This window comes from Muscardinus avellanarius (assembly GCF_963383645.1).
Source record: "Muscardinus avellanarius genome assembly, chromosome: 3".
In the NCBI taxonomy this organism is placed as follows: domain Eukaryota; kingdom Metazoa; phylum Chordata; class Mammalia; order Rodentia; family Gliridae; genus Muscardinus; species Muscardinus avellanarius.
Window position 1 is genome coordinate 20,624,708 of NC_137788.1, and position 69,940 is coordinate 20,694,647.

General features: G+C 51.0%; 4 protein-coding genes across 4 annotated transcripts in view; 2 read left to right on the top strand and 2 right to left on the bottom strand.

The window, feature by feature from the left end:
• Positions 1-20,105: 20,105 nt before the first annotated feature.
• On the top strand, positions 20,106-35,416 carry EXTL1 (exostosin like glycosyltransferase 1; the record flags this gene model as incomplete). Its single annotated transcript, XM_080691354.1, has 11 exons — positions 20,106-20,884; positions 28,586-28,676; positions 28,954-29,061; positions 30,534-30,653; positions 31,242-31,374; positions 31,554-31,660; positions 32,639-32,728; positions 33,319-33,405; positions 33,728-33,888; positions 34,918-35,086; positions 35,234-35,416. 11 exons carry the CDS (start codon positions 20,106-20,108, stop codon positions 35,414-35,416), a joined length of 2,028 nt encoding a protein of 675 aa, XP_080547480.1.
• A 4,035-nt stretch (positions 35,417-39,451) lies between these two features.
• On the bottom strand, positions 39,452-47,870 carry SLC30A2 (solute carrier family 30 member 2; the record flags this gene model as incomplete). The annotated part of the gene is made up of 7 exons (XM_080691023.1): positions 47,645-47,870; positions 47,090-47,236; positions 45,152-45,305; positions 44,295-44,472; positions 42,558-42,663; positions 39,992-40,126; positions 39,452-39,597 (listed from the first exon to the last, which is right to left on the bottom strand). The coding sequence occupies exons 1-7, from the start codon at positions 47,661-47,663 to the stop codon at positions 39,452-39,454; spliced, it is 885 nt and encodes a 294-aa protein (XP_080547149.1). The 5' UTR covers positions 47,664-47,870.
• Positions 47,871-57,532: 9,662 nt separating this feature from the next.
• Positions 57,533-69,940, bottom strand: part of TRIM63 (tripartite motif containing 63) — a gene marked incomplete at both ends in the record, with an annotated part of 17,617 nt that continues 5,209 nt past the window's right edge. Inside the window, 7 exons of the mRNA XM_080691355.1 lie at positions 57,533-57,607; positions 59,140-59,312; positions 60,908-61,032; positions 61,324-61,346; positions 65,768-66,001; positions 68,126-68,221; positions 69,041-69,209. Of these exons, the coding sequence (XP_080547481.1) occupies positions 57,533-57,607; positions 59,140-59,312; positions 60,908-61,032; positions 61,324-61,346; positions 65,768-66,001; positions 68,126-68,221; positions 69,041-69,209 (895 nt within the window). The remainder of the gene's footprint in view (positions 57,608-59,139; positions 59,313-60,907; positions 61,033-61,323; positions 61,347-65,767; positions 66,002-68,125; positions 68,222-69,040; positions 69,210-69,940) is intronic.
• Positions 66,736-67,437, top strand: LOC308261154 (small ribosomal subunit protein eS1-like; the record flags this gene model as incomplete). The annotated part of the gene is made up of 1 exon (XM_080692872.1): positions 66,736-67,437. One exon carries the CDS (start codon positions 66,736-66,738, stop codon positions 67,435-67,437), a length of 702 nt encoding a protein of 233 aa, XP_080548998.1.

Sequence of the window (69,940 nt, forward strand, 5' to 3'; positions counted from 1 at the left end):
GCTGGCCCTCTCTCTAATCCTGTTCTGCCTTTTAAGTTCCTCTAAGTTCTCGCTCTCTGTGAAATTCCATGACCCCTCCAGTCCCTTTTGTCTGGGGCCTACTCTCACCTCCTTGTGAAATCTACCAGTTTGAAGGTCTTATCTCTCCAACAAATTGTGAACTCCTTGAGATCCGAGTCCTACACACACGTGTTCCCTCCATGTCCCCCCAGTGGCCAGCGTCTAGAGTCTCTGCTTTAGGTTTCTTCAGGCTCATTGCTCCTGAAACACCATCTCCAACACCATCCTTCCAGGAACTAAGATAAAGCCATCAGGAGATTGCTGACAGTACTGCACTGTGGTAATTAATTCCCGGGTTTAATTAAAGCTGTAGGTGGTGGCAGTAACCATAAAACATTAAAAGCTTAGTGTGGATCAGAAAGGGGTTCCCATTGGCTAATTAATCAGGCTATGTAGCTGGTCCAAAGTACTCATGAGAAACCAGAGTGTCTGTCACCATAGGGACAGCTGGAGGTCATTTCTTCCAGTCTCCAGACCAGGGGCCATTTGCTGGCTAGCTGATTTAAAGTTTCCCAGGGGCAGGGATGCCAGAGCCTGTTTTATCTCTATTGTTGCTATTAGGAAGACCTTTCTTGGGCCCAACCAAACTCTTGCATAATGCAAAATAAAATAATTGAGTTCAATGACATCTTCCAGCCTAGTCTTTTCTGGAATGAACAGTCCAAATGCCTTTAAGTTTTCAGCAAATGTTGATGTCTCAGCCTTTTCTTGGTAGATCTCTCTATTAGCCCAAGGTTCCCTTCAAGTCAGCTCTCACCCCAACTCTGACCTAAACTGCATGGCAATCAGCTTTGGATTGCCTGTTTTCCTCTTGCACTCTGAAATTGGTGGACAACACTTTTCTTTTTCTTTTTGGTATAGAGGATTAAACTCAGGAGCATTCTACCTCTGAGCTACACCCACAACCCTTTTCATTATTTTATTTATTTATTTATTTATTTATTTATTTATTTATTGGTACTGGGGGTGGAACCCAGGGGCTTTCTACCTCCGGGCTACACTCCCAGACCTTTTTTATATTTTATTTGGAAACAGGGTCTCACTAAGTTGCTGAGAGCCTCACTAAGTAGCTGAGGCTGGCTTCCGACTTGTGCGATCCTCCTGTCTCAGCCTCCCGAGCGCGGGGATTACAAGCGTGCGCCACCGTGCCTGGCTTTTATCATTTTATTTTGAAATAGAGTCCCACTAAGTTGCTGAAGGTTTTCCTAAACTGCTGAGGCTGACCTCTGACCTGCAATCCTTCAGTCTTAGTTTCCCAGGTACTGGGATTACAGTTATGAGCCACTGTACCTGGCTGGACAACACTTTTTTAAAGCAGGGTATAATATGTATACAATAAATTGTGTAAAATACATTAATCTTAAGGATATGGTTTAAATTGTTTTCTTTTTATTTTCTTTTCTATCTTTGGTACTGGGGATTGAACACAGGCATTCTACCTCCAAGCTATACAACCAGCCCTTATTATATTATATTTTATTTTATTTTATTTATTTTATTTTATTTTATTTTATTTTTCAGTACTGGGAATGGAGCCCAGGGACATTCAACCTCCAAGCTACAACCCAGCCCTTTTTTTTTTTTTTTTTTTTTTCTGTACTGGGGATGGAACTCAGGAGCATTCTACCTCTGAGCTATACTCCAGCCTGTTCTTTTTGTTCTTTATTTTGAAACAAACACTGAATTGCAAAGGGTCTCTCTAAGTAGCTAAGGCTGTCTGAGAACCACATCCTCTTGTCTTAGCCTCCCAAATGCTGGGATTACAAGCATGCGCCACCATACCCAGCTCCCAGCCCTATTTTTTATTCTTTATTTTGAAACAAGGTCTTACTGAGTTGCAAAAGGCTTCACTAAGTAGTAGCTGAGGCTATCTGTGAACCATGATCCTCCTGTCTCAGCCTCCCAAATGCTCAGCTCCCAAAAGCATGTGCCACGCCTGGCTCCTTTTTATTTTTTGTTTTGAAAGAGTCTCCCTAGGTTGCTGAGGCTGTCCTGAAACCCACCATCCTCCTGTCACAGCCTCCCAAGTACCAGGATTACAGGAGTTCACCACCCTACCTTAGCGTTGCTGCTGCTGTTATTATTATTGTTATTATTGTTATTATTATTATTATTATTATTATTGTTATTATTATTATTATTACAGTACTGGGAGTGGAACCCAGGGGCTTTCTACGGGCTTTCTACCTCTGGGCAACACCCCCAGCCCTATTTCTTTGCTCTTTTATTTTATTTTTATGTATATATATATATTTTTTTTTTGCTCTTTTATTTTGAAACAGGGTCTCACTGAGTTGAAAAGAGTTTCACTAAGTAACTGAGGCTGTCTGTGAACCATGATCCTCCTCCATAATGCCTGGCCCTTAGCATTATTTATTTATTTTGTGGTGCTGGGGATGAAACTCAGGGGCATTCTACCTACGAGCTACACCCCCTGCCCAAGTTTTTTATTCTTTATTTTGGAACTTAGTCTCACTAAGTTGTAGAGGACCTCATTAACTAGCTGAGGCTGGCTCCGAACCTGGATCCTCCTGTCTCAGCCTCCCAAGTACTGGGATTACAAGTGTGCGCCACCACGCCTGGCTCCTTAGCATTATTATTTCTTTTTTAAATATAGCTATCACCTATTTCAAAATGTAGAATAGAGCTGGGCGTGGTGGTGCACACTTGTAATCCCAGCACTGGGGAGGCTGAGACCAGAGGATCGCGGTTCACAGCCAGCCTCAGCTACTTAGTGAGGCCCTGTTTCAAAATATAGAATTAAAAATAGGGCAGGTGGTGTATCTGAGGGTACAAGGCCCCTTTGTTCAATCCCCAGTACGAAAGCCGGGCGTGGTGGCGCACGCTTGTCATCCCAGCATTCGGGAGGCTGAGACAGGAGGGTCGCAGTTCGCGGACAGCCTCAGCTACTCAGTGAGGCCCTCTGCAACTCAGTGAGACCCTGTTTCAAAATAAAGAATAAAAAATAGGGCAGGGGGTATAGCTCGGAGGTCAAATGCCCCTGGGTTCTATCCTCAGACCTGCAAAACAGAACAAAACAAAACAATCCCCAGTACGAAAACAAAACAAAACATTTTTAATGCCTTAGAAGATTTCTAAGGCCACCTCAGTAAAGCAATCACTTGTTGACCACGAGGGGGAACTGCTGTTTTTCTTCTCTTACCACCAACTAGTTAAGAGGAAGCATTTTAAAATTTTGCGTGTGGAGTGTGTATATGTGTGTGTGTTTGTATGTGTGGTACTGGAGATTAAACCCAGGATCATTAGCATTCTACCTCTGAGATATACCCCCAGCCCTTTTTTATTTTGAAACAGGGCCTTGCTAAGTTGCAGAGGCTTGCCTTGAACCTGTGATCCTCCTGTCTCAGCCTACCAAGTACTGGGATTACAGACATGAACCACAGTGCCCGGTATTTTTTTTTTTGGTACTGAAAATTATGGGGGTTTTGTTTTGTTTTGTTGGTGGTATTGGGGTTCCTGGAAACCCTTCTACCTCCAGGCTACACTCCCAGACACCTATTCTTTATATTTTTATTTGGAAACAGGGTCTCTTAAGCCAGTGCGGCTGGCTTCGAACCTGCGCGATCCTCCTGTCTCCGCCTCCCAAGCACCGGGATTACAAGTGTGCGCCACTACGCCCGGCTGGTACTGAAAATTGAACGGTGCATTCTACCTCTGAGCTACATCCCCAGCCTAATTGTATTTTTTATGCTGAAACAGGGTTTCTCTAAATCGCTGAGGCCAGTCTCAAACCTGCACTCCTCCTGTTTCAGCCTCCCATACTGGTAATACAAGGGTGTGCCACCACACCTGGCTATTTTTTAACTTTTGACAATGATGTTTTGTGCCCAATAATCCATTAAAAGATAGTACCTGTATCAATGCCATTCCAACAGAATTAAATGATTAGGTATCTTAAAATTTATCTAGATGGGCCAGGCATGACGGCATATGCTTATAATCCCAGTACTTGGGAGGCTGAGACAGGAGGATCGCAGATTTAAAGCCAGCCTGGGCAACTTAGTGAGGCTTTCAGAAATCTAGTGAGACCCTGTTCCCAAGGAAGAAACAAAACTGGGCTGGGGGTGTAGCTTGAAAGCAGAATGCCTCTAGGTTCAATCCGTAAAAACAAAAACAAAAAAACAAATAAAAAGATGTATCTAGAAGGAGGAACAGCTAGACCGACCAATGCAGGGCTGGGGATAGGGTGGCACCTTGCCCAGGTGTGGGAAAGGGGGAAGGGAGGGGAATGGGACTAGCTTTGAACTCCGTGGTCACATCCCCTCCCCAGCTGCTGGCCTGGCTCACCTCCGACCTCCTGCAGGGCATCAGGAAGCTCTGCAGGAAGCAGTGCTCCCACCCTGACAGCTTCCCTTTGCACTGAGAGAAAGTAGGCAGGGGTGAGGGGATCAGCTGAGAAACCCTTTCCCCAACAGAGTTGTGCCCCCCATGATGGTTACCATTTGCTCCCTCTTTTCAAAGTTTCCTATAAAAGATAGCCCAAGCCAGTTGTGGTGGCGCACACTTGTGATCCCAGCCCTTGGGAGGGTGAGATAGGAGGATCGTAGATTCGTGGCCAGTCTATGCTACTTAGTGAGGCCTCTGCAACTTAGTGAGACTGTTTGAAAATAAAGAATAAGCCAGGCATGGTGGTGCACACTTGTAATCCCAGCATTTAGGAGGCTGAGACAGGAGGATCAGGGCTCAAAGACAGCCTTAGCTACTTAGTGAGGTTCTTTGCAACTCAGTGAGACCCTGTTTCAAAACAAAGAATAAAAAATAGGGCTGGGGATGTAGTTTGGAGGAAGAATGCCCCTGGGTTCCATCCCCAGTACTGCCCAAAAAAAAAAAAAAAAAAAAGGAAAGAAAGAAAGAATAAAATAGGACTAGGGGTGTAGCTCGGAGGTAGAATGTCCCTGGGTTCAATCCCCAGAAACACACACACACACACACACACACACACACACACACACACTCCAAAATCCAGGTGTGGATTAATCCCACCTGGGAAGCTGAGACAGGAGGATCACATGTTCAAGGACAACCTCAGCAACTTAGCAAGACTCTCAGAAACCTAACAAGACCCTGTTTCAAAACAAAAAGTAAAAAGGAATAAGGCTGTAGCTTGAAGATAAAATGCCTGAGTTCAATCCCCAGTGCCACAAAAGAAAAATTAAAAAAAGGAGAAAGAAAGAAAGAAAGCCCATAGGTCCACCTAGTTTATCTGTGAAGTCTTCCCTCTCTTCCTCTCTCTGCTTCTCTTGAGCTGGCCCACTTTATTTATTTATTCATTCATTCATTCATTCATTCATTCAGTGCAGGGCACTGGAGATTGCGCCCAAGAGCATTCTACCTCCCAGCTATACTCACGACTTTATTTTATTTTTATTTTCAAACAGGGTCTCATTAGGTTGATGCGAATCTCACTACTTGTTGAGGCTGTCTTTGAACCTGCGATCCTCCTGTCTCAGCCTCCCAAGTACTGGGATTATAAGCATGTGTCACCACACCTGGCTTGGTCCATATTCTTTGAACATGTCTCTCCCTAAATAAAACCTGTTCAAGGGCAGGTTTCCAGCCTCATACACAGCAGGGCAGGTGGCTGGCTCATACACATACACCTGGCTTGGTCCATATTCTTTGAACATGTCTCTCCCTAAATAAAACCTGTTCAAGGGCAGGTTTCCAGCCTCATACACAGCAGGGCAGGTGGCTGGCTCTGTCCTGTGGTTTGGATGATGCTCATGTTTGTCCATGTTCAGACATGACAACTCACGTTCACGTGTATGAAAGATATTGTGGGTCCCCCTGGCGCACAGATACACGCGGAGATCCATTATAGATGGTATGGATGCCTTTATTCGTGGGGAGTTGGCCGCCAGGCCCCGCGGGGGCTGGTGGGGGAGAGTGCGTCTCTCTGTCTCTCTATCTTGCTTCTCTCCTCTCTTTAATCGAGAGGCATGGTCCCCCTCTCGGAATCGCAGAGCTCCGCCTCCTAGCTTCCGGCCCCGCCCCCTGAGGGGCAGGGGCAGCTTGAACCTTTCAGTGTATGGTCCTGTTTATATCATGGTCCATTACGCTGGCAGAGAGGCCTTGTCTGACACTGATGTTCTGTGAAATGTATGTTCTGCAAGGAACCTCAAAGCCAGCGGGGGAGGGGGGGCCAGGTGGGGGCCTTTTTCTCTTCCCTAACCATCATGGTGTGTTGGTATTCTTTAAAAAAAATTTGGGGCTGGCATGGTGGTCCATGTCTGTAATCTCAGTACATGAAAGGCTGAGAAAGGAGGACCACAGGTTTGAGAACAGCCTCCGCAAGTAGTGAAACTCTCATCAACCTAGCAAGACCCTATTTCCAAATAAAAATTTAAAAAAAAAGGGGGGCTGGGAGTGTAGGTTGGAGGTAGAATGCCCCTAGGTTAAATCTCAGTACCACCAAAAAAAAAGAAAAAAGAAAGAAAGGAAGGAAGAAAGAAAGAAAGAAAAAGAAAGAGAGGAAGAAAGAGAAAAAGAAAGAAAAATTGGGCCAGGAGTGGTGGCACACACCTATAACCCAAGTACTTGGGAGACTGATTGAGACAAGAGGGTCATAGGTTTGAGGCCAGCTTCAGCAACTTAATGAGACTCTCAACAACCTAGCGAGACCCTGTTTCAGATGGCGGTGTATCTCAGAGGTAGAATGCTGCTGGGTTTAATTCTCAGTACCACAAAAAAAAAGGGGGAGGAGGAGTGAAGCTTGGAGGTACAATGCCCCTGGGTTTAATCCCTAGTACCAAAAAAATAAACAAAAAACCCACCACATAACCAAGACGATTACATACTGTGGTAAGTTCTCTACTGGAAACCAGGGGCTGTGACGGGAAATGAAGGCGCCAGCTGCCCTCAGTAGGACGCGGGAGGAGGCTCTGAGGAGCTGGCATCTGAGCTGAGCACGGCCGTACCCACCACATACTGAGTCTCCGCTGCATGCACATATATATTGTTAATATTTTCAAATACTTTTTCTCATTTGATATTCCATTTTCAGATGAGGAAATCTTCTTCCCACTTTTCAGATGAGAAAACTGAGGCAGAAAGAGGCGAGAGCAGCTGTTGTCAGTACCCCGCGCTCTCCCCAGCACTCCCGAGCTCCCTGGCCAGTGTGGTCCTTCCCTGCCTGCTGAGAGCCCCTCTGCTCAAGGGCCTGCTTCTCTCAGCTCCCTTGCCTGAGGGCTTCCTTAGGTATCCAGGAACCAGGAAAGAGGGGGTGCGACGCCCCAGGGGCACCTGGCAGCTGGCAGGCGAGTTCAATCTCAGCTGAATCTCAGCCTGACTGGCTTGGATGGGGTCACTCCGGGGCGCAGTCCATGCCTCTCTCTCCGAGGTTGGGGGGGACAGAGCCGGGCAGGTCAGCAACTGCACGCTCATATGCCTTTCTCTCTCTTTTCCTTTCCTCTTCCTTATGTGGCACTGGGGGTTAAACTCAGGGGTATTCTACCTCGAAGCGACATCCTAACCTTTTTTATTTTTATTTTGAAACACCGTCTCCCTAAGTTGCTAAGGCTGGCCTCGAACTTGTGATCCTCTGGCCTCAGGCTCCGAGCACTGGGAGTACAGGTGGCTGCCCTGCCCGGCCCCATATGCCCTGGTCACCTGGTTACCTCCCTTCCCTGCCTGGCCTTCCCCTGCCCTCACTTCTGTTCTTGAAGTCATCTCCCACATGTAGTCCCAGCACCCCAGTCTCAGAGTCTTCTTTTGGGGGAACTCAAGCTAAAATAGAGCTTAAATAACTGCCCAAGGCCACCCAATGAAGTAGCAAAACTGGATTGTGTGTGTGTGAGTGTGTGTGTGTGTGTGTGTGTGTGTGTGTGTGTGTGTTACTGGAGATTGAACCCGGGGAATTCTACCTCAGAACTACACTCCCAGCCCTATTTTTTATTTTTTTCATTTGAAACAGAGTCTCACTAAATTGCAGAGAGCCTCACTAAGTTGCTGAGGCTGGCTACGAACCTGCAATCCTTCTCTCTCCAAGTATTGGGATTACAATCATGGGCCACCAAGCCCAGCTTTATTTATTTATTTATTTATTTATTTATTTATTTATTTATTTATTTTGTACTAGGGGTTGAGCCCAGGGTCATTCCACTTCTGATCTACACAACCAGCAATTTTTCATTTTTTGTTTTGAAACAGTCTCACTATTTGCTGAGGCTGTCCTTGAACCTGCAATCCTCCTGTCCTAGCCTCTCAAGTACTAGGATTACAGACGTGTACCACCACACCCAGCTTTAATTTTTTTTTCTTTTTTTGTAAAACAGGGCCTCCATAGATTGCTGAGAGGCCTAAGTTGCTAAGGCTGGCCTTGAACCTGCCATCCTCCTGCCTCAGTTTCCTGAGTACTGGGATTACAGGCATGTGCAACCACACCAGGCTTGCTACCGTATATAGATGCTAGCTGGCAGAGAAAGCACAGGAACTGGGGTCTTGGAGTCTGTTCCCACGTTCTCCCTCTGTCCGACCTGGCTCTAGAGCTGGGGGGTCAGCCTACAGGGTAGTTGCCAGAGCCCTGGGGGAAGGAACAGACTCTGGAGCCCAGAGGAAGGAGGTCAGGCAGAGGTGGCTTCCTGCAAGAAAGGGACAGGCAGGATGGGGCCAGAAGGGATGCTCAGGCCTTGCCCCTTCTGCCTTCCGGCTCCTTTCAGGCCTCTGGGAGTTGACTTGGCCTCAGTAACATCCTACTTCCCACAATCTCTCATCAAAATGATCTGTGGAGGCTGGGCCAGTTCAGGGATGCCAGAGGCCAAGGCAGGCCCTACTTCCCGCTCTCAGCCTTCTCTTTCTGGCTCCCAGCCTTGTTATCATCCAGCCCATCAAACCCGCCTGCCCACGCCTGTTTCTACCAACCCAGCAAAGTGCAGGTTGCGGGGAGCAGGGAGGGGCAGGAGGGAGGGAGGGGTAGAAACCTCAGCAACCAGACTGTGTTGGTTCTGCTTAAAATCCTTCTGGGGCTGCTTCCAGCCTCCACCACAAAGACTGCAGGCCCCACCAATGCTCAGAAGCCTTCCGAGATCTGGATCAACTTCCTCCTGCCAGCCGGAGTCACTCCTCCCCCGCACCGGCTGTGTCCCTCCCGTCCCTAGATGGTGCACCCAGCCAGCCAGCTCTCTACACCTTACCCTCTGCATCCTGCCTGGTCCCTTGAGCCCAGGAGAGATGTCACTTCTGCTGGAAACTACACCCAGCTGACCCCCGTCTCTCAGTGCTCCCCTAACTCACACTGAAGCAGCCTATGTCTCACTTCCCCCACGACCACCACCGGCTCTTATCACCTCTGCGGGCCAAGTGCCTAGCAGAGTGGGTGCTGGTTAAAAGAATGAGCCAGCGTGGTGGTTCACACTTGTCATCCTAGTACTTGGGAGGCTGAGACGGGAGGATCATCATAAGTTTGAGAACAGCCTCAGCAAGTAGTGAGACTCTTATCAACCTAGTGAAACCCTGTTTCAGAATAAAAATAAAATAGGGCTGGGGATATAGGCCGGAAGTAAAATGCTCTTGGATTCAATCTTCAGTAACACACACACACACACACACACTATAATTTTTATTTATTTATTTATTTATTTATTTTTTATTTTGGTGGTACTGGGGTTCCTGGAAGCCCATCTACCTCCGGGCTACACTCCCAGACCTATTTTTTTTTTTTATATTTTGAAACAGGGTCTCGTAAACCAGCGCGGCTGGCTTCGAACCGGCGCGATCCTCCTGTCTCCGCCTCCCAAGCGCAGGGATTACAAGCGTGCGCCACCACGCCCGGCTAACACTATAATTTTTAAAGCATGAGTGAGCCAGGCATGGTGGTGCATGCTTGTAATCTCAGTACTGAACCACCATCCTCCTCCTCCTGTCTCAGCCTCCCAAATGCTGGGATTACAAGTGTGCACCACCACGCCTGGCCTACATTCTAGTATTCCAACTTGATTTTGGGGCTGCTGTAGGGAGGAGAGCAGAGACCAGAGGCTGATGTGATGATCTAGGTCCGCTGTGTCTAGTGGGGTGCGAGCGAGGCGGCTTCGGGCTTTGTTGGAAGTGGTGTGGACAGGACCCGGTGGACATCCAGCGAGGGCACCACCTGGAGGACAAGGGGCAACTCAGGCCTGTCCTGTTATGTCACGGGTTCGCTTCTGTGCTTCCTGCCCCAATCATGGATGGGACTAACTCACTCTTCAGATGGTCACGGCTTAGTAAAAGGCTTCTAGAAAACATTCCTTTAGGATTTCAGGTAAAATGCCCAACAGGTATGCAGCAAACCTACTGCCTTTCTCTCTCTCTCTCTCTCTCTCTCTCTCTCTCTCTCTCTCTCTCTCTCACTCTCTCTCTCTCCAGTATTGGGGATGGAACCCAGGGGCATTCTACCCTCAGCTCTATTTTTTATTCTTTCTTTTGAAACAGGGTCTCACTGAGTAGCTGGAGCTGTCCTCAAACCACGATTCTCCTGTCTCAGCCTCCCGAATGCTGGGATTACAAGCGTGCGCCACCACACCCGACTTCGACTGCCTTTTCTTAATAAGGGGGAAGGATAACCTCGGCAGACCTGACTTCTGATGGACCCTGGCTTGAGTCCTGGCTCTCCTACCCCTCACAGCGTCACCCTAAACAAATGACTTCACCTTCCTGCATCTCCCTACTCCAAACTGGAAGCAGAGGTAATAGCCCCAGGTTTCCCAGTTGTGAGAATTAAATGAGGCTGCTTATGTCAGGGGCCCAGTCCTTGCAGGGGCTCCATCAATGAGAGCAGCAATTATCACAGATTTAAGGAGTGGCGGTGGGGGTGGGGGAGCAGGCTCCAGAGGCAGGGCCCATATTCAGGAAAACAAGCCGGAGCCCCTTCTCCTCAGAGCCCACCTATGCGCCTGCTTCCCCCAGGCCTGAGCTCTGCCCCAGCTTGCACCCCTCTGTGGGGCATCTCCATGACGAGCCAAGAGAAGGCCCTGTTCACTATGCCAGGCAGCAAACATGGGCAGGGAGAGGGGAGGAAAAATCTTCCAGTCTCTGCAGTGAAAAGCAGAACTTCGATTACCTGTGTTCACCATACTCTGCTTGCTAAGTAAACACATGCTGAGACCCCTTAGCAAGGAGGGCTGATGTAGTGTCTGGGTGTGGGCTGCTCTGGGAGGGTCCAGAACCTAGGTGGAGGTGAAATATTCTAGGGGAAAAAAAAAAAAAAAAAAAAAAAAAACAGAATGGCTTCAGGATCAAGGGTTAGAATCTAGCATAATAAATCTACCAAATGTATGGGCATGGTGGTGCATGCCTGTAAACCTAGTATTTGGCAGATTGAAACAGGAAGATCACAGGTTCGAGACCAGTGCATAGTAATTTAGGAGCCCTCGTTTCAAAATAAAAAAATAAAATAGGGTTGGGTATGGTGATGCATGCCTGGAGGCTGAGACAAGAGTGTCATAGGTTTGAGGCCAGCCTCAGCAACCGAGGGAGACCTTGTTTGGGGGTGTGAGGGGAAAGGCTGGGGGTGTAGCTTGGAGGTATAATGCCCCTAGTACCAAAAAATTAAATTAAAAAGGGCTGGCGTGTAGCTCAGAAGTAGAATGCCCCTTGGTTCAATCCCCAGTATAAAATAACTTGATAAATAAAGTTCCCCATATGTGCTGACACCTGTTCTTTCTTTCTCGCGGGTTTTCTCATGAGAATCTCACCATAAACCTGTAAAGAGAGAGTTCGGCTGCTCTGATGAAGTGATTCACAGAGTGATTAACTCTGTTAGCAACAGACTTTGCCCAAGCTGTTATTTCCTGGCTGTGTGGCCTTGGGTGGCACATTCTCTCTCTGAACCTCACTAACCTCACCTGTAAAATGGGGAGAATTCTGAGCTACTGCCCGGCGGTTTTAGGTTGTGAGGCTTAAATGAAAGCTTGGACCTTGACTTGACTGGGCCTGGCACATGGTCAGCAAATGTGTCAGCCCCTCCCTCGAGTTCTCGCTTTACAAGAGAAGCAAATGAGGCTCATGAGCGACCAGATTAGAATCCTCTAGGTGTTAAAAAAAAAAAAAAATGATCACCAGGCGTGGTGGCGCTAATCCCTGCGCTTGGGAGGCTGAGACGGGAGGATCGCACGGGTTTGAAGCCAGCCTCAGCTACTTAGTGAGACCCTGTTTCCAAATAAAATATAAAATAAGTCTGGGAGTATAGCCTGGAGGTAGAAAGCCTCTGGGTTCCACCCCTAGTACCACCAAAATAAATAAATAATATAAATTAAAAAAAAAACAATGATCATGCCAGGCATGGAGGCACGTGACTAAAATTCCAATGCTTGGGCGGCTGAGACAGCAACTCACAAGTTCAGGGACAGCCTCAGCAAGTAGTGAGACTCTCGTCAACCTAGCAGGATCCTGTTTCAAAATAAAAATAAGGCTGGGTGTGGTGGCGCATACTTGTAATCCCAGGATTTGGTAGGCTGAGACAGGAGGATAGAGGGTTTGCGGCCAGCCTCAGCTACTTAGTGAGGCCCTCTGCAACTTGGTGAGTTCGGAGGACTCATTGATAGTCCTTACTGCACAGAAGATGCTCGACAGGGCTGCTGGTGAGATCCCAGACGGGCAGGTGCCTACCAGTGCAGGACTCTGAACCTGTGTGGTGATTTCTACTGCTCAGATATCATCTTATCACTATTGGACAAATTATTTGTTATTTATTTATTTATTTATTTATTTATTTATTTATTTATTTATTTTTGCGAGTCTGGGGATGGAACCCAGGGGCATTCGACATCCAAGCTATACCCCAGCACTATTTTTTATTCTTTATTTTTATTTTATTTTTTCTTGCAATACTAGGGATGGAATCCCAGGGCATTCTACCTCCAAGATACATCCCCTGCCCTATTTTTTATTCTTTATTTGAAAACAGGGTCTCACTGAGTTGCAGAGGGCCTCACTAAGTAGCTGCAGTTGTCAGAGAACTGTGATCTTCCTGTCTCAGGCTCCCAAATGCTGGGATTACAAGCGTGTGCCATCATGCCCGGCTCTTAGTTGTGTGTGTGTGTGTGTGTGTGTGTGTGTGTGTGTGTGTGTGTGTGTAAGAGAGAGACTAGGGTGGAACCCAGGGACATTCTACCTCTGAGATACACCCCCAGCCCTATTTTTATTCTTTATTTTGAAACAGGGTCTCACTGATTTGCAAAGGGCCTCACTAAGTAGCTGAGGCTGGCCAAGAACCGAGATCCTCCTGCCTTAGCCTCCCAAGTACTGGGATTAGAAGCATGCACCACCATACCTGGCTCCCTTTCTATTAATAAAGATTTATTAAAGCTGCAACTGAATTAATACACCCCCTGCCCTTTTTTAAATTATTCTTTATTTTGAAACAAGGCCTCACTAAGTTGCTGAGGCTGGCCTGGAACCTGTGATCTTCCTGTCTCACTCACAAGTATTGGCATTACAGGTGTGTGCCACTATGCCCAGCTTAGTTCTTAAATTTATAAAATGTCTGTGCCCTAATTCCTAGGAAGTAAAAAGTCAAACAAGTGACCCTCCCTTAGAGGCAATCCCCAAGCCTTTACTTCCAGTCTTTGACAGAGTCAAGTGCTATGAAATGGAAGGGTGAACCTTCTAACCTGTGTCAGGATTATTTCTGAGAAAGAATATTCTAGAACTCTGTGTGTGTATGTGTGTGTGTGTGTGTGTGTGTGTGTGTGTGTGTGTGTGATACTGGGGATGGAACCCAGGGATACTCTACCTCCAAGCTATACCCACGGTCCTATTTTTTATTCTTTATTTTGAAACAGGGTCTCAGTGAATTGCAAAGGTCCTCACTAAATAGCTGAGGCTGTCCATGAACCTGCAATCCTCCTGTCTCAGCCTCCCAAACGTTTCTAGAACTTTTTGGTTTGGGAAGCCTATTTCTTCTACCACTTCAGGCTGACAAGAAAAGACTCAGGCCAGGCCCGGTGATGCACACATATAATCCTAGCTACTCCAGAGGTCAAGGCAGGAGGGTCTCAGGTTAGGGGTCAGCCTGACCCCTAACCTAACTTAGTGAGGGCCTGCCTCAAAATAAAAAGTGAAAAGGGCTGGGGACGCACCTCAGCAGTAGAGTGCCCCTGGGTTTCATCTCCAGTATGGTGGAAGGAGTGGGGTGGGGGAGAAACAGAAAAGGAGGGCCCAGAAAAGGGCTTGCCGTGGCCAAGGCCTGGCCTGGGAAAGGAACAAAGGCCACACCTGTTTTCCTAACCCCCATCCCTGGTCTCGGGGCCATTTTTCTGGCCCTGCCCCAGGCGGGCGGGCAGGCGGGTGGGGTCCATGGCTCTGCGTCCTGCTGGGCCTGGCCCAAAGACTCACTGCAGCTGGAGTTGGTCGATACTACAGAGTCTTTGAAAGTTCCTGCCAGTTTGATGTTATCTGTACTCAAGCAAGTGAGGGCCAAGACCCCGAAAACATCAGCTCCCCCACACTCGCTCAGTCCCTAGTGAGACTGAGCCAGAGGAACAAAGGAAGTCGTCTAGAACAGCACACGGGCTTCCGCAGGGCTCGTCTCCTGCAGCCCAAGCACCTTCTTGAAAGGAGGTGGGGGTGCAGCAAGAACTGGGTCCTGATCTACCCCAGATGGACAGCTCAGTGTTCCTTGGGAGTCATCGCAGCTCCCTGGGTCTGAGGAGAAGAGAGGAGGTACCATTTTTTATATGTCTGCTCTGTGCCAGGCACGATGTGCTAAAGGCTGAACACTCGCTCTCCCGCTCTCTCTTCCCAGCAGGCCTTTAAGGAAGGAGCTGTTATGAGCATCCCCGATTCACAGATGAGGACACAGAAGCACGGAGAGGTAAAGGAGCTCTCACGGGAAGGCACTTGGGCCGTGCTCCGAGCCCGGCATCGCTCAGTGCTCCAGGGCCCTTCCTCGCTGAAGGTGACCCGCTATTCCCTTTGCGGAATTCAGGCACAGCCTAAAGAAAGCGAAAAGAGGGAGGAGGGAAGCCCAGGCAGTTATGGACGTCAGACGGAACATGGAGGTGTTAGCCGCCTTCTCTGCCTGGGCCCCTTGGCCAACATGCCACCTGGTGCCTCAGGCAGGAAGCGAGGTCCTACCCGGGCAGCTCCTGTGCTGGGGGTGGACTCCCAGGGGTGCCCAGAGCTCCAAGACCTCAAAGCCACAGAAAGGCCTGAGTCGGCCCCACCTCCCTTGGGAAGCCTCCCGCACTGAAGTGAAGCCAGGCCTCCTCCTCCTCCTCCTTCCCCTCCTCCTCCTCCTCCTCCTTCCCCTCCTCCTCCTCCTCCTCCTCCTCCTCCTCCTCCTTCCCCTCCTCCTCCTCCTCTTCCTCCTCCTTCTCCTCCTCCTCACAGGACTTCTCCAGACCGTCCCACTCCCTTCTCCCTGTGTGTTGGCTTCTGTCCCCTAGATCAAAGCCAAGCTATAAGACAAGTCTCTTGGTGACTTTGATGAGCACTGAAATTACAGACACCTGGAAGCCTGGGCAGATCGCAGAGACTTATTTTAAGGATGAGCTCAGCTCAGTCCTCTGTGCCAGGTTGCCCTGCCTTCTCTCCCTCCATCCAAGCCTGCAGGCTGAGGATCATTTTCCAAACAAGCCCAGGCCCTCCCCTGTGGGGATGAAGGGAGGAGAGGGCTGTGGCATGCTCATGCACACACTCGTGTGCACAGGGGAGTGAGCCAGCCAGCAAGCCTGAGGCTGGGGTGGGTACCTGGACGGGCACCCCCCCTGCCCCAACCTTGCTCAGCTGGCCTTGGACTCCCAGCCCTCCCGACTTCGCCATCCATCAACTCCTTTCCCCATTCACTGAGCCTTTGAGGAGCATGGACTAGACTGCTGGTTTCAGAACCCGACTCCTGACCGTCCGTGAAACTGCCCCATCCCTCCTGCGACCCTGGTCCAAGCCATGATGGCGGCGCACAGCAGCCCAGCCCACAGAACTCTGGGCTTCTGTCCCTGCCCCTGCAGGCAAAACAAGGTCAAGTGATGCCCCCACCACCACAGCCACTCTCCCACCCCAGAACCTGTGTCTGTCCCCTCCACCGTCCTGGGGCTAATCCCCAGCACCAAAAAATAATATAGAATTTTTTTAAACCAGTGCTGCAGGTGCTGGAGTGTGTGCCTGTAATCCCAGTAAGTGGGAGTTTGAGACAGGAAGATTTCAAGTTCCAGGCCAGCTGAAGCAATTTAGCTTCCAGCAACTTAGCAAGACCCCATTTTGAATATTAAAAAAAAAAATTTAAAAAGGTGCTGGGAGCCAGCATGGTGGCACATGCTTGTAATCCCAGGATTCGGGAGGCTGAGACAAGAGGATCGCAGTTCTTGTAGACTCTGCTACTTAGTGAGACCCTTTGCAACTCAGTGGGACCCTGTTTCAAAATAAAGATAAAAAATAGGACTGGGAGTATTGCTTGGAGGTAGAATGCCCCTGGGCTCCATCCCCAGTACTGCAATAAATAAATAAATAAATAAATAAATAAATAAATAAATGGTGCTGGGGCTGGGCATGGTGGTGCATGTTTGTCATGTCAGTACTTGAGAGGCTGAGACAGGAGGATGGCAGGTTTGAGGCCAACCTCAGATACTTAGTGAGGCCCTCTGCAAGTTAATGAGACCCTGTTTCAAAATGAAGAATAAAAAATAGGACTGCGGGTGTAGGTAAAAGGTAGAATGCCCCCAGGTTCCATCTCCAATACTGCAAGATACATAAATAGATGATAGATAGATAGATAGATAGATAGATAGATAGATAGATAGAGCGAGCCTGGCATGGTGGTACACACTTGTAATCGCAGCCCTTGGGAGGCTGAGACAAGAGGATTGAAGATTCAACTTAATGGAGCCCTCTGCAACTTAGTGAGACCCTGTTTCAAAATAAGGAATGAAAAACAGGGAGCCAGGCATGGTGGTACATGCTTGTAATCCCAGTACTTGGGAGGCTGAAACAGGAAGATCGTAGGTTCAAAGCCAGCCTCAGCGACTTAGGCTTTCAACAACTTAATGAGACCCTGTTTCCAAATATATATATATATAAAATAAGTCTGTAGGTGCAGTTCAGAGATAGAAGGCCCCTGGGTTCCATCCCCAGTACCACCAAAAATAAAAAAAAATAGGGCTGGGAGTGTAGCTCAGAGGTAGAATGCTCTTGAGTTCAATCCCTAGTACTACAAGAAAGAAAAAAAGAAAAAAGAAAGAAGAGAGAGAGAAGAAAGAAGGAAAGAAAGAAAGGAAGGAAGGAAGGAAAGAAGGATAAAAAATGGGGCTGAGTGCATGATGTAGAATGTTCCTGCCGCAAAAAAAGGGGTGCTTGGCGTCGCTCAAAGATAGACTGCCTCGAGTTCAATCCCCAGTGCTAAAACCAAAATCCAACAACAAACTCCAAGTCCAAAATGCCGTATTGCTCTCCTTCAGGTCCTATGGGCATGGCTCAGGCGGCCCCTCTGCACTCTATCTTCCCCCATTTCTGTGATCGTGGTTACTGGTCTCTCTTGCCCTGGGCAGGGAGCTCAGGAGGGTGAGGGCTTGTCTGCCTCACTCAGCAGGCAGAATGGTGTCATGGTTACTACAGGGATGGATGGCCTGCTTCCTGGCTAAGCCATGGGAATGTAGGTGATGGAGGTGGGGAGCCTAGGGAGGACCTCAGAGGGCCATCTTCCAACTCAGGCTTGTCCCAAGGGATGGAGAGGGAACCCTCTGCCACACACGCTGGACAGCCTAGAAGGACTTCCACTCCTGCCCTTGCAGCCAGCCTGCAGAGGCCGCTGGGGATGCCTCCTGGAGGTGCTGGCAGTTCAGGAGCTGCGGGCTGATTCCTTTATCACCTGCTAGATGACCATCTGATAATTTATAGACTCCCCACACTGACGCCCGGCTGGAATGACCAAGGGTCAGGAACCCAAGTTCAAATCTCCATGCTGACGTCTCATAGCAAGGCCACCGCCCCGGAGTGGGGAGGGCTGCTGGGGATTGAACCCAGAAGCATTCTACATCTGAGCTACATACCCAGCCCTATTTTATTTTTACCTTGAAACAGGGTCTCACTAGATTGATGAGATCCTCACTATTGCTGAGGCTGTCCTGGAACCTGCAATCCTGCTGTCTCTGCCTCCCAAGTACTGGGATTACCGGCGTTCACCACCACGCCTGGCCTGCAGGGCCACCTTATGTAGATGCTCTCTCTGCTCTCTGAGCTTCATCTATATAAAATGGTAGCACTGGGCGTGGTGGCGCAGGCTTGTAATCCCAGCATTCGGGAGGCTGAGACCCGAGGATCGCAGTTAACGGACAGCCTCAGCTACTTAGTGAGGCCCTCCGCAACTCAGTGAGACCCAGTTTCAAAATAAAGAATAAAAAATTGGGCAGGGGTGTAGCTCAGAGGTCGAATGCCCCTGGGTTCCATCCCCAGACCCGCAAAAAATAAAAAAATAAAAAAATAAAAAAATAATCAAATAAACCGGGCATGGTGGAGCACACTTGTAATCCCCGCGCTTGGGAGGCAGAGACAGGAGGATCACACGGGTTCGAAGCCAGCCTCAGCTACTTAGTGAGGCTTTCAGCAACTTAGTGAGACCCTGTTTCCAAATAAAATATAAAAAAAGGTCTGGGAGTATAGCCCGGAGATAGAAAGCCTCTGGGTTCTACCCACAGTACCACAAAAAAAAAAAAAAAAAAAAAAATATATATATATATATATATATATATATATATATATATATATATGTCTGGGAGTGTAGCCTGGAGGTAGAAGGGCTTCTAGGAGCCTCAGTACCACCAAAATAAAATAAAATAAAATAGTAAAGAAGTCAAGCATGGTGACACATGCCTGTGATCCCAGTATTTGTGAGGCAGAGAAAGGAGAATCATAGGTTTGAGGACAGCTTCAGCAACCTAGTAAGACCCTGTTTCAAAACAAAAACAAACAAAAGGGCTGAGAGTATAGCTTGCTCCCTGGTTCAATCCCCAGTAACAAACGCGTGCGCACGCGCGCACACACACACACACACACACACACACACACGCACACATGGACCCCTCTCTTGTAGGGCTAATGGAGGATTCAGAGGGACAGAGGCTGTGACAGGTCACTGCCAAATGTGAGGCCTAGCACCTGCTGGAGATTGGCATGAGCGATCCAGGAAACTGGCCTGGAAGGGGTTAAGTGGAGACCCTGCCTCTCAGCCAGGAGCCAATCAGACTGGCAGGGGAGGAGCCAGGCTGCTGTTAGGAAGGCAAGCTAGACAACTGGCCAGATGCTACCAGGGAACCGGGGAACAGGGAGTCTGGGAGCGGGAGGTGGCATCTGCTGGCAGGGCTTGGGGAAGGTGGGGTGGGGCTTGGTGCAGCGGTCTTGACCCCAGCGTGCGTGGCAGCTATGGGGGTGGGGAAGGGATGCACTGCTTGAGCCAGGGCAGCAACAGAGTGGAAGAGGACCGGGACCCTGAGACCTGACCTCCCCTTAACCCCTAGAAAGGGGGCACTGGCTGCTCCCCGCCCCGATTCAGCCGACTTTGAAGGCCCACATGGATGTAGGGTCTAATTTTAGCTCCAGCCACAGGCGTGCCTGCCAGCGGGTGCAGGGGTAGCCAGGGCTGCACAGGGGCTGTTCAGGCAGGGGAAGGCATGGGGGAGGCCAGTCCTGATTCCTTCCAGCCCTGCCCAGTGGCCAGGCTTCCCCTGCCTGAGCCCTGACCAGACCTCTATGGCCTGGCAGACAGCCTACCTCTTGGTCAAGGAAAGGTCAGGGTTGCAGCGGGGAGGGCAAATGGACACAGCCTTGCGGGCTGGACAAGGGTTGCATCAGCCTGAGCATTGCCCAGGGACAAGGGGCCCTGCTGGGAGGGCGCAGACTGGCTTAGTTGTCCAGAGGCCCAGGAAACAGAGTCCTGAGTGCAGGAAAGAGTCCACACAGCTGGGTCTTGCCAGGCTTCCCGTGCACGCCCAGCGACTGGCCCCTTGACCTGAGGCAGGGAGCCTGCCCTCCAGCCTTTCTTCCCATCTGTGCGCGCCATGAGAGCGCTGCACTAGAGCGCTCATCTGCCCCCGCGTCCTGGAGGCTGCTGGGTGGGTGGCTACATGCAGTCCTGGAGAAGGAAGCCCCTCTGGGTGGCACTGTCCGCCTCCTGGCTCCTCCTGGTCCTCCTGAGGGTCTTTTCCCTGCTCCGCCCGGCAGTGCCCCCCAGGCCTCAGCAAGGGCCCCCCCCAGGCTGGCCCCGCTGGCTGGATGCGGCGTTCCTTCAGAGTTTCTCCCAGTCTGGGGAGCTCACAGAAGACGCCCCTCAACCTCCTCGAGCCCCCCGTGGTGGCAGCTGCAACTGGGGAACCTGCTTCAACACCTCGAGGTGCAGGGGCAATGGCCTCAAGGTATTCGTGTACCCAACGGCTGGACCACCCTCTGAGACGCATCGCAGAATGCTGGCTTCCCTGGAAGGCTCCAGATACCTCACCTCCAGCCCCGAGAAGGCCTGCCTCCTCCTCCTCCTCCTTGGTCCTGACACCCCGGCCGCAGAGTGCAGCCCAGTGCCTGCGCACTGGAACCAGGGCCAGAACCATCTGGTGCTCACTCTGTACCCGGCCCCCTGCCCTGCGGCCTCCCAGCTGGGACAGGCGATGGTGGCTGTGGCCAGCCCCTCGGTGGACACCTTCCGGCCTGGCTTCGACGTGGCCCTCCCGCTTCTCCCTGCAGCTCACCCGTTTCGAGGTGGGGCTCCCGGGCAGCTGCAGCAGCATAGCCCCCAGCCCGGGGCAGCCCTGCTAGCCCTGGCAGAGGCGAGGGGCAGGTGGCGCACGGCGGGCACCCACTTCTCCACCTGCCTCCGGGATGGGCACTGTGAGCCGGAGCCTGGACCTGAGCAGTAAGTGAACCTTCCCTGTTGGGGGCCAGATGGGAGTGGGCTGCCAGAGGAGTAAGTCCAGAGACCAGGGCACAGAGCAGGACTGAGATGTACAGTCAAGAAGGCGGACTCGGCCACAGAGGAGGGAGTCGGTGAGACAGCAGAGAGCGCTTCCAGCAAGATGGGAGTGCGCCTCAAGGAGGGTCATAGGCAGATTTTTGGAGTTTTCCCTTGGGGACCTTTAAAAACAAAGCATGACTCACCCTACATCCCTTTAGTCATTCCAGTCCCTCCTGGCCTCACCTTTATGTAAGTACACGTGGATGGTGCTCATTCTGTGCTAAGCACTTTTACAAATCATGATTATGCATAATAAAATTATACTAATTGCTATCATTTAAGTGTTTGCATATCAGACACAAAAGCTCAGAGAGGCTAAGTAGCTACCTGAGGCCACCAGTCAGAATGAGCACAGACAGTATTGTAATCCCAAACTGCTTATTTCCAAAGCTTTAAGTATGAGAGTTCTGAGCTTTGTTTTTTGTTATTTTCTTTCTTTCTTTCTTTCTTTCTTTCTTCCTTCCTTCCTTCCTTCCTTCCTTCCTTCCTTTCTTTCTTTCTTTCTTTCTTTCTTTCTTTCTTTCTTTCTTTCTTTCTTTCTTGTGGTATTAGAGATTGGACATTCTGCTTCTGAACTACACCCAAGCCCTATTTTACTATTTATTTTGAAACAGGGTCTTGCTAAATTGCAGAGGGCCTTTGTTAAATTGCTGAGGCTGGCCTCTAACCTGTGACCCTCCTGTCACAGTCTCCCAAGTGGTAGGATTCCAGGCATCAGGTATACACTATGTTTTGTTTTGTGTTTTTTTTTTTTTTTGGTGTGTGTGTGTGTGTGTGTGTGTGTGTGTGGTACTGGGGGTGGAACCCAGAGGCTTTCTACCTCCAGGTTATACTCCCAGACCTTTTTTTATATTTTATTTGGAAACAGGGTCTCACTAAGTTGCTGAGAGCCTCACTAAGTAGCTGAGGCTGGCTTCGAACCCGTGCGATCCTCCTGTCTCAGCCTCCCAAGCGCGGGGATTACAAGAGTGCACCACCACGCCCCGCTTACTTTTTTTTTTTTATGGTGGTGCGGAGACAGAACCCCAGGCCTCATCCATGCAAAGCACTGAACTATGCCCCCAGCCCTGAGAGTTCTGAGTTTTAAGAGATTATGATCAGCCCTGACAAGTGCCTCAGATGGGTTTTAGAGATTAGTAGCTGGAAGCTGCTTCTGTGTCTAAGGTGAGGGTTTAACCTCTCAAGAAAATAGCCTTTGGTTATACCAAACATGTCTTAGGTCATATCTGTAGAAGGACTTCCTGCCAGTGAGAATGCCTGAATATAGATAAGGGGATGGGGGCCTGTGGGACAGGTGAGCTGGTGCAGAAACTTCCCTTCACCTGGGCTGCCTGGGTGACACGGCTCCTGTGCTAAAGTCGTCAGCTGAGGCTCCTGAACTCCCAGCACCTCCGGGAGGCATCCCCAGTGGCCTGGCTTCGAGGGCAGAAGTGGAAGTCCTTCTGAGGCTGTACAGCCTGTGCAGCAGAGGGTTCCCTCTCCATCCCTCGGGACAAGCCTGAGTGGGAAGATGGCCTTCTGCAGCCCTCCCTAGACTCCCCGCCGTCTCCCTCCCTGTTCTCTGCTAGAACAACATGGCTATTCTAAGCTCCACATCCCTCCCAGGAATTCTTCACATGGCTAAGCTCCAGCTTTGCCTCTGCTTTGCTCCTGGGGCTTCTGCAGCCAAAGGGCTCCTGAGAGAACACACTGGCTCTACCTGCTGAAGGCAGGCCTCGGGGCACCCACAGCCAGGAGCAAGAAGGCACTGGGCGTCATCGCTTCTTGGGGACCTATCCTGAGCATCCGCAGCAGAGCCTGAGGAGAGGGGCTCTTCAGAGGCCACTGGAGCTCAGACCACAGAGCCCCCCAGCAGCTCTCCTTCGGTGACAGGTGCCTGGTCACCACGCCCTCCCTTACTTTTCTTTTTGGTGCTGGAGATAGAACCCAGGGGTTCCTCTGGAGCTATACCTCCAGCTCTAGTTTTTTCTTCTTTATTTTGAAACAGGACCTAAGTTGCAGAGGGCCTAAGTAGCTAAAGCTAGTCTCAAACCTGGGATCCTCCTGTCTCAGCCTCCCAAGTACTGGGATTACAGGTGTGTGACAGCTTTTCTGATTCGATCCTCAGCCTTTTTTTTTTTTTTTTTTTTTTTTTTTTCCGGTACTGGGGATTGAACCCAAGCAAGGGCATTCGACCTCTGAGCCTCACCTGCAGCGTTTTATTACTTATTTTTTGAAACCGGACCTCACTAAGTTGCAGAGGCCTCACTAAGTAGCTGAGTCTGGCCACAAACCTCCAATTCTCCTGTCTCAGTCTCCCAAGTACTGGGATTACAAGTGTGAGCCACCACGCCTGGCTACCCTCAGCTATCTTTGCTTGCACAGTTTCTCTTTGAGTTGACTTTGGTTACTATTTTTTTTGTGTGTGTGTGTGTGGTACTGGGGGTGGAACCCAGAGGCTTTCTACCTCCGGGCTATACTCCCAGACCTTTTTTATATTTTATTTGGAAACAGGTCTCACTAAGTTACTGAGCTCGCTAAGTAGCTGAGGCTGGCTTCGAACCAGCGCGATCCTCCTGTCTCAGCCTCCCAAGCGCGGGGATTACAAGCATGCACCACCATGCCCGGCATGGTTACTATATTTTTTAGTGTGTGTGAGACTTTGTTTTTATTTTATTTTAAATTTTTTTATTGGTGCATTGTAGTCATACATCTTAATGGGTGGTTACTGCTAAGTGAAGCTGGCAATCAGTAAATCTAAAACCTACTTTAAGCTGGGCATGGTGGTGCACGCTCGTAATCCCAGTACTTGAGAGGCTGAGACAGGAGGACTGCAGGTTTGAGGATGGCCTCAACAAGTTGTAAGACTCTCATTAACCTAGTGAGACCCTGTTTCAAAATAAAGAATAAAAAATAGGGCTGGGGATGTAGCTTGGAGTAAAATGCCCCTGGGTTATATCCTCAGTACCACAAACACTAAATAAAAAATAAAAATAAAAGCTACTTAAGTGTGAGTTGCTCAGAGAAACCAAAAACTAGGGAGCTGCACACAGCAGGCAGACGACCGCTAGATGTTTACTGATGGATCTGCACGGGGCCAGAACTAGCTCGGGCGGGGTGGTGTACACTGTATTTATCCCAACACTTGGGAGGCTGGGATAGGAGGGTTGCAGGTTCAAGGCCAGCCTCGGAAATTTAGCCAGAACTTCAGGGACTTAATAAAACCCTGGTTTGTTTGTTTGTTTGTTGTGGTTCTAGGGATTGAACCCAGGGGACTTCTACACCCGAGCTACATTCCTAACCCTATTTTTTATTCTTTATTTTGAAACAGGGTCTCACTAAGTAGCTGAGGCTGGCTGCAAACCTTGAATCCTTCTGTCTCAGCCTCCTAAGAACTGAAATTACAAGTGTACACCACCAAGCTGGGTCTTTATTTTATTTTATTTTTTTTATGAGGAGGAGGGTTGGGTCAGAGTTTAGAATGCTCCTGGGTTTAATCCCCAATATAAAAATGAATAAATAAATAAAATGGGCCAGAATTGGCCATGGTTTGGTTGTCTAGATAGAGCGGCTTACTCTCTGATAGCATTTTATTGTTTTTTTTTTTTTTTTTTTTTTTTGTAGTGCTGTGGATGGAACCCACGGACGTTGTACCTCCGAGTAGCATTTTGATAAGTTTTTGCTCCAAGGTGTGAATCTTGGCAGCCTTTCATTGTCCTCTGAACTTGCTGGAGTTTTATCTTTGGTCTCTGCAGGTGACAGGACCCACTGAAACTGAATTTCAGTACTTGCCCCATTTGGGACAAGACTTTCGGGAGAAAGAAAAAGAAATGTATTGATTTGCTAGCAAATCGGAGAAAGCCAGTGAACTTAAGAGTTCAAAACCAAACCCTGAGGCTGGGCGTGGTGGTGCATGTCTGAAATCCCAATACGTGGGAGGCTGAGACAGGAAGATTGCAGGATAGAGCCTCGGCAAGTATTGAGACTCTCATCAATGTGGCCAGACCCTGTTTCCAAATAACAAATAAAATCGGGCTCAGGGTGTAGCTCAAAGGTAGAATGCCTCTGGGTTCACTTCCCAGAAACACACACACACACACACACACACACACACACACACACACACACACACCAAACCCTAGATTCTCCCCAAACAAAGGAATCAAGTCCAAGTTATTTATTTATTTTTTTGTGGTCCTGGGGGTGGAACCCAGGGGCTTTTCTATCTCCGGGCTATATTCCCAGACCTATTTTATATTTTATTTGGAAACAGGGTCTCACTAAGTTGCTGAGCTTGCTAAGTAGCTGAGGCTGGCTTCAAACCTGAGCGATCCTCCTGTCTCAGCCTTCCAAGCGCAGGGATTACAAGTGTGCGCCACCACACCCGGCATAAATTTAAAAAAAAAATTTTTTTTTGCGGCTCTGGGGATGTAACCCAGGATCATTGACCTCTGAGTCACACCCCCTGCCCTATTTTTATTCTTTATTTTGAAACAGCGTCTCACTAAGTTGCGGAGGGCCTCACTAAGTAGCTGAGGCTGTCCGCAAACCACAATCCTCCGGTTTCAGCCTCCCGAATGCTGGGATTACAAGCGTGAGCCACCACGCCTGACTCAAGTCCAAAAATTTTTAAGAGTCCACTTTTTGGGGTCACATGGGCTTGTCAGAAGAGACAGTTCATGTCTAAGTCGTCCTTGAGTTGGTCCTTCCACAGACTCACAGGTGCCAGGTGTCCGGTCTTCACTTCTCTGGCCAGTGAACTGATAAGAGCTGCTGCTTGTGAACAAGGGGAGAAGGAGAGGAGCAGGAGGAAAAGAGGGGAGGAAAATGTGAACTTGAAGTAGGCCTAGGCTGGCTGTTGGCTGCCAGGTTGGAAGCAGGCCGCCATTACACCGTCACCTCTGTGTATTTCAAATTCCAAAGGACAGCTTGAGCCTCAGTTTCTCAGAAATGCCAGGCATCTGCCTGGGCCAGAAAGACAATATAGGGACATAATGGAAGCGCGGCTGGCAGCTGCAGGGCCAGCCCCAGAAACAGAGAAAGAGGCAATTCACAGCCCCCGCACTGGCTCAGCGGGCACTGGGACGGTGCCTGCCCAAGCCCAGGTACATGCCAGGACTTAGTACCTACGTCCCAAGTTGCTCCTTTGCTAAACCCCTCTCATGAGAGTTACTGTCATCCCCATTTCAGGGCACAGGAAACTGAGGCTCGGGGAGAGGGCGGCAGAGCCCTCGGTAACAAAGCTCTCTGTTAACCAGGCCCGTCCCTCGCTGGAACGTGGTGGAGTTTGAGGATTAAAGCCTGTGCCTCTGGCTCCAATGCCCAGGTTTTTCCACCATGGTTCAACAGGCCACTGTTGCTTGGGATAAGGGTCCACCCATTTAAATAGCTATTTATTTATTTCTATGAATAGGTAATTCATCCGCAGGGCACAAAATCCAAAGGCACTAAAGAGTACACAGTAAAAAGTCCCCTCCCACCCCTGACTCCTGACCACCCAGGGTTCCTGCCCAGAGCTGCGTGCCATTTCCAGTTAGTCATGCCCCTCTGAGAAGCTGTGTGTGTGCACACGGGATACGTAGAGATTCTCCCTCCTGTTCTGAAAATGTAAATTCAGTACATGTTTTCAAGTCCACCAGTCTGTACACATTGGACATAATAGGTACAGCATTTAGGGCCCAGAATACTTTTGGGGTTCATAAAATGCTTCCAGAAGTTGGACAAGGCAGCACACACCTGCAATCCCAGTACTTGGGAGGCCGAGACAGGTTCCCAGCCAGCCTCAGGTCCTTAGCAAAGCCCTCAGCCACTTTGTGAGACTGTTTCAGGAAATAAAGTAGGGCTGAGGTGTAGCTCAGAAGTAGAATGCCCCTGAGCTCAATCTCCAGTAACACACACACACACACACACACACACACCTTCCAGAAGCTGAGTATGGTGGTTCAAGTCTATAATCTCAGTACTTGGGAGGCTGAGACAGGAGGATCGCAGGTTTGTGGCCAGCCTCAGCAACTTATTGAGACCCTCAGCAACTTAACAAGACTCTGTTTTGAAAATAAAAAAAATAACCGTCTGTACTCTCAGCCCCAGGACTAGAATTTGTGCTGCAACTGACCCTAGATGCTTGTGCATCGATCTTGGGCCCCGCCGAGAGCACTCCCTTCTTTGGTGTCCACTGAGTGCCATCCCCCACCTCGCACCTTGCGAGGCCTTGGGGATGCTGAGCTGAGCAAGGCACAGCGGCGCGCTCAAGTAGCTCAGTTTTGTAGGAGAAACAGACAAGTCAATGGTTAGACGGACACTTAGAGGCTGCACATGTGTTTGCCCAGGTCCTCGACTTGGGAGCTGAGGGACCCTTTGGGCCTCAGTTTCCTCGTATGTAAACAGGTTAACAGCACATGCTTCCCAGGCCTTAGAGCTGCTAAGAGAATGAAGTGAGCTAGTGTAAAGCACTGGGAACTGTGTAACGGACTCCATACAGGTTAGCTGGGAGATCGGGGGGGCTTCCAAGGCGTGGTGATGCCTGGGCGCGCACACTGCAGCAGAGACCTGCGTCGATCAGTTAATTCCTCAGACTGCTGGGGTGTGGGGAGGGAAAGGGGAGCTGCACAGTAGGGAGGCTGTGGGCCTGGGGCGGCCTGTCAGCAGGCCCCTTGGCTCCCTGAAGCCCTCGCCTAGGGGTCTTCTGTCCCTCAGAGCACACGGGTTGGTGGAGGGTATCCTGATTCTAACTTATGGCTTCTGCCAGGGAGCCTGGTGGACACTGAGATCAAGCGGAGAAAGAAGGCCAGGGTCCTCTGGAGACCCCAAAGCAGCCCCGCTGGGGTGATTCAGATAGCTGGGGCTGTCAGTTGGCAATTAATTCTCCAGCCCCAGCTCCACCACAGGGCTGAGTCTGCTCTCTGTTCAAGGGGTTGGACCAGAGGCCGCCTCACACTCCCAGGCCCACTTCTCAAAGTCAAAGGTCAGGCTCAGAACCAGACAGGTGGCAGCAGGGTCCCAACCTCCAGACCCTCCAGGCCCTCCCCCAACTGGGTCCTGGGCTATGGTCCCTGAGTGGGCAATATCTCTCTCTCTCTCTCTCTCACACACACACACACACACACACACACACACACACACACACACGGCCTGAGTGGGGAAGAGGTGGGAACAGAGATGGCCTGTCCTCCTGGCCAGGAGGCCTTGGGCAAGAGCTTCCTGTGTGGCTCCAGGCAGGGGGCCCAGCCCACCTCAGGACAGAGGAGCCTTTCATGGGCCTGGACTCCCGGCGGGCGGGAGGGGGTACAGGCATGAAGCCATTCAGGTGAGGAGTGCCAGAGAGTCTGCCCATGACAGGGTGGAAGCGGAGGGGGCCTGGGAAACATCAGCTCCCTGCCTCTCATTTTGTAGGGAGGGAAACTGAGGCCTGTGAGGGAAAGGGAAGTGTCTGAGGCTGCCAGACCCCGGGCCCCTGGCTCCTAATCCAGCAGAGGAGGGGGGCAATGTGTGGCTGTGTGCGCCATGCACGCTAACTGTAAGAGCACGACAGGGGTGCTGGTGTGGGATGCCGGGCCTTTGAGGCAGCAGGTGGATGAGGAGCGGCTGTCTCACGTGTGCGGGGACTCCTCATGTGCTCCTTAGGATGCACCCCGGGGAATCACTGCCCAACGCCACTTTCTGCCTCATCCCTGGCCACCGTCTTGAAGCATCACGCTTCCTCCAAGCCCTGCAGGTACAACTTGGACATCCCCCGTCTGCTGTCCCCATCCCTTGAGCTGGCAGGTATGCTGGGCACAGGCCGAGGGGAAGGGGCAGTCGGATGTCTACCTCGTCTCTCTGGGGCTCATGTTTGCCACACCCTCTGTGGAACAACATGCTACCCCCAAAAAACAAAAGCTACCTCCCATTCCTCTGCCCCTTGCCCCCAACAGCAGCAGCTGCTGACTGGGAACTGAAAGGGGAGGAAGTGGCGGGTGGGACTGGGCCCCAGTGACCGCCCTGCCTCCCAGGCTGGCTGCATCCCTGTGCTCCTCAGCCCCCGCTGGGAGCTGCCCTTCTCCGAGGTCATCGACTGGACCAAGGCTGCCATCACAGTGGATGAGAGGCTGCCACTTCAGGTAGCTCTGGGCCCTGTCCCCGGGGTGGGAGATGGATCCAGAACCCGGGAGGAACCCTAGAACCCTGGCCCCCAGGCTGGTTGCAGTCCTCGTTCCTATCCCTCTCTCACATAGGTTCATTCATTTCTCCAGTCTCAAGCCTCCTGCTGGGCTTCCCCTGGAATCAGATGGAGTCAGAGACTCTGGAGGGTTCTGAGGGCAGGTCCTGATCCTTTCAGCCTCAGTTTCCCCATCTTTACAGTGGTATAAATTAGATCAGATGATCTCCACGGGCCCTTCTAGTCACCCCTGAGTACTTAAGTACCCAATTTAAGGAAAAGCTGCAAAACAGTCCAAAATCAGAGTGCCTCCATGGGGCAAGGGGGAGGGGCGTGACTCTTCCATCTGATCATACTAATTTTGCTTGCAGTAGGGCATGGTGGCACATGCCTATAACCCCAGTACGTGAGGGGCTGAGACAGGAGGATCGCAGGTTCAAGACCCACCCCAGCAACTAGCAACTTAGCAAGGCCCTCAGCAATTTAGGGAGACTTTGTTTAAAAAAAAAAAAAAAGTGGAAGGCTGGGCGTGGTGGCGCACGCTTTTAATCCCCACGCATGAGAGGCGGAGACAGGAGGTTCAAAGCCAGCTGCACTGGCTTAAGAGACTCTGTTTCCAAATAAAAAGTATAAAATAGGTCTGGGAGCCAGGCGTGGTGGTGCATGCTTGTAATCCCAGCATTCGGGAGGCTGAGACCGGAGGATTGCAGTTTGTGGACAGCCTCAGCTACTTAGTGAGGCCCTGTTTCAAAATAAAAAGAATAAAAAATAGGGCAGGGGGTGTAGTTCAGAGGTCAAATGCTCCTGGGTTCTATCCCCAAACCCGCAAAAAAATAAATAAATAAATAAATAAATAAATAAATAAATAAATAAATAAAATAGGTCTGGGAGTGTAGCCCGTAGGTAGAAGGGTTTCCAGGAACCCCAGTACCACCAAAAAAAAAAAAAAAAAAAAAAAAAAAGAAAAGAAAAGAAAAGTGGAAAAGGGTTGAGGTAGGATGCTCCTGGGTTTATTCTCCTGTACTACTATGACTACTACTACTACTACTACTAATAATAATAATAATTTTGCCTAGCCCTTAAGAAGAGCTTTGAATCCTAGCTTGAATCCTCTGAGGAGGGAGACTGAGAGAGTGGTGTAGCAGTTAACAATGGCCTCCATTCTAGGAGGGAGGTACATGGGTACCATCCCCATTTCACAGGGGCAGAAGCTGAGGCTCAGACCATTAAGTAGCCTGACCACAGTCGCCTGGTTACCAAGTGTCTGATAAACCCAGCTCTGTGACCCCTGGACTGGATTGCCATGGTACCCAGGACTTGGCAGAATGGCTGCTGAGAGCCAGGGAAGAGAGGGGGCTTTCAGTTTCCCCTCCCAGGGTCAGTCAGGACCTAATGAAGTCCCCAGCCTCCTCCTTTTCTCTGTCTGCGCCCCAGGTCCTGGATGCCCTCCGGAAGATGTCCCCCACGCGGGTTCTGGCCCTGCGCCAGCAGACCCAGTTTCTGTGGGCCGCCTACTTCTCCTCAGTGGAGAAGGTCATCCGCACCACCCTGGAGGTGAGGGGACGGCCAGGGACTCCGCTCCGTCCCACCCCCTCTCCCTGTACTACTCTCCCCAGGTGGGCCCCACCTCTTTGATGTCGGCCCACCCTGATGCTTGGGATGAACCTGAGGCTTGGCTGTGGGCTCTTGGACACACTTCTCTCACATCCTCGACCTCAGCTCCCCTTTCCGTAGAGGGGACAGCTGCGGAAAGTCCGTTCAAAGCAGGTGCCAACTCCAGCTGCTGGCCCCGGCTGCCCGGGTACTGGGTTGGGAGGAGACTCCTGGGATCTTTCCGGATTCCGAGTCCTGAGAGAATGTCAGGAGGCACTTAGCCATCTCTGCCATGCGTTTAGAAGGGAGGGGAGACAGCCAGCCTGGCACCATCTGTCACCTCGGGAAGGCCACCAGCGATGCCCTGCCTCTGGACTTCAGCTTCCTGACCCTTTTCTTCCCAGGGGCCTGGGGACCTGGCTGCTGTCCTCCCTGGAACTTGAAGGGGATGTCAGGGCCACACCAGGTCCTTACTCCTCAGATGCCGCCCGCAGGGCCTACATTCCAGGGCCACACTCCCCACTCCCCCACACAGCCTCCTTCTCACAGGTCATTCAGGACCGGATCTCTGGAGTGTCCGCTCACCCCTCGCTGCTGTGGAACAGCCCCCCAGGGGCACTTGTGGCCCGGCCCACCTTTTCCCTGAGCCCCCAGGACTTCCCCTTCTACCACGCACAACAGGGTATGTCATGGGCTGGGACTTGTCCCCTCGGCTCTGCCTCTGCCCCATCTTCATCCACAGAGCCCTGCCAAGACCGTCCTGAGCCCCCCACACCTCTCCTGGCTCTTGGGGTTCCCACTCCGTTCATCCCCAGGGTGGTCTATCTCCTCCACCCTAACAGCCTGTCTTTACTCTCCCAGGCTCCCGTCCCAAGGGCAGGTTCAGCGCCCTGATCTGGGTGGGGGCCCTCGACCAGGCCCCCTTGAAGCTCATCCAGGCCGTGGCAGGCTCCCAGCACTGTGCCCAGGTTGGCCCCTTTAACCAGCTGGAGTCCTGGGACCCAGGGAGGGGACAAAGGGCAGGGCCATAGAGAACATCTAGACCACCAGAATGGCAATACAGTTTGGGGGAGGCCCAGGGAGGATTTCCAGTTCTTGCTGCCTTCCTCTTTGTGTGTGTGTGTGGTACTAGGAATTGAACCCAGGGGCATTCTACCTCCGAGCTATACCCTCAGGCCTAGTTTATTTTATTTTATTTTTTATGTTGAAACAGGGCCTCACTAAATTGCTAAGGCTGACCTCAAACCTGAGATTCTCCTGTCTCAGTCTCCAAAGTACTGGAATTATAGGTATGTGCCACCAAGCTTGGCTATTTTTAAATTTTGAAATAGAGTCTTGCTAGGTTGCTGAGAGTGTCACTAAGCACCGAGGCTGGTTTCAAACCTGTGATCCTCCCATCTCAGCCTATCAAGTACTGGGATTACAGATGCATACTGCTACACTCAGCTGCCTTCCTCTTTAAGTCCAGAGGCTCTTGCTTTTCTACCCCGACTCCATGAAAATTGATGAACCTCTTAAGAGCTGGTGCCTCTTGGGGAGAAGTAATCATCCATCCATTCATTCATCAGTCATTTTCTGGGCCAGGTCCTGGGTAGATGATGGGGGGCAAGAGAGGACTCTGTGCCAGGATTGGGATTCCGTGTGTTTCCTCTGGCAGAGGGAAGAAACAGCTGAGCCCAGGGGCAGAAGGAACAACCCTGGAGGCAGAGGAGAATGCAGAGCTTAGCGAGGCGGAGTCGGGCAGGGCCCAGGTTAGGGGCTAACACACAGCACCAGAATTTAGACAAGGACAGGTTGGCAGTGATAGGACCTTGGATCCAACTAAGCCAGCCTCTCGCCCACGGGTGTGCAGCTACTCACCCTAGCCTTCCCCCACTGAGGGAGATCGCTGCTGGGCCCTTCCGCCCCAGACCCCAGAATCATCCCCCTTCCCGTACCTCTCCTAGATCATGGTTCTGTGGAGCAGTGAGAGGCCGCTCCCATCCAGGTGGCCTGAGACTTCAGTGCCCTTCACCGTCATTGAGGGGCGCAGGAAGGTGAGGGATGGGGAGGGGCCTGGACAGGGTGGGCTTGTGCTGGAAACCCGGGGTGGGGGGCATACAGGCCATTCTACCTGGGTCCAAACCCAAGCCAGAGACTTCAGCAAGGGCCTGAAGAAACCTGACTGTGGGTCCCGCTGCAACCATCTTCCTTCCCTGGCCCCTGAGAATTGTACGTCCAGAGCCTTATATGACAAGAGGCAGAGGGGCGTGTGGATGAGGGCCCGGGAGAAGCTGGGGTGATGACACAGGGAAAGAGGGCAGCAGGCTGGACTGGGAAGGCGCCAGCTTGCTGTGTGCTTCTGGGCAAGCCCCGCCATCTCTCCAGACCTGTTACTTTCAAGGGAGGGCTGTTTGACAGTCCCCCCCCCCCCAGGGTCAATGGATCTAATGACAGTGGGGGAAACCTGAGATGGCAAAACTGCAGCGCCCAACTGCTCCATTTTACCACAGGGGACACTGAAAAGCAGAGAGGTAAACCGCATCTGGGCAGCCTCGCTGCATTCACAGCCCTTCCTTGCACACCATGCTTGAAGGGCTCCTTCCTGTTGGCTTTGGGGACTCCCGTGTCACCCCTCCCACCACAGGTCAGCGACCGCTTCCTCCCACGCAGCGCCATCAGCACAGATGCCATCCTCAGCCTCGATGCCCACAGCAGCCTTTCCACCAGTGAGGTGAGGGCTGAGCCAGGGGGCCAGTGCGGGTGGGGACAGAGGCCGGGGGCATTGGCAGCCCCTCGGGCACCCAGAGGTCCTGAGGCTTTTGCTCTGGGGGAGCAAAGCAGGTAGCCTTCTCTTTAGAAACCTCATAGAGGCCTTCCACCATCCTTTGAGAAAGTTGTTTTTGTGGCTCCCATCTGAGAAAGTGTCCTGTGAATCCTCCAGAAGCACCTGTGTTAGTCAACTAAGCAATGGCTGCCAGCCCCTCGGCCGGGCTGGCCTTGCCTCCAGTTGGCCAGGAAGCCCTTCCTCACAGCTCACTGCACTCCCTCTCCAGGTCGACTTTGCCTTTGTGGTGTGGCAGAGCTTTCCGGAGCGGATGGTGGGCTTTCTGACCTGGAGCCACTTCTGGGATGAGGCCAGGGGTGGCTGGGGCTACCGTGCCGAGATGGCCAACGAGTTCTCCATGGTCCTTACCACAGCTGCCTTCTACCATAGGTACCAAGGCCGGCCCTGGCACGGGAACCAGAGGGCCGGAGACTCTGTCCCTGAGCCAGGAGGGTGGCTTAGAGCCCAGATCTGCAGATTTGTAGTCATACCATCCTGGCCATAACTACACTTAAGTTTCCATTTGTGTATCTACAAAATGGGATGTGTATACCACACCGGGATGGCACACAGATGAGCAACAAATAGCTAGTGTTAGGTAGAACCACTTAATGAGTAAAGACAATATTTAGTCCAGGCGTGCACACCAATAATCCCAGTACTTAGGAGGCTGAGACAGGAGGGCCACAGGTTTGAGGACAGCCTTAGCAGCTTTCAGCAACTTAGTAAGACCCTGTTTTCAAATTAAAAATAAAAAAAAATATGGCTGGGGGTATAGTCTGGAGGTAGAATGCCCCTGGGTTCCATCCCCAGTACAAAAAAAAAAAAAAAAAAAGAACAATATTTAGGTTGGTCCTGAGGCTTTATAACTTTGGGTATGATTGGTAGGGCCATCCCAGGCCTTCTCTAAGCACCCCGTTTGGGGGCAGGGTGGGATTCTGGAGCTCATCTTTAGAAGGGTTCCTTAGACATGTTTTAGCCAAATCTGTGCAACCTGGGGCCTTTTGTAGATTTATCCAGAAGCTCCGCAGGGAATCCTCACTAGAGTGAAGAATGGCTCTGTCTGCAGGTGGGGCCCAGCTTCAGTTGAGGGTAGACATGCTGTGGAGTGAGGTTCACCCAGCAGCATAGCGTGGTTAATCTTCCTGAGGCTGGTCTTTGGGCAGCCATGTTTGATGGCTTTAGAACCAGCTGTCCCACCCCCTCTCCAGTTTGGCTCCGACCTCCAGCCCAGGGTGTGGGCCCGAGGAGCTGTGAGGGAGCGGGCAGGGAGGGGCCACCTCCACAGCAGCCCAGCAGGGAGGGGCTCTGGAGAAAGGCTCGGGGTGGGAGGGGGAGGGAGGTCAGCAGGAAGGAGAGTCAGACTGGGTGGGGGGTGGACTCAGCAGGAGCTCAGCTCCGCCCTCCCTCTCTGCCCAGGTATTACCACACCCTCTTCACCCACTCCCTGCCCAAGGCTCTGAGGACCCTGGCAGATGAGTCACCCACCTGTGCAGACGTCCTCATGAACTTCCTAGTCGCAGCGGTCACCAAGCTGCCCCCTATCAAGGTCCCCTACAGCAGGAAGTACCGAGAGGCTGCTCTACAGGTGAGGAGGCACAGGGTGGGGGCGGGCGCTGGGGGAGGAAAAGAGGGAGGATCCCCTCACTGTCTGATCTGAATACTCCCTGCTGCAGGCGGGTGGGAGGCCGGGGGAAGACAGAAATGTCCATTGATGCATTTCGTCTCAACTTAGGCTCCTGGGGGTCCGGGACCCGGGCCCGAGCCACAGCCCCCCACTTGGGACTGCATGAATCAGATGGTGACAGAGTTCGGCCAGATGCCCCTGGTGTCCTCTCGCTTGCGTCTAGACCCCGTGCTTTTCAAGGACCCGGTGTCTGTGCAGCGCAAGAAGTACCGAAACCTGGAGAAGCTCTAGGAGAGAAGCCCAAGGGCCCAGCCGGGCTCCCAGCCTGCGCGGCACCTGCCTGCAGGGTACCGGAGAACCAATCATGACCGCCATTCGGGCAACGTCAGATTCCGGTCAGCTAATCACGGCCCAGGAGCTGAGGGGCGGACCCTCCCCTCTAACCAGGCGGCTCTGGGGAGCGTGGGGATGCTCTGTGGCTGTAACTCCTGTAGGCTGGTCCCAGTTCCTGGAATGATCACTTCTCAGCAGAACTTGTCTTTCAGATCACTGCCTGACCTTCAGGCCCACCCCCTAAGAGTTTGGTCGCCTGGAGGCTCTCGAAGCCCCGGCCCTGTTTACTTTGGTTAGAAATGTATATACCAAAGCCAGGCTTGCAATCTCAGTACTTAGGAAGATCTGGGTTCCAAGCCAGCCTCGGCTACATAGTGAGACCCTGTTTCAAACTAAAGAATAAAAGCCGAGTGTGGTGGCACACGCTTGTAATCAATCCCAGCATTTGGGAGGCTGACACAGGATTGTGGTTTCAGGACCTCAGCTACTTAGGCCCTTTGCTAAAGAATAAAATTGGCTGGGGGTATAGCTCAGAGGTAGAAAAAAAAATGTGTACACCATCTGGGCCCCAGGCTTTGCATAGGAGCCCCAGAGGGCAGGTCGCATTCCTCTCTTTGCCCTGACAGGTGTACCCTAAATATCTGACAGATAGATGGAAGAGATATTAACTGTGTGCCTATGTGGCGGAGTGTGGACAGGGTGTGCCGAAAGACAAATCTCTCCTTCCTCCTAGTCAGCACAGAAGGCAACTCAGAGCACCTCCTGTTCTACTGTATAGGTGGTCTAGGGAAGAAACAGAAACCCCAGACCTGCCTCAGACTGGCTGTGCGACTTCAGGAAAGCAACTCAGCCTCTGAGCCTGCTTTCTCGTTTTATAAAAATGAAGGACAGCAATGACTGTCTTGAGGAGTGTAAGGACATGGCATACAGCAAAGCCCAGGATCCAGGTGCTTTAGAGGTGGGCACGATTTCCTGAGACTTTGGTGAGGTGCACCAGCCCAGGATCCAGGTGCTTTAGAGGTGGGCACGATTTCCTGAGACTTTGGTGAGGTGCACCACTCACCAGTGGCCCCTGGGTTGTCAGGCTCAATCCTCGCACCCCAGAGAAGGTGCAAAAAGGGGTAGGGAAGCAGAGGAAAGGGGGACTGGGACACAGTGCGTCCCAGTCGCTCAGCCAGGCACCCTGCACTACCGAAAGGGGCCGCTAGAGGTCAGAGTCACCCCGCAGTTTCCAAAGTGGAGTTTTAAACCCGCACCTGCAGAAGGTGGGGTGGGCCAGGCATGGAGGGTCTGTGGTTCATGCAGCTCCCGGAGAATAGGAGAATAGACCAACCCTTTGTCCTGCACATTTGGAACTCAGGTGGGCTGGGCGGGAGGGCCACCATCATTGTTTTGTAGGTGAGGGTTGAGTGGAGGAGGGGACATCGGTTTTCTGGGGACATCGGTTTTCCGGGGACCTATCCACCTGGAACTGGAATTATCACTTCCGAAATAAAGTGTGTGTCCTAGCCTCCTCACGCTTAGGCTATAAATACCCTTACAGCAGCTGCGAGGCAGGTGCTCCGGGCTCACTGGGTGCCTGGGTGACTCCAGAGGGAGGTGGCAGGCGGGGGTCCAGGCCAGGCCCAGGGATGGCTTCGCAGCTCTGGAAACTCGCATGACAAGGCTGCTGGCTGGAACACACTGTTCCTCAAGGCCTCCTGCCCCCATCCTCCAGCTAGACCTCTGACCCTGGATGACTCAGGGCCTCCCTGGGTCCTGTCATAGCTGGGCCATCCCCTGGGAGGCCTGAGAGCTGTCAGAGACCTGAGGTGCCAGGGGGACTGGAGATTACAGGCTGGGGTTGGAGCCTGGCACAGGGTCAAGAACAGTTGCGGGTGGGTGAGGAAGTCGCAGCTGTGGTCCAGGCAGCCTTCCAGGGGTGGGGAGGGCTTGAGGCGGGAGGCCCAGCCAGGGGAAAGAGGCACCCAAGACAGAGCTGCCATGGCATGGCTGTGCCCGCGGGGCTCATACTGTACCACACACAACCCAGAGGGCGCCTGTTCTACTGTACGGGTGGTCTAGGGGAAAGAGGCAGAAACCCCAGACCTGCCTCAAACTGGTCTGACCTGCTTCAGGCAAGCAACTCGGCCTCTCTGATGTTTTTTTGTTTGTTTTTCCCTTCAGTACTGGGGAAAGAACCCAGGGGCATTCTACCTCTAAGCTGCAACCCCAGCCCTATTTTTTTAATTCTTTATTTTGAAACCGGGTCTCTCTCACTGAGTTGCAAAGGGCCTAAGTAGCCGAGGCTGTCTGCAGTGATACTTTGGAATTACAAGCGTGCACCACCACACTGGGCCACAACGCTTGGCCTGTTGTATTTATAAAAATGGAGGACAGCAATGACCACCTTGAGGGGTGTAAGGCCATGCATAAGGCAAAGGCCAGGACCCAGGTGCCAGGGGCTTTGACTGTGATGAAGACCACTCACCAGTGGCCCTTCCCACCCACTTCCAGGCCACACACCCTGAGGGGCTGAAGGAACCCGACCCAGATCACAGGGAATCTGAGTCAAAGCTAGAAAGACAGAGACGTTGGTTTATTTCTTTTTGTGGTGCTAGGAATTGAACCCAGGGCACTCAACCTCTGAGCTACAATCCCAGCCCCGTTTTATTACTTTGAAATGGGGTCTTGCCAAGGTTGAGGAGTCTCACTACTTGCTGAGGCTTGTCCTTGAACCTGATCCTCTCACCTGGCTGAGAGGTCGGCTTACAGGTGGGAAGAGAAGCTCAAAGGGGAAGGAAAGGAACCGGGCCCCCGGCTCCCACCACAGGCCAGGAGTCAAGACAGGCTCAGTGCTGCCCCTACTAGGATGCCAAGCCCACCTGGCTTCTCACAGGCAGCTTCAGGCCGCAGTCCCAGGTTTTCAGGATGAAGATCAAAAGACCCACTCTTCCACCACCTCCAGGTACTGGCCGATTGACTCCTCTGTCCTCACAACAGCCCTTGAGGTAGGTGTTACACTCTTGCCTCCAGAGGAGAATTAAGAGGCACCTGCTCACAGCAGGGGTGCTGCCTCTATGAGGCAGGGACGGGTCTCTGTTCTCCTGCATCTTGTGAACATGAGCCCGCCCCTAAGTCCATACTTCACATACAAACCCCAGGCTCACCCCTCCAAGTTGGTCCCTGGGCTAAGTCCTCCATCCCCATGCTCCAGGTCAGGCCACAGAGGCAACAGCACTGGCCCAGTCCCACATGCAGTCAGGTTAGGAAGCCCCCTGAGACTATCAGGCAAGAGGAGTGGCCCAGGGGTGCACAGCATCCCAGACGAAATCACTGCCCCGGCCCAGTGGCCACTCAATGTACAGCTTCTTGGGCTGGGAGAATAAGGCACGAGGAAAAAGATCATTACCTGGTGAGAAGTCTCTCTCTCCAGAAAAGGAAACACTGGCCCCCAGCTAAAGTGACCAAGGCAGACAGGCCTCAGATGGCTCTGGGTGCACGTCTCAGGGGGACTCAAGCATGTGGGAGTCTTCATAAATCTCCCAACAGCCTCCCCAAACCATATGGGTATGGCAGAAGGGGGTGTATACCAATACTTCTTACAGCAAAGGCCGACCCCAATGTCAGTAGGAGGTCAGGTCAGCGAGGGAGCCCCAGGGCCAGTGCCCCGTCAAGCCTCAGTGCAACTCCTGGAGTGTCAGAGTGGCGTTGGCCGAGGACTAGGCAGAATGCAGCTCTCCAGGAGCCGAGCCGGAGGCAGAGGAGCAGGGTCACACGGGCTCTACCCCACGGGTCTTCATCCTGCAGCTGGCTCTGGTCAGTTTGGAGGGACCAAGAAGAGGCCCCCTCCGGGAGTGGGCGAGGCTCCACCCTGAGCTTGGAGAGAGGGGTGCTATGAACCCGGTGTCTAAGAACGCAGCAGGGTAGGCAGAGCCCTGGCTGGCTCTGCGGGACACCCAGTCCAGCCACCTGCAGGTTCTGGCAGGCCTCAGTTGGTGCCTGGCCAAGCGGTCAGTCCGAGGGGCCTTGGCAAGCCTGGCAGTCCTTCATGTCCTCGGAGTAGTTCTCGATCTGAATGGTCATGGTGTGGAAGTGAAACTTGCCCTGCAGGCAGGAGCTGGCAGCCTTCAGGACAGCCTGGGCGTCTGCGTTATGAGCTGGGTTGAAAGACACTGTTTTACACACCTGGCCTTCTAGAGCCAATCAGGAGCCTGAGCCTCATGCCTGCCCTAGCAGACCAGGACAGGGGACCATGGACATGAAGAGCCCCCAGATTCCACTCCTGCACTGCCCCCCCAGCCCCATACCTGGCACCAGCCTTAGGCTAGGAATCTGCCACCTGCCGGCCGGAAGGGCCTGGGTAAGGACTGGGCTACCACCCCACCCCAGCCTCGTTTCCTCCAGGGATAAATAGATCAAGGCGAGCGAATGAAGAATGTGTATAACATGCTCAAAATGAGGCCGGCTCAATGCGGGGGCCCTGCACAACCCACCAGGACCGGCCCCAGGCCTGTGGCTGCCTGTCACCCTGCCCCAGCCCCCACCACTCACCAATGGCAATGTGGACAGACAGCACCGGCTGGGTCACAGTCAGCGCCCAGATATGCAGGCTGTGCAGGGCTTCGACCCCCTCCACCGACAGCAGCAGGTCCCGCACAGCTGTGAAGTCCACGCCTTTGGGAGTCCCTGAAGAAGGCAAGGACAGGGGCTGAAGGCAATGGCCCCTCCCTCCCGCTGCTCCAGGGCCCTCTCAGAGAGGGGCTCAGGGCCAGCAGGGCTGTGAGGCTTCCACCTCAGGACTCCATCACGCCACCCTGCCGCTGCGCATCCACGCACATTATCTGAAATATTGCGTCTCCTCCTCTGGAATGGGAAGCCCCAGAGCAGGGCAGGCTGCTGCCCCGGCTCACACAGGGGCTCCATAAGTGATTTTTTGCTTGTCTGTGGTACTAGAGATCAAATCCAGGGGCATTCTAACCTGTGAACTACACCCCCAGCCCTACTTTATTTTGAAATGGAGTCTCACTAGGTTGCTGAGAGTCTAACTACTTGTTGAGGCTATCCTCAAACCAGGGATCCTCCGGTCTCAGCCTCTCATATACTGGGATCACAGACCTATGCCACTATGCCTGGGTTGTTATTATTATTATTTATTATTATTATTATTATTATTATTATTATTATTATTATTATTATTGGTGGTACTGGGGTTCCTGGAAGCCCTTCTACCTCTGGGCTACACTCCCAGACCTATGTTTACATTTTTTTCATTTGGAAACAGGGTCTCCTAAGCCAGCGCACGCGGCTGTCTCTGCCTCCCAAGCGCGGGGATTACAAGCATGCGCCACCATGCCCGGCTGTTATTCTTTATTCTGAAAAGAGGGTCTCATTAAGTTGCAGAGGTCTCCTTAAGTTGCTGAGGCTGACCTTGAAACTGTGATCAGCCTGTCTCAGCTTCCCAAGTACTGGGATTACTGCTTTGCACAACACCCAGCTATGATTTTTTTTTGTTTTTTTGTTTTTTTTTGGGGTACTGGGGATGGAACCCAGAGATATTCTACCTCTGAAATATACCCCTAGCCCTTTTGTGTGTGTGGTTCTGAGAATGGAACCCAGAGGCATTCTACCTTCCAGCTACACCTCCAGCCCTATTTTTTTTTTTTAATTCTTTAGTTTGAAACAGGGTCTCACTGAGTTGCAAAGGGCTTCACTAAGTAGCTGAGGCTGTCCGCAAACCATGATCCTCCTGTCTCAGCCTCCCAAATGCTGGGATTACAAGTGTGTGCCACCACACCTGGCTACCTCAGCCCTATTTTTAATTCTTTATTTGGAAACAGGGTCTCACTGAGTTGCCAAGGGCCTCATTAACTACTAACTGAGGTTGTCTGAGAATTGTGATCTTCCTGTTTCAGCCTCCCAAATGCTGGGATTACAGGCATGTGCCACCACACCTGGCTTAGCTGTATTTTTTTTTTTTTTTTTTTTTTTGGTGGTACTGGGGTTCCAAGAAACCCTTCTACCTCCAGGATACACTCCCAGACCTATTTTATATTTTTATTTGGAAACAGGGTCTCTTAAGCCAGCAAGGCTGGCTTCGAACCTGCGCTCCTGTCTCTACCTCCCAACTATCAGGATTGGTGTGTTTTAATAAGAAAAGGAGAACAAACCTGAGAACCCCAGACCCACCCAAGGTGGCATCATTACCATCATTACTTTTACCTGGGTCATCTTCTTAGAGGAAAAGCTCTGACCTACAGCTAACTAAACATTCCTGCCAACCCCAGGCCAGCACCCTGTTCTACTCCAAACTGACCTGGGCCAGATACCCATGACCTTGACCCAAGGCCCCAAAGTGCAAGAAAGCCCCAGAGAATGGCAGTGGTAATTCAGGGCTGGCCATTCCCTATCTCCAGAGGCAGGGGCGTGGCCCAGGCCCTTGTCCCAGGCTGACTGTTCTCTCCCAACCTTGCTCAACCCCTGTGCCATGCGGAGCACAACCTTGGCCCTCCTCATCCTGAGGGAAGGCAACTGGACACTGAGGGCACACTGGGGTCAGGCTGGAGCTCCAGGTGCTACAGCAGGGAGGACACACAGCAGGGGAGAAGCGCCTTGGAGCTGGGGGGAGGGCAGGCATGGTTGGGAACAGTTCCAAGAACTGGAACACCAAGGACCCAACCTAGGCCAAGATCAAACCAGGCCCTGGGAGGTTTTCCAGACCCTGGCTCCCCTGCAAAGTGTGGAGAGAATGAACACACACACACACACACACACACACACACACACACACCAAGAACCAACACACACACACACACACACACACACCAAGAACCAACACACACACACACACACACACACACACACACAAGAACCAACACATACCCAACATACACACACCAAGAACCAACACACACACACACACACACACACACACACACACACACCAAGGACCAACACATACCCAACATACACACACCAAGAACCAACACACACACATGCACGCACACACATACACGCATGCTTGCATGCACACGCGCGCGCGCGCACACATACACACACACACACACACACACACACACACAGAACCAGGAACCAAAAGGGAGCCCAAAGCCCAGCTTACCTTCCATCAACACCAGGACCACATCTCTCAGGATGGTCAAGGTCGTTCCTAGGACCAGGATGGAGAAGAGGAAGGTGCAAATGGGGTCCACATACTTGTATTCTGGCTATAGGAAAAGGGAGAACAGACCTGGGGCTCAGTCAACACCTTATTTCCCATCTGCCCTCCTCCCTAGCTCTGTGTAGGGAAGAGGGGCTCTCCTGGGCCTAAGGCTCCCTGGCCTCTCAAATCCTTCCTTCCTAACTTCCTTCCACTGGGGATTGAACCCCAGGCACTCTACCATGAGCTCCACACCCAGCCCTATTTTTTTTTATTCTTTTTTTTTTTTTTTTTTTTGGTGGTACTGGGGTTCCTGGAAGCCCTTCTACCTCTGGGCTACACTCCCAGACCTATTTTTACATTTTTATTTGGAAACAGGGTCTCCTAAGCCAGCGCATGCGGCTGGCTTCGAACCTATGCGATCCTCCTGTCTCTGTCTCCCAAGCGCGGGAATTACAAGCGTGCGCCACCACGCCGGCTTTTTTTTTTATTCTTTATTTTGAAGCAAGGTCTCACTAAGTTGCAGAGGGCCTCACAAACCTGCCATCCTCCTGTCTCTATTCCCCGCACTTGAGAGGCTGAGACAGGAGGATTGCGTAGGTTCAAAGCCAGCCTCAGCTACTTAGTGAGGCTCTCAGCAACTTAGTGAGACCCTGTTTCCCAATAGAATATAAAACAGGTCTGGGAGTATAGCCTGGAGGTAGAAATCCCCTGGCACCACTCCCAGTACCACAAAAAATAAATTAAATAAATAAATAAATAAATTTTAAAAAACAGGGTCCCATTAAATTGCAGAGGCTGAAGCTGGGTGTGGTGGCCCACACTTTTAATCCCAGCCTTTGGGAGGCTGAGACAGAAGGACAGCAGTTCACAGACAGCCTTTTCTATTACTACTTAGTGAGGCCTTTGCCACTTAGTGAGACCCTGTTTCAAAATAAAATAGAGCCGGGCATGATGGTGCACGCTTGTAATCCCAGCATTTGGGAGGCTGAGACAGGAGGATCGATCCCACAGGTTCGAAACCAGCCTCAGCTACTTAGTGAGGCTCTCAACAACTTAGGGAGAGACCCTGTTTCCAAATAAAGTATAAAATAGGTCTGGGAGTATAGCCTGGAGGTAGAAAAGCCCCTGGGTTCCACCCCCAGTACCACACAAAAAAAAATAATAAAAAAAAAAATAATAAAAAATAGGGCTGGGGGTGTAGCTCAGAGGTAAAATGTTCCTGTGTTCCATCCTTACTACTACAAATAAATAAACAAATAATTAAGTTACAGAGGCTGGCTTTGTACCCGTGTCCCTTCAGTCTCAGCCTCCCAAGTACTAGGTTTACAGGTGTGCACCACTGCATCCGGCTTCTCCTTAATACTGTGTGCCTGGCTCTTACAACTCCTCTCCCACTGCCTCTGCACATGGGGTAACACCCAGGCTTGGCCACATTAACAGTCCTGGGTTTGAATATGGTTCCACAATTTACTAGCTGTATAACATTTTACAAGTCACTGAACCTCTCTGAGCTTCACAAAACCCTCTCCCTCTTTCAAATTTGTAGTGGAGATCAGAGGGCTGACATTGATAGGTTTAAGACCCAAGTTCCTTCCCTCTCCCCACCCTTTTGCCTGGAGCTGGGAAGGAGCTAGGAGCCCCAGGTGGTCCACCCCCCTGCCCCAACCAAGCCTCCTCCCTGTCCCCAGCTCTGACCTTGAAGTATAAAATATAGGCTGCCACCAGGACACCCAAGCTCTGCAGAAAGTCCCCGATCACATGGATGAAGGCAGCTCGGACACTGGGGTTCTCCTGCTGCTGGTGGGTGTCATCATGGCTGTGCCCATGGCCATGGCTGTGCCCGTGGCCGGACTGGTGGAGGGTCAGCCCCATTCTACAGAAGCAGAGATAAAGTCCCGCGGCTCGCTGAGGGTGCAGTAGAGGCTACTTGGGGAGCCCAGCCTCCCCCACCCCGTGCCGCGCCCTTGACTCAGAGCCACAGGACACAGGGCTCAGCTCCGCTGTCAGGCTGAGTCTGGGCAGTGTCCCAGTGCCAAATCTCAGAGCAGGACTCTGTGCTGGTCATCTAATTCACTTCATTGTGTCACAGATGGGGAAACTGAGGCCACTGAACCAGAGAGGGGGCCTGAATGAGTCACCCAAGTGCTAAACATCACTGCCTCCTCCAGTTCCAGCCACATCAGCTTGAAAAGGAACATGGCTTATGCCCCTTGGGACATCTCTTGCAGCAACTAGACCAGATTCTCAAAGGAAGATCCGGGGGGCGAAGAAGATCCAGGGGCAACTGGGGAGAAGCTGAATAAAAATAAGGAGGTGCTGGGAAGTGCCCAGGGCCACGGAGTAGTATTTTTTCTGAAGAGGGGCAGCAAGCCAATAAGTTTGGACATCTATGAGCCTAATGCAGGACCTGGGAGTTCCAAGTGCCAGAGCTCAGACTGTTGTAAGAAATTCTGTCCCCGTGGCCAGTGCTGGACTGACTCCGGCATGACCTCCTTCCACCAAGAGGCATGCGTGTGGGAGGGAAAGGCGTGGGGATCCAGGGCCACACTCACATGATGTTCACCGCCACGGCGCAGCCCGATGTGATCAGCATGGTGCCCCCTTCGATCTCATAGTCCCCAGAAATCAGCCGCTCCACAGCCAGGTAGACCAGCACCCCCGTCACCACCCAAATGGACAGCACGGAGAGCAGGGCTCCCAGGATCTCTGGAGAAGAATTCAACCCCCACAGACAGCCTAAGCACAGGGTCCTGCGGTGAAGGGGCCTCCCGGCTCCATGTTCCCTCCTCCCCACCGCAAAGCCAGGAGCTGGGTGCCACAGGTTCTGCTGAAGGTGTGGCCAGCATATCTGAGAATGTCAGAGCTATTCATCTACTTTGCAATGAAGAGGATGAAACCCAGGGCCTTGCGCGTGCTAGCTCTACCTCTGAGCTACTACATCTCCAGCCCGTCCATGTGTGTGTGTGTGTGTGTGTGTGTGTGTGTGTATGTGTGTGTGTTTGTGTGTGCCTGTTGCTAGAGATTGAAGCTAGAGGTGGTTCTACCACTGTGCTACACCCCCAGCCCTATTTTTTAAATTGTTGAGCCTGCCGGGCATGGTGGTCAGGCTTGTAATCCAGCATTTGGGAGGCTGAGACCAGAGGATCACGGTTCGCAAACAGCCTCAGCTACTTAGTGAGGCCCTCCGTAACTTAGTGAGACCTTGTTTCAAAGTAAAGAACAAAAAATAGGGCAGGGGGTGTAGCTTGGAGGTCAAATGCCCCTGGATTCCATCCCCAGAACCCCCCCCCCCCGCCACCAAAAAAAAAGCTGTTGAGCCTGGTTTCCAGCCTGTGATGCTCCTATCTCGGTCCTCCCAAGTACTAGATTACAGGTCTGTACCACTGTGCCGTGTGTGTGTGTGTGTGTGTGTGTGTGTGTGTGTGTGTGTGTGTGTGTGGCTGGGAATTGAACCCAGAGGCATTCTACCTGAGCTCAGTAAACTATACCCCTAGCCGGATTTTTTTGAACAGTACTGGGGATGGAACACAGGAGCATTCTACCTCTGAGCTACACCCCCAGCCCTATTTTCTTATTTTTTATTTTGAAACAGGGTCTAAGATGGCCTCACTAAGTAGCTGGCCTTGAAGCTGCAATCCTCCTGTCTCAGCTCCCAATTTTTATTTCTTATTTGGAAACAGGGTCTTCCTAAGTTGTTCGGAGCCTCGCTAAATTGCTGAGGCTGTCCTGGAACCTACAGTCCTCCTGTCTCAGCCTTCCCAAGTACTAAGATTACAAGTGTGAGCCACCACGCCCAACTTGTCCAGCTCTTTTTAACACCCAGGCTAGCCAAGGATTACGGGGCGTGTACCACCAAGCCCATCTAGAAAGTCAAGAGCAAGAAGGAATTTAGGAGCCTCCTAGGCTGGGCGTGGTGGCACACACCTTGTAATCCCAGTACTTGGGAGGCTGAGATAGGAGAATCACAAGTTTGAGGCCAGTCAGGGCAACTACTGAGACACTGTCTCAGAAGATTAAAGAAAGGACTAGGTATGTGGCTCAGTGGTAGAGCTACTGCCTGGCATGTGTAAGGCCCTGGGTTCAATTCCCAGTAATGTTAAAAAAAAAAAAAAAAACTTATCTGGTTCAACCTTGTTTGTTTTACACGAAAAGAAACTACCTGTTTAAATATACACTTTGGGTCTGGCTGGCAACCAGGTTTCTGAGGGGAGAGACAAGAACCTATATGTTTAAAGCTCGGGTCTTCCAGCAGGTCGACCCTGCTGGTATTTTGGCTGAGCTTTTTTAGGGCTACTGCTTTCATAGGAAGGTGAGTGTTGCTTCCCACTCCTGCATAGCTGGGACTGGGAGATCCCAGAGGACAGAGGCCAAAGCTGACATCTTCCTCCAACCAAGCCACCCTCAGGGCCTCACCCAGGGATCCGCCCCAAGAACCCCAGTTCTGAACCCCCTTTCTTAAAACTCGATCTCCAGGCAATCGGGGTCCTCACCCGCTCGTTGCCAGCCGAAGTTCATGGTCTTGGTGGCTGGTCGGGAGGCCATCCACAGGGAGAAGAGGCTGACCAGCATGCTGGCGAAGTCGGTGAGCAGGTGGGCTGCGTCCGTCATGATGGCCAGGCTGTGTGCCAGGTACCCGCCTGCAAGAGCAGAGCCCTTATCAACTCCAAGGGCCACCTCCCAACAGCATGTGCGGGCAGAAACCACAGGCCTGGGAGACACTGGGTTCAAGCCCTCTCGGCCCATTAGCCGTACAACCACGGGCAAGTGATTCCACTCTGCGCCCCAACTCCAGTCTCTGAAATGGGTTAACAATCTCTACTCTGAGGATGAATGCCGAAATCATTCAGATAGGCCCTGGGAAGCACAGCTGGTACTCCATAAACGCTCTTCCCTCCAGGCATTCAGGCCTTCCCTGACCTACCTCGGCAGGTTACTTAACATGCCTGTTTCATCACCTGTGAAACAAGGCAAATCACAGCACCTACGCTTACTGGGAACATCCAGGCCACCCACCGATTCCACTTGATTAGCACAAAAGCTCTTACCAATAATTTCTCCGATCATGAACACTAGGCAGATGGCAGAGGCCAAATAGAGCTGGCGCCGGGCCTTCTCCTTCTTCGGGTCAAGGTGACTGCCGGGGCCCTTCTGGGCATGGCAGTAATGGTTGCTCTGGGCTCCCAGCTCAATAGTCTGCAGATCCAGGCCAGGCTGGGGCAGAGGGACCCAGCCAGCCCCCTCCTGCCACAGCGATCCTATGTATGACCTGGGGAGAGAACGCTCGGCTGGGACTCGGGGGCCAGGAGGGCCGACAACGGTCCCATCTCTTGAGACCTTGGCGTTCCCATGCGCCCAACCGCAAGGATAGATGCCTGAAGCCCCTCCACGCCCCGCGGTCCCTTTGATCAGGTGACCAGCCCGTGACGAGGCAGGTGCCGGGGAATGGGAGTCTTGTGGCCTCGGCCTGGGGTGCCCCCCGGGCGGGCCTGGAGAGACCCTGGGAACTGCCCAGGGGTAGGCTGTCCAGTGGCGCCAGGAGGGGGGGACGCTCCGGGAAAAGAGCGGCGCCCGGTCGGGCCAGCTGGGATCGCCCGGCCTCCGGCTCCACGCCGGGGCCGTGCCGGGCGGGGGGCGGAGCTCCAGGCGGCTCCGCTGCGGTCCGCGGCCGCGCTCAGCGTGCTCCCCCGCAGGCAGGCGACGCGGGGCCAACCTCCCGGCCCCGTGCGTCCCACCCGTCCCTCCCGTGCGGCCCGGGTTCCAGAGGCAGACCCGACAGCCGACCGCCTGGACGGCCGCCCCGACCCCCGCCCTACCCGGCTCGGGGGCTGGAGTCCAACAGGTGCTGCCTCTCCAGGCCCTCCATGCCGCCGCCCCGTGCGCTCCGCCGGCCGCCGGGATCCGCGGGCGCGACGCTTTATCCCCGGCCTCGCCGCCCCGTGTGGAGCGGCGCCCGGCGCGTCGTGTGCAAAGCCGCGGGGAGGGGGAGGCGGCCGGCTGCAAAGGGCGGCGCGGCCGGGCTGGGGTCCGCGGCGCCCGGGGGCCCCGAGCCCACCAGGCTCCCCGCGCCGCCCCCGGAGGGTACGGTTCCTAGAAACCCACCTGGGCGTCGGGCGCCGCGGCGCACGCCCATAATCTCAGGTACTCGAGTTTAAGGCGGGAGGATCGAGGGCCAGATCGCGGCTCGAGATAAAAGATTAAAAGGGCGGTGCGCAGCGGTAATCTCAGCGTTGGGGGGCTGGGGCCGGGAGGTCGCGGGCTGGAGGGGAGCGCGGCGACCTAGAGAAGCCTTGGGGCGCGTGGGGAGACAGAGGCTTCGGTGACTGTGGGCAGGAGAGTGGCCCCACGCGGGGACTCGGGACCCCGAGGCTGCGTCCTGCCCGCCCCCCGAGACGGCCCTGGGCTGGGTCAGCTTCCACTTCTCAGGCGGGAGAGGCGAGGCCGGCTCGCGCTCTACCCCCTGGAGGCTGGAGTGCGCCTCCCCTCGGGCTGGGGCGGGGTCCTCCCCGGCTGGTTGGGACCCGCCCACCCATCCTCGCCGCCGAAGCCCCGCCAGCTCCTTACGCGCTCGGATTTTTTTTTTTTGGGGGGGGAGGGGGGCGGCGTCTGGGGATGGAACCCAGGGGCATTCAACCTCCGAGTTACACCCCCTACCCAATTTTTTTATTCTTTATTTTGAAACAGGGTCTCACTGAGTTGCAGAGGGCCTCACTAAGTAGCTGAGGCTGTGCGGGAACCGCGATCCTCCGGTCTCAGCCTCCCGAATGCTGGGATTACAAGCGTGCGCCACCACGCCCGGCTCACGGGCTCGGATTTGAATCTGGACTAGTCCGCTTAATCTCCACTCCTACGAAGAGTGTGGCTTCGCTAACTGTGGTCACCTGGTCAGAAATAACTCCGCTGCCGCCCCATCCCTTCTTTCCCTGCAGCAGCTTGCGGGCCCCCAGAAAACCCGACAAAGCAAATACCAGGAAGATTCGCGCTGGCTTACTGGGAGAAGCTGGCCTGTGTCTCCTCGCCAGCTTGGTGCCCACTTACTTGAAGCAGGGTCCTACCACGGCAATTCCTAGGGGTTGAGACCTGAGGCCGCCATGCTGGCCTCTGACAGGTGCTCCCTATGTAGAAAGAACCTCCAGCTGGCGACCTCTCTGGCCAGCTACTCCGTCAGCCCCGTCGCGCTTGGTTGCCAAGGGTATAGTTTGAAGGGCATGGTCTTTCGCAGAAAGAGTCCAGGGCTAGCCAGGCGTAGTGGTGCACACTTGTAATCCCAGCATTTGGGAGGCTGAGACAGGAGGATCGGTTTGTAGGATCGCCTCAGCTACTTAGTGAGGTCCTTTGTAATTCAGTGAGACCCTGAAAATTAGAGAATAAAAAATAGAACTTCAAAATAAAGAATAAAGCCGGGCGTGGTGGCGCATGCTTGTAATCCTAGCATTTGGGAGGCTGAGACAGGAGGATCACGGTTCGCACACAGCCTCAGCTACTTAGGCCCTCTGCAACTTAGTGAGACCTTGTTTCAAAATAAAGAATAAAAATTGGGCAGGGGGTGTAGCTCGGAGGTCAAATGCCTCTGGGTTCCATCCCCAGACCCACAAAAAAAATAAAAAATAAAATAAAGAATAAAACAAAAAAGAATAAAAATAGAGCTGTGGGTGTAGCTCAGAGGTAGAATGTCCCTAGGTTCCATCCCCAGCATTGAAAAAAAAAAAAAAAGGAGTCCATGGCTGGGACTCTCAGCAACCTAATGAGACCCTTTTGTCTCAAGACAAAAAAATTCAAAAAGCGCTGTGATATAGCTCAGAGGTAGAATACCCCTGGCTTCAATCCCCAGTACAATAGATAAATAGGATGGGGGCATGGCTTAGTACCAAATAAATAAGTAAAAGTTTTTTGAAAAAAAGAATACAGGTCTGGGATGTCTAGTTTAGCCGTAGAGCACCCATCCAAAGCTCAGGGTCCAGAAGGAAGGAAAGAATGGGGTGCCAGCTTCTTGTCCACACACTGGGGAAGGGGAGGGGCTCTTTCAGCTTCTCCCCCAGGAGTCACCTTTTAGAAGCTGGTGTGAGAAATGGGATGGCCAGGCATAACTGACTGCTTAGATCCGCACCGTCTTTCCATCTTCTGGCCTGTATGTATGTGTGTGGTATTAGGGATGGAACCCAGGGGCATTCTCCTCTGAGCTACACCTCCAGCCCTATTTTTATTCTTTATTTTGAAACAGTCTCACTGACTTGCAAAGGGCCTCACTAAGTAGTAGCTGAGGCTGTCCGCGAACTGCAATCCTTCTGTCTCAGCCTCCCAAATGCTGGGATTACAAGCGTGCACCACCATGCCCAGCTATTTTTTATTCTTTATTTTGCAACAGGGTCTCACTAAGTTGTGGAGAGCCTCATTAAGTGGCTGAGGTTGGCTGTACACCCGTGATCCCCTTTTCTTAGCCTCCCAAGTACTGGGATTACGAAGAGTGTGCCACCACCACCCCCCAACCTCCTCTGGCCTTTGAGAGTGGAAAATCTCAAATTTTCTGATTTTCTTTTTCCGTGTGTGTGTGTGTGTGTGTGTGTGTGTGTGTGTGTGTGTGTAATCCAAGTCCTCGCACCAGGCCAGCATGTGATCCAGCACTGAGCTACACCCCAAGCTCAGACTTCCTAGTTTTCTTAAGGCATATTTTAATGACCAGGCTCAGCATTACCAGGAGGTGTTGAAATGCAGGTTCCAGGTCCCTGCGTCAGGCGGACTGAGTCAGACTCTCCGGGTACGAAGCCGGCATGTACAAGGGTTCCTGAGCGGGATAGTGAGGTTGAGGACCCTGTGTACACTCTTGTAGCTCATCCCAACACGCAGTGGCCTAGTCCCCACGAGATTATGAACTCTTTGAGAGCAGAGATAAATATGGTACTTGTTACTTTTGAGTTTAGCTCAGCACCTGTAGTGCACTTAATTAAATATCTGTGAATTTGGTTGAAATAAAGAAATAGAAGAATATAGGGCTGGTTACTTAATTAGATGAAACAAGGAAAGTACTGCCCATAGAAGTTTCTGTTCGGTGATTGTAGATGTGTGGCATAGTTTCCCTCCCTCCCTTCCTTCCTTCCTTCCTTCCTTTCTTTCTTTTTTTTTTTTTTTTGGAACTGGGGATGGAACCCAGGGGCATTCTATCTCTGAGGGACATCCCCAGACCTACTTTATATTCTTTATTTTGAAACAGGGTTTCACTGAGTTGCAGAGGGCCTCACTAAGTAGCCGAGGCTGGGCGAGAACCGCGATCCTCTGGTCTCAGCCTCCCAGATGCTGGGATTGCAAGCGTGCCCCACCACGCCCGGCTGTGATGTCCTTTCAAACTGCTCTGTCCTTAGACTGTCTTATCACCTATTTCAGGGCAGACATTTATGCTTTATAAAAGTGTATTAGCTAGGCCCACTGCCACATCCTGCAACCCCAGCTAGTGTGGAGTCTGAGGCAGGAGGATCCCAAGTTCAAGGCCAGCCTGGGCAACTTAGTGAGACCCTGTCTTAAAATAAGGGGGTTGGTAGCTCAGTGGTAGAGTGTCCCTGGTTCACTTCCCAGTACCACAAAAATAAATAAATAAGAATAAAAGTTAGAAAAATGTTCTTATAGATCTCTTATTCACTTTAATGCAAAATACTTTGTAAATTCTCAAAAAAATATATATATATTCATTTTATAAAAAGTTTACAGCAGGTGTGTGTGTGTGTGTGTGTGTGTGTGTGTGTGTGTGTGTGTGTGTTAGTGGGGATGGAACCCAGGGCCATTCTACCTCCAAGCTACACTCTTAGCCCTATTGCCAGCTGCTCTTGTCAGCAGATTTTTTAAGTCAATACTTTCCCATGATACATAGATATTTTAAGATCAGGTGTGGTGGCACACTCTTTTAATTGCAGTACTTGGGAGGCTGAGACAGGATCACAGGTTCTAAGGCAGCCTCAGCAGCTTTACAAGGCTCTTAGCAACCTCGAGAAACCCTGTTTCCAAATAAGAAATAAAAGCCAGGCGTGGTGGCGCACGCTTGTCATCCCAGCATTTGAGAGAGGCTCCACAGGAGGACGCGGTTCCTGGGCAGCCTCAGCTACTTAGTGAGGCCCTCTGCAACTCAGTGAGGCCCTGTTTCAAAATAAAGAATAAAAATTAGGGCTTGTGGTATAGCTCAGAGGTTGAATGCCCCTGGGTTGCATCCCCAGAACTGCAATAAATAAATAAATAAATAAATAAATAAATAAAAATTGAGCTGGGGGTATGGCTTGGAGGTAGAATGCCTCTGGGTTCCATCCTCAGTAAATATATATATTTCCAAATAAAGTATAAAATAGGTCTGGGAGTATAGCCTGGAGGTAGAAAAGCCCCTGGGTTCTACCCCCAGTAACAAACACACAAATTTTATATATATATATTACAAATTATATATAATACAAATATATATAAAATACAAATTATATATATATATAATTTGTGTGTATATAGATTATTTATTCACTTTTCTAGTTTTTATCCAAGTTCTGGGCCTCCTTGCCCCCCCCACACACACAGCAGGTTATAGAAACTAAAGCTAGAACGTTTCTTTCCTAAGGCAGGTTGTAAACTCTCTTCTTTCCCCACCTTTCTAATCTTCCCAGCCTTTCCTCCTTCCTTGTCTGATAATAGATCATAAGACCCACCTCATTCCAGAGGGTTCCGCCCCTCCCCAGGAGGAGGAAAGGCCACACTGAGAGGCCCAGAAGAATCTGAACAGACTGGCCTCCGGAGTTCCCCACCCAGTCTCCATAGGAGTTCCCCACCCAGTCTCCATAGCGTCAGATCATACCCTTGCTGTCCATTTCTACACCGGGGCCTCAGCTTTAATCATTACTTATGCAACGGAGTTGCCATAAAACCCAAAGGACAGGGTTCAGGAAGCATCCAGGTATCCAGCGTGGAGGTCCCTGGAGGGTGTGAGCGGGAGAGGGCGTGGAAGTCACACTCCCTCACTTTGGTCCTTTGTCTCCTCACTTTGGTCCTTTGTAAAATCCTCTAAAATAAATAAAGTGGTAAGCCAAGCTGGGTGCGGCGGCGCACACTTGTAATCCCAGCATTTGGGAGGCTGAGACAGGAGGATCTGAGTTTGTGGCCAGTCTCAGCTACTTAGTGAGGCCCTATTTCAAAGTAAAAGAATAAAAAATATGGCTGGGGGTATAGCTTAGAAGTAGAAGGCCCCTGGGTTCCACCCCCAGTACCACAAAAATAAACAAACAGACAAAAAGGGCCGGGATGTAGCTCAGAGGTAGAATGCCCCTAGTCAGTCCCCAATGAACTGCCCTCTCCCCCAAAAAAAAGATAAAAGGGAGAAATAAAAGGATAAGGAAATATAACTCTGTGTGTATGTGTGTACGTGTGTGTGTGTGTGTGTGTGTGTGTGTGTGTGTGTGTGTTGAACCAAGGGGCATTCTACCTCTGAGCTACACCCCCAGCCCTATTTTATCTTTTTTTTGTTGGTGGTACTGGGGATGGAACCCAAGGGCCTTCTACCTTAAATTAATTAATTTATTTGTAGCTGGGCATGGTGGCGCACGCTTGTAATCCCCGCGCTTGGGAGGCAGAGACAGGAGGATCGCGCAGGTTCGAAGCTAGCCGCGTGCGCTGGCTTAGGAGACCCTGTTTCCAAATATAAAATGTAAAAATAGGTCTGGGAGTGTAGCCCGGAGGTAGAAGGGCTTCCAGGAACCCCAGTACCACCAAAAAAAAAAAAATTAATTTATTTATTTGTTGTGGTACTGGGAATTGAACCCAGGGGCATTTTACCTTTAAGCTACATCCCCAGCCCTATTTTTTATTCTTTCTTTCTTTCTTTCTTTCTTTTTTCCTTCTTTCCTTCTTTCTTTTGGTGGTACTGAGGATGGAACCCTTCTACCTCCAGGCTACACTCCCAGACCTATTTTATATTTTTATTTGGAAACAGGGTCTCTTAAACCAGCGAGGCTGGCTTCAAACCTGCGCAATCCTCCTGTCTCCACCTCCCAAGCTTGGGGACTACAAATGTGCGCCATGATGCCAGGTGTTTTATTCTTTTTTTTTTTTTTTTTTTTTGGTGGTACTGGGGTTCCTGGAAGCCCTTCTACCTCCGGGCTACACTCCCAGACCTATTTTTACATTTTTATTTGGAAACAGGGTCTCCTAAGCCAGCGCGCGCGGCTGGCTTCGAACCTGCGCGATCCTCCTGTCTCTGCCTCCCAAGCGCGGGGATTACAAGCGTGCGCCACCACGCCAGGCCCAGGTGTTTTATTCTTTATTTTGAAACAGGGTCCCACTAAGTTGCAGAGGGCCTCACTAAGTAGCTGAAGCTATCTGGGAACCCATGATCCTCCTGTCTCAGCCTCACAAGTATTGAGATTACAAGCATGCACCACCGCGCCTACCTTTTATCTTTTATTTATTTATTTATTTATTTGGTACTGGGAATGGAACCCTTCTACCTCGAACTACCCCCAGCCCTCCCCCCCCCTTTTTTTGCTGGTACTAGGGGTGGAACCCAGGGGCTTTCTACCTCCAGGCTATCCTCCCAGACCTATTTTAGACTTTATTTGTAAACAGGGTCTCACTAAGTAGCTGAGGCTGGATTCGAACCTGTGCGATCCTCCTGTCTCAGCCTCCCAAGCGTTGGGATTACAAGCGTGCGCCACCCCGCCCGGCCTTATCTTTTATTTTGAAACAGGGTCTTACTACATTGCTGAGGCTTGCCAAGAACCTGTCACTCTCCCATCTCAGCCTCCCAAGTATCGGGATTACAAGTGTGTGCCACCATGTCCAACAGCCTCATTCACTTTTTATGACAGTCTCCTATAAAAGAAGAGCCATGCTAGACATGGTGGCACACACCTGTAATCCCAGCACTTGGGAGGCTGAGATAGGAGGATCACAGTTTTACAGCCAGTCTTAGCAATTTAGCAAGACTCAGCAACCTAGCGAGATCTTGTTTCAAAAGAAAAATAAAATAGGACTGGGGCTGCAGCTAAGAGGTAGAATGCCCTTGGTTCAATCCTTAGTACCAAGAAAGTGTGTGTGTGTGTGTGTGTGTGTGTGTGTGTGTGTGCGCGCGCGCGCTACACCTGAGGGTTGAACCCAAAGACATTTTACCCCTGAGCTATACCCCCAGCTTAATTTTATGTTTATTTTGAAATGGGGCCTCACTAAATTAGTTATCAAGGCTAGCCTCAAACCTGTAATCCTCCTGTCTCAGCCTCCCAGGTACTGGGGTTACTGGCATGTGCTACCATACCCTGCTAAATACCTCCTTTTTAAACTGGGCCCCATAGCCTGGTGGTGCATACATATACCCCAGCTACTCAGAAGGCTGAGACAGGAGCATTGCAAGTTCAAATCCAGCTTGGGCAATTTAGGGAAGCCTGTCTCAAAATAAAAGAGCTGGGTGTGGTGGCACATGCCTGTCATCCTATTACCTGGGAAACTGAGATAGGAGGCTCATACGTTTATGTCCAGCCTCTGCAATTTAGTGAGACCCTGTTTCAAAATAAAAAATAAAGAGGCTGAACCGGGCGTGGTGGTCATGCTTGTAATCCCAGCATTCGGGAGGCTGAGACCAGAGGATCGCAGTTCATGGACAGCCTCAGCTACTTAGTGAGGCCCTCTGCAACTCAGTGAGACCCAGTTTCAAAATAAAGAATAAAAAATAGGGTAGGGGGTGTAGCTCGGAAGTCAATTGCCCCTGGGTTCCATCCCCAGACCCGCTAAATAAATAAATAAATAAATAGGCTGAGACAGGAGGAGCACTGTTCGTGGCCAGCCTCAGCTACTTAGTGAGGCCATTTGCGACTCAGTGAGACCTTGTTTCAAAATAAAAACTAGGGCTGAGGGTGTAGCTTGGAGGTAGTATATCGCTGGGTTCCATCCCCAGTACCACCAAAAAAAAAAAAAAAGTAAATAAAAGGGCTGAGGGCATAGCTCGGAGGTAAAATACCGCTGGGTTCATTCCCTGTCAGTGAGAGTGCCTTGGATGGAATCCGTAGTCACACACACACACACACACACACACACACACACACACACACACACCCTGCTTGAACTCCTTCTTTGGTGGCCAGGAGCTCAGCCTTGCCCAGGCCTCCTACCCCATGCTTTCTGGTTATCCACACTGAATTTTCCTCTCTAGAAAAACAGGCTGAATGAAGCTGGGCATAGTGGTACAGGTTTGTAATCCCAGCATTCGGGAGGCTGAGACAGGAGGATCGCGGTTTGCAGACAGCCTCAGCTACTTTGTGAGGCCCTCTGCAACTTAGTAAGACCTTATTTCAAAATAAAGAGTAAAAATAGGGCTGGGGGTGTAGCCCAGAGGTAGAATGCCCCTGAGTTCCATCCCCAGTATTGCAAAAAAAAAAAAAAGAAAGAAAGAAAGAAAGAAAGAAAGAAAGAAAGAAAGAAAGAAAGGAAAAAAACCAGGCTAAGTGAAAATCTTGTAATAACAGGAAGAGAGCATTGTGCATTTATTAAAACAACATAGAACAAAAAGTCAGCCCCCACCTGTTGGGGAAGGGCACTGACATACAGTACATACCCCTCCCTAGCCTGTGAGCCCACCTGCCCTCCCACCACGGAAAGGGAGTGGGGGGCTCCCGGCCTGGTTTTCTTCCCTACTTTCTAACACTCAGGCAGGATCATACAAAAAGTTCCTTTACAAAAAGCACCAAATTGGCGTACATATACAAGTATATACAAAAATCACATTTTAAAAACGTACAAAATATTTCATTTTGCACCAACGTAGAAAAGTGCCCTGTGTGACTGTTTCAAGCAGGTTTCCAATTCTGGTTCAGTGACTGCGGGACACAGCGGTGGGGGGACCTACTCTAATCCCTGCTCTCAAGCAGAGAGAAGACACACCTCCCTGTGGCCCCCCCAGGGGCCGACCCCTCCCACCCTGGGCCTGTAGCCTAGGCCTCTGGGCCCATCCCCCTCCCCACTCTCTGCATCCAGAGGGTCTCTGGCTCCGACTCCTTACTGGTGTCCTGAAATAAAAAGACAGGGAGGTACATGGTGAGACCGGGACCCAGGAGTATATGAGGCTTACCCAGTGCAGAGATGGACAACACCATTGGCTTAGGGCTGGGGTGTGGCCCAGTAGTAGGGTGCTTGCTCAGCACCACAAAACAAACAAAATAAAAACTGCCAGGGATGCCATGCATGGTGGAGCATGCTTGTAATCCCCGCACTTGGGAGGCTGAGACAGGAGGATCGCGCAAGTTCGAAGCCAGCCTCGGCTACTTAGTGAGGCTCTCAGCAACTTAGTGAGACCGTTTCCAAATAAAAATATAAAAAATAGGTCTGGGAGTATAGACCAGAGGTAGGAAGCCTCTGGGTTCCACCCCCAGTACCACCAAAAAAAAAAAAAAGAAAAAAAAACTGCCAGGGAGCCGGGCATGGTGTCACAGGTTTGTAATCCCAGCATTCGGGAGGCTGAGACAGGAGGATCACAGTTGGCAGACAGCCTCAGCTACTTAGTGAGGCCCTCTGCGACTTAGTGAGACCCCGGTTCAAAATAAAGAATACAAAATAGGGCTGGGAGCCGGGCGTGGTGGCGCACGCTTGTAATCCTAGCATTCGGGAGGCTGATACCTGAAGATCACGGTTCGCGGACAGCCTCAGCTACTTAGTGAGGCCCTCCGCAACTCAGTGAGACCTGGTTTCAAAATAAAGAGGAAAATATAGGGCAGGGGGTGTAGCCCGGAGGTCGAATGCCCCTGGGTTCAATCCCCAGACCCGCAAAAAAAAAAAAAAAAATAGGGCTGGGGGTGTAGCTCGGAGGTCAAATGCCCCTGGGTTCCACCCCAAAACCAAAACAAAAAACAAAAACAAAAAACAAAAAAAAACACAAAAAACCTGCCGGGCCTGTAGTTCCAATAATGAGGGATCTGAGACAAGAGGATTGCAGGTTCAAGGACAGCCTCAATAAGTAGTGAGAGTCTCATCAATAGCAAGACCCTGTTTGAAAATAAGAAATAAGAAATTGGGCTAGGGATGTAGCTTGAAGGTAGAATGCCTCTGGGTTTAATCCCCAATACCCCCCCCAAAAAAAATAAGAATAAAAAAAATTAAGTCTGGCCAGGCATGGTGGTGCATGCTTGTAATCCCAGCATTTAGGAGGCTAAGACAGGAGGATCATGTTTCGAGGGCAGCCTCAGCAATTTATCCAGACTCTATTTCAAAATAAAAAATATACCGGGCATGGTGGTGCACGCTTGTAATCCCAGCATTTGGGAGAGTGAGACAGGAGGATTGTGGTTCACAGACAGCCTCAGCTACTTAGTGAGGCCAGCCCTTTGCAACTCAGTAAGACCCTGTTTAAAAATATATATATATATATAGGGATAGGGCTGAGCGTGTAGCTCGAAGGTGGAATGCTCCTGGTTCCATCCCCAGTACCGAAAAAAATAAATAAGTAAAAATAAAAGAAAACAGGGCTGGGTATGTAGCTTAGAGGTAGAATGACCTGGGTTCGATCCCCAGCACCCACACCCACACACAAGCTTAAAGCACGCACGGGGAACAGGATGAAGAGCCAGTGCCCGGCACAGCGCTGTGCACAGGAGGCGTCTCGGGAGGAAAGCGGGAAGCACAAATGGAGGTAGGTGGATTTCTTACCTTCTTCTTTCCCTTCTGTGGACACTTCCTCTTCCTCATCTTCTTCTACAATGAACTCTTCCTCGTCCTCATCTGTGACAAAGGCCTTAGTGTGAGGATGATCCTGTCTCAACCCTCCAAGTACTGAGATTATAGATGTGTGCCACCACGCCCATCAAACCTAGTTTTTGTTTTATTTTGGTGGTACTGGAGGTGGAACCCAGAGACTTCCTACCTCTGGGCTACACTCTCAGACCTATTTTATATTTTATTGGGAAACAGGGTCTCACTAAGTTGCTGAGAGCCTCACTAAGTAGCTGAGGCTGACTTTGAACCTGCACGATCCTCCTGTCTCAGCCTCCCAAGGGCAGGGATTACAAGCATGTGCCACCACGCCCGGCTCAAACCTAGTTTTTAAACATAGTTTTCTTTTTTTTAGCACTGGAGATTGAACCCTGGAACATACTACCTTTGAGCTATACCCACAGCCCTATTTTATTTATTTTGAAACAGAGTCTCATTAAATTTCTGAGGCTAGCCTTGAACCTGTGACCGTCCTATCTAAATCTCCAAATGAGGAGGTAGAAAGAAGTAGGCAGCTGGGCATGGTGGCACACACTTATAATCTCAGTATTTGGGAGGCTGAGACAGGAGGATCCTGGTTCACGGCTAGCCTCAGCTACTTAGTGAGGCCATCCATAACTCAGACCCTGTTTCAAAATAAAGAATAAAAAGTAGGACTGGGGGTGAGGCTCGGAGGTAGAATGCCCCTGGGTTCTGTCTGCAGTATCTGTAGTATCTAAGGAAGGAAGGAAGTAGGGCCCAGGGCCACGGTGGGAAAACTTCATTTCCTGAGAGGCAACAGATACTAACTTCCAAAACTCCTAAAGAGACCAGACCTCCCAATGTCCGGTGACAATGAGATCACAGCCTCCTGAGAGTGACCGGAGCTTCACAAGACTCCAGTTGATCCTGCTGAGCCACAATCCCAGGAGATGCCTTAGAGCGTGTAGTCTGGAACCTCAGCGGAGAGGGGACTCAAGAATGCTATGGGAATGCAGCATGCAAATACACTGGCAAATAGACCCCAACTGGAAAAGGAGCCTCGAAGGATATAAACCCCGAGACCAGACACCCTAATCGGAAAGTCCAAGTTGGTTTTTCCTACTTGAGAGTCCCTCCCTTTCAGGAGTGTCTGTCTGTCTGTCTGTCAATCTCTCTCTCTCTCTCTCTCTCTCTCTCTCTCTCTCTCTCTCTCTCTCTCTCTCTTTGCCTTGGCTTTGAGAAAGGGTTTTGAGGTACTGGTTCTTTATTTTGAAACAGGAGCTCCCGTTCTTTATTTTGAAACAGGAGCTCCCGTAGCTGGGGCTGGCCTTGAACCTGTGATCCTCTTTGCCAACGGTGACAAAACACACAAATGACAGAATCAGATGAGTACGCCGTGGTGGCACATTGTAATCCCCGCGCTTGAGAGGCTGAGACAGGAGGATCTCACAGGTTCGAAACCAGCCTCAGCTACTTAGTGAGGCTCTCAGCAACTTAGTGAGACCCTGTTTCCAAATAGAATATAAAATAGGTCTGGACGTATAGCCTGGAGGTAGAAAGCCTCTGGGTTCCATCCCCAGTACCACCAAAAAATAAAAAAATAAAAAGAATCAGACGGGAACTCGGGTCTGTCTGCTCCTTACCTGTCCCAAAGTCGATGGCCCTCAGGGCATCCGCTATGTGCTCCAAGTCCAAAGTAAAGTAGTCCATGTTTTCAAAGCCTTGCTCTGTCTTCCCCAGCTGGCAGCCCTTGGAAGCTTCCACAATGCTGTGGGGGAGAGAGAGGCAGGTGAGCACTCAGGGTTCAGTGCAGGGTGGGTGTCTCTGCCCAGCTCCCTGAGCGCCCTACTGGCAGGGAGAGTACCCCTGGAGGGGCTGGCATTTCCTTTCCAGTCTCAAGCAGGATGGAAGGTTCCAGAAAGTGGAGATGCAAAGGTCAGGAAGGGCAGAATGGGAGCCCCTCCCCACAGACCCAATGCACAGGGGTCCCCCTGGACCGAAGTCAGAGGCCCTGCTGGGCACTGGCTGATCGGGTCACGGCCCCTGGGGAGACACTGACCTTTTGATGAGTTGCTTAGCACTCTGTAGGGGGAGAGAGAGCAGAGGGTTAGGGTTATAAAACGGGTGACCCAGCCGGGCAGGGCGGCGCACATTTGTAATCCCAGTACTTGGGAGGCTGAGACAGGAGGAGCACAGGTTCAAAATCAGCCTCAGCAACTTAGCAAGGCTCTTAGTAACCTAGTGAGAACCTGTTTCCAAATAAGAAAATCAGGCTAGGGGTTATCTTAGAAGTAGACTGTCTCTGGTTCAATCCCCAGGACCAAAAAAAAAAAAAAAAAGGGTGACCCTAGGAAATGTGCATACCCAGTGACTGGGTGTGGCGAATGGACACTGGGTGCCGCTCCCCAGCCCAGGTGTGTCTACACAGGTCTGGGCATCTCAGGACCTTTTTATTGTCCTGGCAGAAAACCCAGACTCTCCAGGTATTAGCCCAAACACTCCTGAAGCCGGGTATAGTGGCACACGCTTGTAATCTCAGCATTCAGGAGGCTGAGACAGGAGAATCAGCGTTCATGGACAGCCTCAGCTACTTAGTGAGGTCTTTTGCAACTTAGTGAGACCCTGTTTCAAAATAAAGAATAAAAAATAGGGCAGGGGGTGTAGCTCGAAGGCTGAATGCCCCTGGGTTCCATCCCCAGACCCACAAAAACCAAAAAACACTCCTGAAGCCTGAGGTCTCACGATGAGAATTTCAGTCCAACCCCCTCATACCTGAGGTCCAGCGCAAAGCTGGCTGCTGGGAGGGCTGAGGGAATTTTATTTATTTGTTTTGTGGTACCAGGGATGGAACCCAGAGATATCCTCTCACTGAGTTCCATTTATTTATTCTATTCATTCATTTATTTACTTATTTATTTGTTTTGGTATGCGGGATAAACCCATGGATATTCTTACCTCAGAGCTATACACCCAGCCCTTTTTATTTTATTTATTTATTTATTTATTCATTCATTCATTCATTTATTTATTTTTATTTATTTTTGCGGCACTGGGTATGGATCCCAGGGGCCTTCTACCTCCGAGCTACACCCCCGACCCTATTTTTTTAGTCTTTATTTTGAAACAGGGTCTCACTGAGTTGCAAAGGGCCTCACTCAGTAGATGAGGCTGTCCTCGAACCACGATCCTCCTGTCTCAGCCTCCCAAAGGCTGAGATTACAGGCATGCGCCACCACGCCCGGCTTCTTATTTTTTATTTTGAAACAGGTTCTCACTAAGTTGCCGAGGCTGGTCTCAAATCTATGATCCTCCTATCTTAGCCTTCCAAGTACTGGGATTACAGGTGTGTATCACTATGCCTGGTCCCTTTTATTTTTTATTTTGAGATGGGGTCTAGCTAAATTCCCCAGGCTGGCCTCAAATTTTCCATCCTTCTGCCTCAGGCTCTGGAATTGTGGAGGTTACAGGTGTGTGCCACCACTCCCAGTTGGAGCTGAAGTAATTTTTTTTTTTTTTTTTTTTTTTTTTTTTTTTGCGTGTGTGGGTGGATCTGGGGGTGGAAACCAGGGACAGTCTACCTCTGAGCTACACCCCCAGCCCTATTTTTAGTCTGTCTGTCTGTCTTTCTTTCTTTCTTTATTTATTTATTTATTTATTTATTTATTGGCGGATCTGGGGATGGAACCCAGGGACATTTGACCTCCGAGCTATACCCCCTGCCCTGATTTTTATTCTTTATTTTGAAACAGGGCCTCACTAAGCAGCTGAGGCTGTCTGCAAACCATGATCCTCTGGTCTCAGCCTCCCAAATGCTGGGATTACAAGCATGCCACACCTGGCTTTAGTCTTTATTTTGAAACAAGGTCTCACTAAGTTGCTGAGAGCCTCACTGAGTAGCTGAGACTGTCTGAGAACCATGATCCTCTGTTTTCAGCCTCCTGAATGCTGAGATTAAAGCATGTGCCACCACACCCGGCAGCTGCAGTAACCTTTAATAAACTCAACTTTGAAGTCTCAGGGGAGCTTTTTCTGTCATCTCCAACCAGCTCTTTTAGGTCAAGGCTTTATGTTTTTACCTCATTGTACAGTCTACCATAGGTGTTCAATTAATTAATTGTCTCTAATTGACAAAATATAGCCGGGTGTGGTGGCGCACACTTGTAATCCCCGTGCTTGGGAGGCTAAGACAGGAGTATTGCACGGGTTTAAAGCCAGCCTCAGCTACTTAGTGAGGCTCTCAGCAACTTAGTGAGACCCTGTTTCCAAATAAAATATAAAATAGGTCTGGGAGTATAGCCCGGAGGTAGAAAACCCTTGGGTTCCACCCCTAGTACCACCAAACAAAATTAAAGTATTACAAAAAAATTGAAAAAATACAATGGGGCACTGTATTTTATAGTTCAAAAGCCACTTTAAAAACATCCTCTTTTTGGGGGGAAACAAGAAATACTAAGGATTGAGCCCAGGAATGTTCTATCTCTGAGCTAATACCCCAGGCCCCTTTTTGTGGTACTGGAGATTGAACCCAGGGTCATTCTGCCTCTGAGCTACACCCTAGCCCTGTTTGTTTGTTTGTTTATTTATTTATTTATTTATTTATTGCAGTGCTGGGGATGTACCTCCAAGCTACACCTCACCCCTATTTTTTTTTTTTTTTTTGGTGGGGATGGGGATGGAACCCAGAGGCATTTGACGTCCGAGCTACACCACCTGCCCAATTTTTTATTCTTTATTTTGAAACAGGGTCTCACTGAGTTGCAGAGGGCCTTACTAAGTAGCTGAGGCTGTCTGTGAACCACGATCCTCTGGTCTCAGCCTCCCAAATGCTGGGATTACAAGTGTGTGCCACCATGCCTGGCTATTTTTTATTCTTTATTTTGAAACCAGGTCTCACTGATTTGCAAGGGGCCTCACTAAGTAGCTGAGTGTCGATCTCAGCCTCTCAAATGCTGGGATTAAAAGCATGTGCTACCCACACCTGGCCTTAGTCTTTTCTTTTTTCTTTCTTTCTTTTTTTTTTTTTTTTTTTTTGGTGGTACTAGGGGTGGAACTCAGGGGCTTTCCTACTCCAGGCTATACTCCCAGACCTATTTTATATTTTATTTGGAAACAGGGTTTCACTAAGTAGCTGAGACTGGCTTCGAACCTGTGCAATCCTTCTGTCTCAACCTCCCAAATGCTGGGGTTACAAGTGTGTGCCACCATGCCTGGCAAATTTTTTTATTTTTTATTTTTTATTCTTCTTATTTTTTTTTTTTAATTTTGCGGGTCTGGGGATGGAACCCAGAGGCATTTGACCACCAAGCTACACCCCCTGCCCAATTTTTTATTCTTTATTTTAAAACAGGGTCTCACTGAGTTGCAGAGGGCCTAAGTAGTTGAGGCTGTCCGCAAACCATGATCCTCCAGTCTCAGCCTCCCAAATGCTGGGATTACAAGTGTGTGCCATCAGGCCTGGTGAATTTTTTTTATTTTGTAACAGGGTCTCAATAGGTTGCTGAGTCTTGCTGTGCTGCTCAGGCTGTCCTTGAACCTTTAATCCTCCTGTATCAGCCTCCCAAGTATTGGGATTACAGATGCACCCACTACCCCCAGCTCTGCATCCTCTTATTTGATTCTAATAAAATCAGTAAGAGGAGCCAGGTCTGGTGGAGCACACTTGTAATCCCAGTAGCTGGGAGGCTGAGATAAGATGATCACTGGTTCATGGCCAGCTTCAGCAACTAGTGAGGCCCTCTGCAACTTAGACCCTGTTTCAAAATAAAAAATAAGGACAGCTGGACATGGTGGTACATGCTTGTAATCCCAGCATTTGGGAGGTTGAGACAGGAGATAGCAGTTCACTGGACAGCCTCAGCTACTCAGGCCCTTTGCAACTCAGTGAGACCATTTCGAAATAAAGAATAAAAGCTGGGCGTGGTGGCGCAGTCTTGTAATCCCAGCATTTGAGAGGCAGAGACAGGAGGATCGCAGTTCGAGTACAGCCTTAGCTACTTAGTGAGGCCCTCTGCAACTTAGTGAGAACCTGTTTCAAAATAAAGAATAAAAAATAGGGCAGGGGGTGTAGCTCAGAGGTTGAATGCCCCTGGGTTCCATCCCCAGACCCGCAAAAAAAGTAAAATAAAAAATAAGGCTGGGGGGTATAGTTTGGAGATAGAATGCCCCTGGGTTTCATCCCCAGTACCAAAAAAAAAAAAAAATAGGGCTGGAGGTATAGCTTGGAGTTAGAATGCCCCTGGTTTCCATCCTCTGTACCACTAAATAAATAAATAAATAAATTAGGGCTGGGGGTGTAGCTCAGAGGTAGAATGCCACTGGATTCAATCCCCAGTACAGAAAAAAAAAAAAAAAATTAGTAGGAGGAGGTACATTGTTGCATGCCCATTTTATAGATGAAGAAAACTAAGGCTAGCAGAGATTTAAACTGACTTGTCCAAGGGCCCAGAGGTAATCACTGGAGGAGCTCAACCTGAACCTGACCACACCCTCAGACCCTGGCTTACCAGGAGGAACGTGGCCCCGCCAGGCTCATCTAGGGACTGGATGGCCGTCTCCACCAGCTTGGTGGACTTGTCCAGCTGCTCTCGGTACTGCTGGATGAGGGCCTCGAGGAAACCCAGCTTCTCCTCCTGCTCCCGCGTGATCCGCTGCAACAGCTCGCTCTTCTTCTCATCCAGGATGGCGTACAACGCGTCGAATTTCTGGCTCAGTTCTTCCTTCACCTGGTGACTGTTCTCCTGGGGACGGAAATCCTGCAGTCACGCCCCATGTGGTCCTTACCCCCTCCCTGGGACGGGTGCCGACTGTCTAAAACTGAATGAGATCTCACAACAGCCCCACTGACCGAAGGCAGAGCGAAGGCCAGCAAGAAGCGAGCCTGTAACTCTCACAGCTGCTTGCTGACGTTTGGGGGCGGAAACCACAGCCGCTAGGGTCACGTGGTGCGATCCCTCCTTGTGCTGCAAGTCCCAGGCTTCCCTCCACGGTGGGGCCTGGGGCAAGGCTGGAGTCAGGAAGGCCTGCCCCACTCTGTCCTGGGCCGATGGAGGTCGCTCCCCCTGCAGCCTCTCTCCCACACAGGTACTGAGCCTGCGCTGCCTTCTCTGTACAGTGGGTAAGACAGTGGCACCTCTCGGACTGGGCCTCTCAGGAGTGACCACATTGTCCCCCTCCTTTTTGAGTCTACCCCTTCCAGGACTCTTCATCCGCTAGCAGTTATGGTGTCCCCTTCCCCCATGTCTTCCTCAGCCCCCCTGCCTCAAAATGGGAGAGCAGAACCCTGGATGCTTTTTCAGGGCTGGCAAAGCTCCCTCTGCCCTCTGCCATGGACCAGACAGCTCGGGGAAGCCCTGGGAGCCAGGGCAATGCAGAATCGCACCCTTCAGCCAGGTGTGGTGGCACACGCTTGTAATCCTAGTACTTGGGAGTCTGAGAAAGGAGGATTGGCCTTTTTGGCTCTCCCAGCGGCACCATGGCGGCCGGCAAGAACAAGCGCCTTACTAAAGGCGGCAAGAAGGGAGCCAAGAAGAAAGTGGTTGACCCATTTTCTAAGAAAGACTGGTATGATGTGAAAGCCCCGGCCATGATCAATATAGGAAATATTGGGAAAACACTAGTCGTGAGAACTCAAGGAACCAAAATCGCATCTGATGGCCTCAAGAATCATGTGTTTGAAGTGAGCCTTGCTGATCTGCAGAATGATGAAGTCGCATTTAGGAAATTCAAGCTAATCACTGAGGACATTCAGGGTAAAAACTGCCTGACTAACTTCCATGGCTTGGATCTTACACGGGACAAGATGTGTTCCATGGTCAAAAAATGGCAGACTATGATTGAAGCGCATGTTGATGTCAAGACTACGGATGGTTATTTGCTGCGTCTCTTCTATGTTGGTTTTACTAAAAAACGCAACAATCAGATACGGAAGACCTCTTATGCTCAGCACCAACAGGTCCGCCAAATCCGGAAGAAGATGATGGAAATCATGACCCGGGAGGTGCAGACAAATGACTTAAAAGAAGTAGTCAATAAGTTGATTCCAGATAGCATTGGGAAGGACAAAGAAAAAGCTTGCCAGTCTATTTATCCTCTTCATGACATCTTTGTTAGAAAAGTAAAAATGCTAAAAACCCAAGTTTGCAAACTTGGGAAAATTAATGGAGCTTCATGGTGAAGGGAGCAGTTCTGGAAAAGCTACTGGGGATGAGACAGGCGCTAAAGTCGAGCAAGCTGATGGATATGAACCACCAGTCCAAGGATCTGTTTAAAAGTTCAGATTTTTAATAGTAACAAATAAAAGGTCCTATTTGTGGAAAAAAAGAAAGAAAGGATTGCAATTTGTGGACAGCCTCAGCTGCTTAGTGAGGCCCTCTGCAACTAAGTGAGTCCCTGTTTCAAAAATAAAGAGTAAAAAATAGGGCTGGGAATGTAGCTCGGAGGTAGATGCCCCTGGGTTTAATCCCTAGTTACCACAAAAAGGGGAGAGGGGGATTGCACACCTTATTTCCAACCTACAGAATCAGAACCTGTATTTTCACAAAACTCTGGGGGATTTTCATACCTTTAAAGTTTGAGAAGCCTTGTATTCTGAAAATGATTTGCACTGAATAAATACTGGAAGTTTTTGGCAGGATGCTCCTGGAGTCAAGGACCAGGTCTATTTCAACTGGCCCCCACCCCCCAGTGCCCAGGGCAGAGCCCGATACAGCTGTGCTGGGGGGGCAACTGCTGAGTGAACAGCGGGGCTTAGTCCTCCCCTGCCACCCCTTTGGCCCGCAGGTTCCAGTCCTTGGCCTTTAGGCACAAGCCAGGGAGAGCCTTCCCCAGAGGCCGGTTCCACTCAGGCTATCCTGTCCCCTCACCTTGGTCACTCGACAGGAATCCTCCAGCTGAGTGATGATGGTCTGCACTCGGTCGTTCCCCGCCACCAGCATGGAGATGCAGTTACTCAGCTCAGTCTAGGTGGGGGAGAGGGAGGAGCAGGAGAGGGGAGACAGGAGACTCAGGGCCAGCATCTCACTCCCCTCTGCTAGAAAGAGTCTCTAAAGCCGGGTGTTGTGGCACATGCTTGCAATCCCAGCATTTGGGAGGCTGAGACAGGAGAATCGGGCCCTTTGCAACTCAGTGAGACCCTGTTTCTAAATAAAGAATAAAAATTATAGGGCTGGGGGTGTAGCTTGGAGGTAGAATGCCCCTGGGTTCCAACCCCAATACTGCAAATAAATAAATAAAAATAAAAAATAAAATAAAATAGGGCCAAGGGTATATAGTTCAGAGATAGAATGTCCCTGAGTTCAAGTCTTACTACCATTACAAAAGAAGAAGAAGGGGAAGAAAAAAGTACAAAAAGTGCGGCCACAGCTTACACTTGGGCGGGACGGTGGGGCTGCCAGGGCCTTGGGAGGGAGAATATAAGCTGCCTCCTGCTGCAGGGGTCTGTGTAGCCTGGGAGAAGTGACTGGCTCAGGTAGAAGTATCTTGAGCCCAAAGTACACTGGCTAGAGAAGCCCTGTCCTGAGAGGGCCTGGTAGCCTGGCCCTGGGGTCTGGCCTCTCCCCGGGGTCTGGCCTCTCCCCTGTGGCCACACCCAGGGGCTCTCAAGTGGCTCTAAGTATAACGCATGAGCTCAGCCTCCTCCCCGGGAAGGCCAGGGCTGCTGCTCCTGCAGCCTGGGAAGTCCCTCCAGGGGACTATTCCTGAAAGGCCGGCTCAGCAGATCAACAGGGATCAGATCCCCCTCCTGAATCATCTCGGGGCAGAAGCGGCGGAGCCAGTACCTTCTGTCCCTGGAAGACGCTCTGCAGCGGGGCCACCTCGCAGGCCTGGTGGGCCCCAAACACCTTGCACATGGAACACGTGGGCACCTCGCACGTGAGGCAGTAGATGTTGATTTTCTCGTCTTCGTGCTCCTCGCACATCGGGTGGCTGCCCTTCTGCAGGGGACGACTGAGGAGGAGAAGGGTCACAGGTCACGGGGAGTCCTGAGTCCCCGGCCCCTCCCTGGTTCTAGTCACAGGAGGCCAGCCCAGATCTCTACCCTGAGTTCTCAGCGCCGGGCTGCCCCCAAACCTTCACTTTGAATCTCCTAGGGGCTCAGGACCAGGGGTATCAGTGACACCAAACCTGTCCCCACATCCTAGGACTCAGACTCCAAAGCCACAGCCCGGGCGTGGTGGCGCATGCTTGCCATCCCAGCGCTTGGGAGGCTGAGACAGGAGGCTCACCAGATTTGTGGCCAGCCTCAGCAACAATTCCCAGTACTACAAAAAGTAGTCGATTTATTATTTATTTATTTATTTATTTATTTATTTATTTATTTATTTTGCAGTACTGGAGATGGAACCCAGGGGCATTCTACCTCTGAGCTACACCCCAAGCCCTATTTTTTATTCTTTATTTTGAAACAGGGTCTCACGGCCATACCACCCTGAACACGCTCGAGCTCGTCTGAAATAGGGTCTCACTAAGTTGCAAAGCGCCTCACTAAGTAGCTGAGGCTGGCTGCGAACCGCCGTCCTCCCATTTCAGCCTCTCAAATGCTGGGATTACAAGCGTGCGCCATCATGCCCGGCTTAGTCGATTAATTTAATTTAAAAAATATAAAATATAACTCCAACTCTGTAGTGGGAGAGTGGGGAGGACGTGGAAAGGGTCAGAGAATTCCAGAGCCGCCCCTG